Here is a 60,948-nt window from a genome sequence, read left to right as displayed (position 1 = left end):
CGGGGCGACGCGGCCGCCGCGGCTCAGCCACTCCCCCCGCTCCCGGGCCTAGGACGCCCCACGCCCCCCGGGGCCCCCCGCGCGAAGCCCCCCGGCCCGCCGGCCCCCGCGCGGCGCCCCGGCCCGCCGGCCCCGGCCGCCCCGGGCCCTCCGGCCCCCGCCTCCGGCGCGGCCCCCGCCGCCCCGCGCCCCTCCGGCGCGGCCCCCTCCCCCCGCCGCCCCCGCCCCCGGGAAGGCAGGCGCCGCGCGGAGCCGGGGCCGATGCAGCTGAGCCGCGCCGCCGCCCCTGCGGAGCCCTCGGCGCCGCCGTCCCCCGCGCCGGCCCCGGCCCCGGCCCCCCCCGGCCCCCTCCCGCGCAGCGCGGCCGACGGGCCCCGGCGGGGGGACGGGGGGGGCCGGCGCCCCGCGGAATCCCCGCGCGCCCCGCTCCCGGCCGCGAGCGGCGCCGGCCCCGGCGCGGGGATGGACGGCCCCGGGGCGAGCGCCGTGGTGGTGCGCGTGGGCATCCCGGACCTGCAGCAGACGGTGAGTGCGCGCCCGCCCGCCCGCGCCCGCGCCCGCCGCGACCCCGGCCCGCGCGCCCCTCCCCTCCCCTCCCCTCCCCTCCCCCCGCCGCCTCCGCGAGACCCTCCCCAGCGGCGGGCGGGCGGGGCGCGGCCGGGGAGCGCCGCCCCGGGGCGGGGCGGGGCGGGCGGGGCGGCCGGGGCCTCCCCTTCCCGGCGCGGAGGTGCGGGTCCTGCGCCCGGCCCGGCCCGGCCCGGCCCGGCCCGGCGCGCGGGGCTCGGGCTCACCGGGCCCGCCCGCCGCCCCGCAGAAGTGCCTGCGCCTGGACCCGGCCGCGCCCGTGTGGGCCGCCAAGCAGCGCGTGCTCTGCGCGCTCAGCCACAGCCTGCAGGACGCGCTCAACTACGGGCTCTTCCAGCCGCCCTCGCGCGGCCGCGCCGGCAAGTTCCTGGACGAGGAGCGGCTGCTGCAGGACTACCCCCCCAACCTGGACACGCCCCTGCCCTACCTGGAGGTGCGCGCGGGCGCGGGGCGGGGCGCGGGGCCAGCGGGCGGTGCCCAGGGCGAGCGCGTGCCGTGTGCCGCGGCCGCACGTGCGGGGCCAGCGCCCGTCTCGGGCCTGCTCGGAGGGCGCCGCGGGGCGCCCCCGCCCCCAGCCCGCGGAGCCCTCGCCTCGCCCGCCCGGTCCCGGCGCTCCGCAGGCGTCGTGGGAGCGGAGCGGGCCGCTTGCTCTCCGGGCGGCTCCGGGGCAGGAGGGCGAGTGTGGACCGGGCCGTGGAGGACGAGGGGTTCGGGGCGTCCGGAGTGGGAGTGAGGAGGGGGCATGCGGGGGGCGGCCCGGGCCTGCGCCCCCGGGCCGCGTGCGGCCGGCGGAGCGGGCTCTGCGCCAGGGGCCTGCAGGCGGTGGGGCCTGGCCCCGGGGACGGCGGGCCGGGGCCTGGCCGCCTGGCTCAGCGGTTTTCTCTGCCGGTCCCCTGAGCAGTTCCGCTACAAGAGGCGCGTGTACGCCCAGAACCTCATCGATGACAAGCAGTTTGCAAAGCTTCACACAAAGGTAAGGGACGGTCTTGGGGAGGGGACCCAGAGGTCGGCTCCCCATGCCCAGTGTCCCCCGGCTCCGGCCTCGACTGGGTTTTGTGAGGTCAGAACGTCTCCTTACATCCCTTCCGTGGGCCTGGCCGGTCCTCCGGCTGTGGCTCAGTCTGGCTTTTCCTGTTGTCAGGGGCGCGGAGAGGTCATTGGGCCGGGGGCGGCTAGAGGGAGGGGCAGACCCCAGCACCGTGGCCGTGAAGTGGCCGGCTGGGGGACCCCGACACAGGGGGAGAAGGGTGTCCCTGTAAGAGCCCACATGTGAGAAGAGTGAGCAAACTTCTGATGTGGTCACGGGGGTGGGGGTGGCGAGGAGAGCAGGAAGCCCTGTGCTTGCTGGCCCCTCGTGCTGGGCACGTGCAATCGGGCATCTCGTGAATCTCCTGCTGGGTGTTATCCTGTCTCCAAGAGGAAGAGGTGAGCCTGGAGGTGGGCTTGCTCAGACTGCAGTGGCTAGGTGGTGCTGAGCCCAGTCAGGGTCCACTGCTGGGCATTGCTGCTGGGTGGGCCTGACCCTTCGTGTTCTCTGGGGGGGCTGGTGGGTACATGGTGCCCACCCTGCTGACACTGACAGTCTGGGGCTTAGGAGAGGGTCTGAGCCTGTCACCCCTGTGCCCAGCTTCTGTGACCCTGGAGCCTCTGGGCAGCCTTCCCTGTGGCCCCAGGACATGTGCTCAGCAGCAGGCCTGTGGCTGGGGACAGACTCCCCTTCCGCAGGCTCTGAGTGAGCCTGTGTCTGGCGGCCACTCAGAGCACCCTCAGCACCCTGGCTCCCAGCGGCCCTCGGCCTGCTTGATCTTAGATGAGTCTGGACCCCTGACCGCAGCTCTGTGCTGCTGTCCACCTCCCTCTGGTGCCCAGGTCTGGCTGAGGTCTCACCCCCTGTGTGAGCACCCTGCCTCCTCTCTCGTTGCCGCCACCCACCAAGGCCTGCCCATCGGTCCCTGTGCCCGCCCATGGACCCCTGCCCGCAGCTGTGCCAGAGCCCAGCCCGGCCAGCAGTATGGGCACCCGTGGAGCTCAGCGGCACTCTGCTCCGCGGACCAGCTGTGCCTGTTATGCCTTGTCACCGAGGGGCCGCCAGTGTGGGGAGGGCCCAGGGTGGGCATCTGCTGTGGGTGAACTTGCCAGGTAGGTGGGCCAGAGAAGGATTGTTCACTCTGGGCGTGATGAGCCACCAGGCTGGCTCCTGCCAGAGCTGCTGGGCACAGAGCCTGGGCGAGCAGCCTGGCAGGGACATCCTGGGGGCACGGCCAGGGCACCCTGGCCTTGAAGAGGCTCAGGCCGCAATTGTTGTGGACTTGGGGTACGGAGAGGCCCCGGCTGGCTGGGATGGGGCCGTGATGGGAGCCTGGCCTCGGTGACAAGCTCGTGTTGTAGGGCAACAGGTCGGACTGAGGGCAGGGGCAGTGGACACACCACAGATGGGCTGAGACCTGCTGGTGGAAGGCGGGCAATGGTCAGAGGGTGGCGGCCAGGTGCCAGGCTGACCAGGCGACATTCCAACATTCCAGGCGAACCTGAAGAAGTTCATGGACTACATCCAGTTGCACAGCACAGACAAAGTGGCCCGCCTGCTGGACAAGGGCCTGGACCCCAATTTTCACGATCCTGACTCAGGAGGTGAGAAGCAGGATGGGAAGGGGCGTGGCCTCGCTGCGGCTGGGGCGTGACCCTCCCGTCTTTGGCCCCAGAGTGTCCCCTGAGCCTCGCTGCGCAGCTGGAGAACACCTCGGACCTGCTGAAGGTGCTGAGGAATGGCGGTGCCCACCTGGACTTCCGCACGCGGGACGGGCTCACCGCCGTGCACTGCGCCGCGCGCCAGCGCAATGCAGCTGCCCTGACGGTCAGCGAGGGCCATGCCCAGGGTCGGGGGTGGGAGGAAGCCGGGCCCCTCGTGGACGCTGAGGCTCATCGTCCCCAGACGCTGCTGGACCTGGGTGCCTCGCCTGACTACAAGGACAGCCGAGGCCTGACGCCCTTGTACCACAGCGCCCTGGGGGGCGGGGACGCCCTCTGCTGTGAGTTGCTGCTGCACGACCACGCGCAGCTGGGTGTCACCGACGAGAATGGGTGGCAGGAGATCCACCAGGTGGGCAGGGGGCCTGTGCGAGGCCCTGTGCTGGGTGGGTGGGGCTCCGGGCAAGGGCAGGGCCCTGGGCTCAGTGGGCGGGGCTCCTGTCTCCTGGGCGGGATGGCTCCTGTCTTCTGGGTGCTACCTGAACCTCCTCCCCAGGCATGCCGCTTCGGGCACGTTCAGCACTTGGAGCACCTGCTGTTTTACGGAGCCGACATGGCGGCCCAGAACGCCTCGGGGAACACTGCCCTGCACATCTGTGCCCTCTACAACCAGGTGTGGTAGCCCGTATGCACGTGTGCGCCCATGGGTGTGTGCTGCACCCTGCAGGGAGCTGGTGCCCTGGAAGCGGTGCGCACGCAGCCATGCATGGCCCTCTGCATGGCCAGGCGGGCCCGTGTGTGGTCCGGCCCCGCCGGAGGGCCACCTTCTGTGCACTGTCCGCGCAGCTCTGCGTGTGCCTGCGCCGTGTGTGACTGTGCGCCCCGCGCTGTGCGCCCGCCCGCCCTCAGCGCCCAGCGGTGACCCGCCCCCTCCCCCCTCCCGACAGGAGAGCTGCGCTCGCGTCCTGCTTTTCCGTGGAGCCAACAAGGACGTCCGCAATTACAACAGCCAGACAGCCTTCCAGGTAGACCACAGGGGCACAGAACCCGACCCCCCCCATCCCCTGTCTCTGTGGATTTTGCCTCCAGGCCCTTGGCTCTGTTCCTGGGGGTGATGAAGAGCCCTCACCTCACATGGCCTGGCCGAGGGGGGAGGGTGGCCGCCAGGGAGAGAGGGAGGCCCAGGGCTCCGGACGGGGAGGATGTGTGGGCCTGATCGGCAGAGGCAGGCAGCAGGGCCCAGACCCGACTAACTGGCCGCTCCTTCCCGGCTGGCTCTGGCTAGGCAAGTGGATGGGTGGACCCGTCTCCGCATGGCCTGGTGTTGTGGGGCAGCCTGGGGGCCATGGCAGGGGTACGTTTGGGCCACGGAAGGAGCTGGGGCTGTTCTGAGTGGGAGAGAGGACCCATGGTGGCCGGCTGTCCTGCCGGGAGCGGAGGCGGTGGTGGTGGGGTCAGGCGGGCAGATGGTGTGTGAGGAGACCCTTGAGAGAACAGGGGTGACTGGTGTGTCCACTGGGCCCAGGCTGGCCTGGTCTCCACCCTGACAGTCTTGTGTCTTGGGAATGCTCTCAGCCCCAGGCAGACTGGGGAGCCGGTCAGACAGGGCTGGGGCCGGGCCAGGATGGGATGGGCAGGAACCCCTCCCAGGAGTGAAAGGAGCCCCCAGGGCTGAGGGGGTTGCGCAGGGCGCTCCTGAGCCTCCCGGCCCTCCCTCCCCAGGTGGCCATCATCGCAGGGAACTTTGAGCTGGCCGAGGTCATCAAGACGCACAAGGACTCCGATGTTGGTGAGTCCCGCCCCCCGAGTGTGGGGCCATCTGGTCGCGGCCCCCACACCCCCTCCCACTTGTGGTCTGCGGCCCCGCACCACCCACCCGCCCTCCTCGGCCACTCCTACCCCGTCTCTCGAGCACTGTTCCCGTACCCTCGCTGTCCCAGCTCTGGCTGGGGAGCTCGTGGGGTGCTGGTTCTGACTGAGCGGGTTTGGGGCAGACTGCATCTCAGCTCCAGGTGGGCCAGGGCCCATGAGCCCTCAGTGCCCAGCTGTCCAGAGCAGGACTTGGCCAGTGGCACCCCGTGGGCCAGGCCCAGCCCCACCTAGTTATTTTTTTCCTTTAAAGTGAGGCTTTTAATTTGAGGATTTAAATTTCATGTGAAACTGAACTCCCCCGACATGACGGGATCTCAATAACGACTCGTGTGTGCTCACAGAGCAGTGCAGCCAGCTCTGTTGAATTTCAAAACGTTTTTGTCACCCTGACGGAAAGCCCATGACGCCGCACCCCCCCCCCCCCCCCCGACGCCTGAGTGCTCTCCCTGCCTGTGTGGACTTCCCTGCTCTGGATGTGCTGTGTGGCCCTGAGTGTGGCCCTGGGGCCTGGTGTCTCCCACCCTCTGTGCGTGGTGTGGGTGAGTCCTCCCTGCTGGTGCCACTGGACCTTGGGTTGACCCGCTGTTCCTTGAGTGGCTCTTGGGCTGTGTCTACGCTCTGGCTTTGCGGGACTTTGCTGCTATGAACGTGTGTGCCTGCATTTGCTTGAGTACCCGTTTGCTATTCGCTTGGGTATCGCTGGATCACATCATTCTTTTTGCTAACGCTGGGTTTGGTTTGCTTGTCTTTTTCTAGTTCCTTGATAGGTATAATAAGGTTATTGCATTTTCATTTTCATTTATTTATTTTTAAAAGACATATTCATTTATGCATAGCAGAGGTGTGAGGGGGAGAGCGGTGAGAGGACTCCCCAGCGACAGAGTGGGGAGCAGAAAAGGCAGATCCACTGAAAGACACTGCTGAGGGGAGCAGCGGGGGGACAGGAGAGGTCTGCCGCGCCCTGTGGGTCAGCATCCTGGCCAGGACTGAACTCTCACTGCAGTGGTTGCTGACAGCTCCGTAGTGCTGAGACTTAACCCCTGGTACCCCCAGGGAGGCCCTACTGAATTTTTAATGTGAATATTTAATGCAGTTTGTTTTTGAGGAACTGCTGATTATTCGCCACTATTTTACATTCCCACCAGCAATGTACCAGGGTCACACACTCTTCACATCCTCACCAGCACTTGTTATTACCAGTTGTTGTTTTTTTTCTTTCTCCTGATTGTAGCCTGTCGGGTGTGAAGCAGCATCGCCTCACGGCTCTGAGTTGTATTTCTCCGATGGCTAATGATGTTGAACATCTTTTCATGTGTTTTATTAGTCATTTGTGCTTCTTTGGAGAGCTTTCAAGTCCTTTGCTCATTTCTTGGTTGCTCAGAGGACGCGTTAGAAGGCATCCCTCCTCTTGTATTTTTTCAGGAAGAGTTTGGAAGGGATTGCTGTTAATTCTTCTCTGGAGGTCTAGCAGAACAGAGCAAGGATGCGTCTGGCTGGGACTTCTCTTGTTGGGGGATTTGGATGACTGACCCAACCCCCGCCCGTCATAGGTGTTTACATTACCTGTTTCTTCTTGAGTCAGCTTCAGTAATTTGTGTTTTTCGAGAAATCCATCTATCTTATCAAGCTTAATTTGTTAGCATATACAGATATTCATAGTATATCGTATTCCTTTTGTTTCTGTAGATCACCAGCGATGCCCCGGATTTCACTTATGATGTATTTGTTTCTGTTTTCTCTTTTTCAGTCAGTCTAGCTAATGGTTTGTCAATTTTGTTGATATTTTCACAACTTTAGGTTTCATTGATTTTATTTATTTCATTTATCTCAGTGCAATTTTTATTACCTCATTTTTTTTGCTAACTTTGGGTTTGGTATGAGTTTCTTTTTCTAGTTCCTTAATAGGTATAATAAGGTTACTGAATTGTAATGCAGATGTTCATAGGTATTATTTTTCTTCAAAAAGCACTGCTTTTGCTGCATTCTATATGTTTTGGTATGTCGTATTTTTGCTTTAATTTGCCTCAAAATATTTTCTAACTTTCCTTGTGACTTCTATTTTGACACATTGGTTATTTAAGAGTAGGCTGTTTAATTTTCTATAACTGAGGATTTTCCAGGTTTCTTCTGTCCTTAATTTCTAGTTTCATTGTATTGTGATTAGAGAAGATACTTTGTATGATTTCATTCTTTTAAAATGTATTGAAAATTTATGTGTGCCCTAAGTATGGTCTATGCTGTGGAATATTCTGTGTGTGCTTGAGGACACTGTGTCTCTGCTCTGTTTTGTGGATTATTCTCTCTCTAGGCTCAGTCGGTTTAAGTCTTCTATGTCCTGTTGCTTTCTCTCTCGACGTTCTATCTACTATTGGAAGTGGGGTGCTGAAGTCTTAAATATTACTATAGGGCTCGCCACTTGTGCCAATGTTTGTCTCATGTGTTTGGCTCTTTGTCGCTTGGTGTGTTTATACTGATTTTTAACCTATTTGATGTCCTTCTCTGTCACTGGCAATATTTCTTATCTTTCAGCCTATTTTGCTAATATCAATGTTGCTACTCATTGCTATTTTGGTTAATATTTACAAAATAGTAGAGATATCTTTAGTTTTTCATTCTAAAATACTTGTGTCTTTGGTGCTCAGTGATTTTTCATAAATGGCATATAGTTGGATTATGGTTTTCTTAAGCATGTTGGATTATCTGCTAAAAAACCAAGTTTTACTGGAACTCAGCCATATCCAATTTTTTATATATTGCTTGTGGCTGTTTACCTGGTCTAGGCAGTGTTGAGTCCTTGCATAGGGATTGTGTGGCTTGTGAAGCCTGAAATAGCTGCTGCCTGCTTCCTTGTGGAGAGTCTGCCAGCCTCTGGTCTAGCGCATGTTTGCACTTTCCTGGTTAGCCAGTTCCTAATGGCCCCGACAGCGCATGGGGTATGGCCCGCGCTGTCTCTTTCAAAGCCTGGGAGATGGGCAGTTCCATGAGCAGATCTGAGTCCCGCAAGACCCCATCTGGCTGACAGGAGGAGCAGGCTTTTTTCCCTGAAGCGGGAATCAGAGGGAGCTAGGGGTGTAGCCCCTTTGGCAGTTTTAGCTGTAGGGTGGCCATCTGTCCGGGGACAGAGAATTTTGGTTTTAAAATCTGGAAAGCCTGGCAAGCCAGGACAAGTTGGTTACCCTGTTTGGCTGCCCAGAGTCTCATCAGTGTGCCTTCCCGCCCCCCCCCCCCCCACAGTACCATTCAGGGAGACCCCCAGCTATGCGAAGCGGCGGCGGCTGGCCGGCCCTAGTGGCCTGGCCTCCCCTCGGCCTCTGCAGCGCTCAGCCAGTGACATCAACCTGAAGGGCGAGGCTCAGCCAGCAGCTTCTCCGGGCCCCTCACTGAGAAGTCTCCCCCATCAGCTGCTGCTCCAGCGGCTGCAGGTGGAGAAAGACCGGGACCGAGACGGTGACCACAACGATGCTGGGGGCCTTGCAGCAGGCAGGGGCTCCCAGAGCAAGATCAGGTAGGCAGGGATGGTGAGCCCTGGCTGGGGCCCGGTGGGGGGGCACCCAGATGCAAGCCAGGAGCGGCCAGCGTGGGAGGCAGAGAGGCCCAGTGGTGCCTGGTACTTCTGCAGTAAAGGGCTGAGGCTGGGGCTGGACTCCCAGGCCCCCAGATGGCCTTGCTGGGTGGAGAAGGACAGAAGGCCGGTCCTGTGGGCAGATTCCCCCACTCTGGTCTCTGGTTGAAGCTGGGCCTTGTCCTAAGGACTGTGGGCCCCCGAGGGGCCTGTTGGGAGGAAAGTGTCTGGTCAAATCCGTGATTTAGACGATTTACTGTGATGCCAGGGAGGAGGACGTGGGCTGGGCCAGTCAGCCTGGGCAGTGTGTCATGAGGGGTTGGGAATGGAGTGTGCTCTTCATGAGGGCTGGAAACCTGCAGGTGATTCCAGCCCATTCTCCAGGGACCCTTGGTCTTTCCTTCGCCCCTCAGGCCCTGGATGACTCAGGCCTCTGGGGTCTGCTGTACTTCTCACATGAGCCCTGGGGGCCTGGAACCTGGGACGTTCCAGAGACTTGGTCTCCCCAGATCTTGGAGTAGGAAGCCTGGTGTGGAGCCTCACAGTCGCTCCGGTGGCATGGCCAGGAGTGCAGACAGACCGTCAGCATCCAGCATGGTCTTTGTGTCTGACGGGGGCCAGGCAGGTCAGCTGACCCCTCTATGCCAGGGGCTCCCATCCCAAGGCAGGACTAGCCATTGCCTTCAGGAAGCCGTCTGGAGCCCGGCAGGTGGGGACCCTTCCTGGGGTCCCGATGGTGGGCCCCTGGGAGCATGGATGAGGCGAAGGCTCGTCAGATGCGGGCAGCCCAGGGTGGGAGGGGAGGGCAGCCGGGCCCTGAGCTCGGCGCCCGCAGAGGGCTCAGACAACTTCTTCCCTGCGCCATCCCTGCTCTCGTGGCCTGCGTGGTGGCCCACCGACCGTGTCGGGCGCCTCCAAGGCGCGTCCTGCCCAGCCCGCCGTGTGCTCCCCAAGGCTGCGCATGTCTCCGGGTCTCCTGCGGGTGGGACGGCCGTGGCCAGAACTAGCTTTGGGTGTTTTGGGGTCGCAGAGGGTCATTCCTAGTCGGAGTGGGGACCTGTTCCTTGTTGGTTCACCTCCCTCCCCGCTTCCGGCAGACGCCACCTGCCCAGTGCGGCTCCCGGGCACGGCCCTGGGACCGCAGCCCCGTGTGGATGTGGGCTCACAGCCTGCTCCAGGGGCCCAGGACAGGACACGTCCGCCCAGCCAAGGAGCAGGTGGTGGGCAGTGACCCAGGCCGGTGGCCCTCCCTTGAGAGCGGCTGGGGGTCTGCAGCCCTTAGGAAGGGCCAGCAGGGAGAGGGACCCGCACGGGAGCCGTTGCCTTTGCTCACAGGACTGGAGGTGGCATCGCGGCCGGAGGGGGTGCAGGTCTTGGCAGAGCCTGCACGGAGCCCCTGGGCCCCCGGGTGGCAGAGCGCCTGTCCCCACCCTGGGCAGGCGGGTGGGCGAGTTGGAGCTGAGAGCCCTGACCCGCGCGGCGGCCGGGCTCCAGGAGTGCACGTGCAGGGGGAGAGGAAGGCCCGAGCGTGGCGGGGCCTCCCGGGTCTGGCGGGCGGAGATGGCGGCCGCGCTCCCAAGGGCCGGGGAGCCAGCGCGGGCTGCGGAGCGGGGGGCGTGCGGGACCGCCGGGCGTGCGCCGTGGGCCGTGGGCCGTGGCCGGAGGGCGGGCAGCGCCGCGGGCGAGGGCAGCGGCCGCGCGGGCGCCAGGGCCGCGGTCCGGGCGGGTGGGCCCGCGGGGCAGCGCTCGCGGGAGCCTCCCCGGGGCCCGCGCCCCTCCCGGCTCGCCGCGCGCGGGCGCCCGCCGCTCCCGGCCCGCGCCGCAGTGCCCGGCTGGCCCGGGCGGGCGGCCGGGGCGCAGCCGGCCCCGCCGCCGCCCGCAGAGGGAGGAGCCGGCCGCGGGAGGCGGGGCGCGGGCGGCCGCGGCATGGAGCGAGCCCGGCGCGCCCGGGAGCGCAGCCCCGCGGCCCCGGAGCCCTGAGCGGGCGCGGCTCGGCGCTGGCGGGAGCGGGCCGGGCGCGGCGGCGCGGCCCATGGAGCGGCCCCGGGCCGGGCCCCCGGCGGGCGGGCGGGCGGCGGCGGGCGGCGGGCGGCGGGCGCTGCGGCGGCGGCTGCGGTGAGGCCGGCGGCGGGGCCGGGCCGCGCGCCATGGAGGCCCCGGGCGCCGGCTTCGCGCGCCCGCTGCCCCCCGGCATCGCGTCCGTCACCTACGTGTTCGTCTACAGCCCGAGCGGGCCCGGCGGCCCCGGCGGCCCGGGGCCCGCGCCCGCGCCCGGCCCCGCGCCCCCCGCGCCCCCCGCGCCGCCGCCGCGGGGCCCGAAGCGGAAACTTTACAGCGCCGTCCCCGGCCGCAAGTTCATCGCGGTGAAGGCGCACAGCCCGCAGGGCGAGGGCGAGATCCCGCTGCACCGCGGCGAGGCCGTCAAGGGTGAGCGGGCCGGGCCGGGCCGGGCCGGGCCGGGGCCGGGGGCGGGGTCGGGGCGCGCGGCGGCGGCCTGCGGGGCGGGCGCCGGGCCTGGGGGCTCGGCCCGAGCGCGGCCGGCGGTCCTCGCGGGGCGCCTCTGCGCGGGGTCCTGGCGCCGCGGGGCCGGGGCCCGCAGCGGAGCCGCCGCCGGGCCGCGAGGGTTCCCGGAGCACCGGGTGTCGTGTCCGGTGGGGACGGGTGAGGGCGGGACCCCACCCCTCCGTGGAGCCTCCGCAAATTGTGGGGCTCCTTTGTGGCTTCTGGGACTTCCTTGGGGGGCCCTTCCGTGGAGGCCCTTCCTTGGGGGGCCCTTCCATGGAGGCCCTTCCTCGGGGGCCCTTCCCTGGAGGCCCTTCCCTGGAGGCCCTTTCTCGGGGGCCCTTCCTGGGGGGCCCTTCTTTGGGGGGCTCTTCCTCGCGGGCCCTTCCTTGGGGGGCTCTTCCCTGGAGGCCCTTCCTTGGGGGGCCCTTCCCTGGAGGCCCTTCCTTGGGGGCTCTTCCCTGGAGGTCCTTCCTTGGGGGGCCCTTACCTGGAGGCCCTTCCTTGGGGGGCCCTTCCCTGGAGGCCCTTCCTTGGGGGGGCCCTTCGCTGAAGGCCCTTCCTTGGGGGCCTGTGCTGTTGTGGGGACCCGTGTGACAGTGCCTGGGTGTCTGCATCATGAGGGATTTTTCACTGGGAATTCCTGTGTCCCAGGGGATCTGTGCCATGGCCAGCTCCCCTAATTTGAGTATCTCTCTCATCTTTGGGGTCCCATCCTCTCCGGTGCCCCAGGAAGAAGCAGCTATGTCGTCAGCCCTCCTTGGTCCACCTTGTGGTCTAGCCCTCTATCCACAACACAGTGACCCTGAGCTCTTGACAGTGACCCCTGGGGCACCGGGCAGAGCAAGAAGTGGGAGGAGAGTGGTCAGCTGGGAGGGCAGGAGCAGGACCAGGGCGCCTGCCTCTGCTCCTGCCCTCCCTCGAGTGTGTCCATCTGTGTGTCTATCTGTCCCCCACATGCCCATCCTGTGCTGTGCCCATCTGTTCGTTTCTTTTTCTCTGTAAATCCCAAATCTTCCCAGGGAGTCAGCGGGGAGGACAGAGCAAGGGAAGGGAAGGTGAGGGGGGCGGGGACTCCCGGTCCCAGCCCTGATGGCCTGCCTGGCTTCTGTCCCCCAGTGCTCAGCATCGGGGAGGGCGGCTTCTGGGAGGGGACCGTGAAAGGCCGCACGGGCTGGTTCCCGGCCGACTGCGTGGAGGAGGTGCAGATGCGACAGTACGACGCCCGGCACGGTGAGTGACCACCTGCAGCTCCCGCCCAGCCCCTTGGGGCTCGCTGGGAGGAAAGCACAGGGCACTTGGGGAAAGAGCCAGCGCAGCCACACCTCCTTGGAGAAAAGACCAGTGTGGACTCAGACACTCATCCCGAGTGGGTGTCCCCGCGCCCCAGATGTCGCCCCTCAGGACTCTCACGCGGTGCGCGGCTGGATGGGTGCCTGGGGCCCTGGAGACTGCGGCGTGGCCCCAGGACGCACGTGCCGCCGTGGGGCTGTCCGTGACCCCGCGACCCCACCACACTCGCCGCTGGAGCCGTGTTCCCCAGGCCCGCAGCCTGGTAGAGAAGTTGGTGTGAGAAAAGCGGCGTCTTTCCAAAGTGGACAGATTGTCCAGTGGGCGGTCAGGGAGGCCTGGATCAACCAAGAAGAAGTGAGGCCAGTCAGGCCTGGAGGTGCTGCGGGGTCCGGGAGCCTTTTGATCTGAAGCTGCATCCTGAGCCTGCTGGGGTCTTGAGGGCAAAGGCTGTGGCTTCCCTGGTCCTGATGCCCCAGGCCACCCGTGAGGACCCCGGTGTGGGGGGGTGGTAGCCTGTAGAGCAAGGTCTGCTGGGCAGGGCTGGTGCTCCTGCCGCCTGGGCCTGTGTGGACTGGTGGGGCTCAGGCCTTTGAGGGCTGCCTTTGCCTAGGGAGCGGGTAGGTGCGGCCCCTCCTGACTGGTGGCCTCCACGGTGTCTGGACAAGGGTGCAGCCCCTCCCTGCACGCAGCCTGCCTTAGGTGGTGTTTCCCCAGAGGCTGGTCCCCTGGGTGGCTTGGACCCCTGCTCTGGGGGGGGGGGGGCCAAGGCTGCGCACGGGCCCGGCTCCCCCTGGGGGCTGTGCGAGGGCTGAGTGGCAGGGGCAAGGCGGCGGCCACCGTGGCCGGGCAGGCCCTGTGCCCTAGCGTGCCCACAAGGTCCCGGCTGGATAACTGCGTGGGTCCAGGGCTGCTGGAGTCTGAAGCTGGGGAGGGGGTCTGGACTGGAGTCGGGCCTCAGCAGGCAGGTATGCTGGGCGTGCCTGGAGGCCAGGGCATAGCGTTGGCTGGGCCCTGGGCTGGTCTGAAGGGTCAGGGAGGCCTCTCGGCAGTGATGTGGCTGTGTCGAGCCCAGGGGCTGGCACACCTGGGTGGTCGGCCGTGGAGGGGCGACCCCAGCAGTGCAGCGTGGTGGGCGCCTGTTCGACTTGTTGCTGTGGAACTCGGCGCCCGCCGGAGGTCCCGGCAGGCTGGGAGGTGGCCACCCTGTCATCTGCGGCTGGCAGGGCAGTTGGCTGTGGGCGCCTGAGGAGGCTGCAGGGCCCAGGTGGGCGGGGATTGGGCAGGCAGAGTGCACGGCAGACCATGTGGGGGAGGGCGAAGGCCCTGTGGACTGTGAGGGGCTGGGGGCGGGGGGTGTTGCTGAAGCCTGGAGGGGCCACAGGGTAGCCTGGGGTGGGTCTGTGCCTCCTGGCTGCTGGCCCTGGGTATGACCATGGGTAGACAGGAGCCTCTTGGCAGATGGAGAGGGCTGAGGAGGTTGCCTGGGGGCATCACCACCGCCCTGGCTGCTGGGCTGCCCAAGTTCCGCTGGAGGGTGGGGGTACCGTCTCCTGCAGGCCCAGATCCGGAGAAGTTTATTTCTGAGTCTGGGCGGGGAACAGAGAGGCTCAGAGGCCTGGGAGGTCCCTGTGCCCGCCCATGAGGCCAGGCTGGTGCCGCCGTCCAGTGGTGAAGGGGCAGGGCCAGTGATGCCTTATAGACAGTGGAGCTGGTCTGTGGACACCTGGAGGCCTGTCCCTGGCCAGAGTCCTCCCCTGCCCCGTCCTCCCCTCACTCCTGCACCTACTCCCAGTGCCTGGGATGTGCTGGGCTTCACCTCAGCTGCTCCTGTGCATCTGGCGGACACTGGAGTCTGCTTGGTGGACTGGGTCTGGGATGGGCCTGGACCGTGGCCGCTGCGGGCAGGCTGCGGGGGGGCATGGGCCTGGGCGGCAGCAGGGTGCTCTGATGCCAGGGTGGGGGCTGCCCACTGCGCCATGGCTGGGCCTGCGCGGGGCCGAGGATCTGCGTGGTGCTGGGCGGTGTGCGGGGACGGCAGGCTCCGCTCTCTGAGGGCCACGCGGCTGGTGGCCCCAGCGCCCACACGCGCTCGTGCTTTCCTCCGCGCCTTGCTGCTCCCACTCTCACCCCGCCCCGACCCCTGCCCACCCCGCTGCCCGCGTACTCGCCCATCCGCCCTCCTGCCGCCCTCCGCCCACCCAAGCCGCCTGCCCACCCGTTGTCCATCCCACCGACCTGGCCACCCCTCCTCAGCCCAGCCCCCGTCGCTCTCCCCTGGATGCTCCCGCGTCCAGCCTGCATTCACTTGTCGTGTCCACCCTCTGCCTGGCGGGTCAGCTTTGGGGTGCTGCATGTGCCGGGCTCTGGACGTGAGGGGCCCCAGCCCACCAGGCAGAGCTGGGGGCACAGGCCATCACTGCAGCTCAGAGGGCCCCTCCCGACTCTGCCCGCCACTGCCCACCACAGCAGCTGGCTGGCTGGGGGTGCCCTGCTGTTGCCCCTGTGCTGGGCTCAGCATCTTTCTGGAGTGGCCTCCACGTGACCTCCTGGGCTGGGGCCCGGTTGGCGCCCACCCCCTTGGACATGTCAGGCCACGGGCGGCAGGTGGAGCTTGTTCCGGCCTCTGGGCTGTTCTCAGGGCGTCAGACGGCCCAGGGGACAGTCGGGGGGCGTGGTGGACCTTGTTGAATGAATGCTGTGTCCTGAGTGGCACTGGGATAATGGCCGCCAGGAGGCCACGTGCGAGGGCCCGGGGCCGGGACTGGAGGAGGAGGCGCCGGGAAGCCAGGGGCAGGGGTGCGCCGGCCGGGGCAGCTGAGGGTGGCTGGACCCCGCGGCCTACAGGCAGGGCCGGAGCGCTCTGGGTGGCGGGGGGCACGCTGAGGCCAAGGGCAGAGATGGGCACCCAGTGGGTGGCCTCAGGGGCCTGAGGGCAGGCCTGGCCCATAGCTGGCCCTGGGCCCACGTGAGGCAGGGTCTGGAGCTGAGGGCTCTGGCTCTTGCACACGTGCGTGCACGTGGCCAGCATACCTGAGAGCATCGGCTGACAGGTGGCAGCAGCAGCAGATGGGCCGGAGTCTCTGGAACACGCCCTCAGTGGCCTTGCCTTGGGGTCGGCTGTGTCCAGCCCCTGGGATGAAGCTGCTGCCCCGGCCCGTCGTCCACCCCAGAGGCCTCTGATCAGAGGGCCTTGGGCCAGGACCCAGGTCGGCCCTCACCTGTGCGTGGGCGCAGCCGGCAGGGAGTGGGTGGGAGCTGGGACCGGCCGGGCTGCGGGGCTGTTCAGGCCAGCGGGAAGCCATGACCCTTCGTCAGCTCTTGAAATTCCCCTCAGAAACCCGGGAGGACAGGACGAAGAGACTTTTCCGCCACTACACGGTGGGCTCTTATGACAGCCTCACCTCACACAGGTACTCCCCTCACACAGTGAGGGCTGGAGGGCAGGTGGGGGGCAGGTGGCTGGGTAGGTGGGCAGGCTCGGGGGACACCGTGTAGGGGGAGGCAGAGCTGGTGGGGGGGCCGGAGGGAGGCGGCCCAGCCCCTGTGTCCTGCCTGCTGGGTCAGTTGGGTGCTCTGGGGCAGGCGGGGGTCAGCCTCGCCGGCCCCCTCACCACCCTGCGTTCCTCCGCCAGCGACTACGTCATCGACGACAAGGTGGCCGTCCTGCAGAAGCGGGACCACGAGGGCTTTGGCTTTGTGCTCCGGGGGGCCAAAGGTGAGGACGGGTGGCGCGCTGGGCATCTCAGCTCTGTGCACCTCGCCTCACCCCCGCCTGCCCTCCCTCCCTGCCCCTCCCTGCCTGTCTGTCCTTCAGCTACTCTCCGCCCCCCCCCCCCCGCCCCTGCTCTCCAGCCCTGCCCCCCACCTCGCGGCGCCCCCCCCCTCCCCGACGGCCTTCCAGCGCCCGCGCCCAGTGTCCGCCGCGGGGCAGGGCTCGCGGACGGGGTCTTCCTGGGGGTGAGGGGTTTCCCGGCCGCCCGCGCCTCCCTGACCGTGCCCCCCCCCCCCCGCAGCCGAGACGCCCATCGAGGAGTTCACCCCCACGCCCGCCTTCCCGGCGCTGCAGTACCTGGAGTCGGTGGACGTGGAGGGCGTGGCCTGGAGGGCGGGGCTGCGCACCGGGGACTTCCTCGTGGAGGTGAGCGGCGGCCCGCGGAGGGGGGGTGCGGGGGTCGCCCGGCCCTGCCCACCGGCCCGTCTGTCGCAGGTGAACGGGGTGAACGTGGTGAAAGTCGGGCACAAGCAGGTGGTGGCGCTGATCCGCCAGGGCGGGAACCGCCTGGTCATGAAGGTGGTGTCGGTGACCCGGAGGCCGGAGGAAGACGGGGCGCGGCGCAGAGGTGAGGGCGCCCCGTCCGCGCGGCCCGCCCGCCCGCGGGGTCCGGCCCGCCGCGCCCCCGCCCCGACCCGCGCCCCGATCCCGCCCCCGCGCCGCCCACCGCGGAGAGCCCTCCTCCCGCGGCAGCTGCCTGGAGGCCGGGTTGCCATGGCAACCGTGAGGTTGACGCTGCCGCGCCGCGCACTGTGGAGGGAAGGGGGAGGCGGCACCTGAGGGAAGAGGAAAAGCGTCTTCTCCCCGCGCCGACGTCGCGGCTCCGCGGGCGCAGGAGGCTCCGCTGGCCCGGCCCGGCCCGGCCGGCCGTCCCGCTCGCGGCCCTCGCGCGCCCCCCGAGGGCAGCGGCCCCGGGCCTGGGCCGGAGCAGCGCCCGCGCGGCCGGACCCCCGCCCAGCCCCCCACGGCGCGGGCGCCCCGCTCAGCCTCGCCGCCGACGGCCGGTGGGCGCCCCGGCGGGCGCCGCCCCGCACCGACACCCGCGGGCCCGGGCCCGCCTCCGAGCCCCGACGCCGGGCCCGCCGCCCGGCCCGAGCCCCCAGCGCCATGAAGAAGTTCGCGTCCAGCCGCAGCCTCAACAAGATCCTGGCCCAGTGCGACTCGTCCTCGCGGGAGTACGAGGAGATCCAGGCGGTGGAGCGCAAGTGGCACCTGCACCTGGCCACGCCGCGCCGCCTGCTGCTGGACCGGAGGGCCAAGGCCTCCCTCTTCTTTGCAGCTCCGCCGCCCCCCAAGAGGGCCCCCAGCACCACGCTGACGCTGCGCTCCAAGTCCATGACGGCCGAGCTCGAGGAGCTTGGTGAGCGCGGGCCGGGGGGCGCGTGGGTGGGCGCGCGGCGCGGGGGTGCAGGGGCGGCCTCTCCGGCTGGCCTTCACCCCATCGGCAGGGTGGTGGGGCCTTTGCGCTTTCCCTCTTGGCGCCTGCTCGCTCGTGGTTGATAGGGGGATGCCCTCCAGGGCTGGGACCACGCTGGTGGGTGAGATAGGCCCGCACAGGCTGCTGGAGGCTCACACGGCTGTTGGGCTCTGATGGGGCATGTTGCGGGCACCACCCCACCCGGGGTCACCACCAGCGGCCTCACTGGGCGTCCTGGTGCACGTGGCTGCTCCTAGCCCCATCCTGTCCGTCCCCACACGTGTGCTGGTCAGCAGCAGCCACCCTGTGGGCATGTCTTCACCGCTGTGACCGCTGACAGTGCCATCACAGGCATTTCCAGATGAACATGGCCGCATCTGACCATGAATGGTATCCACGAGCGGCCTGATGCACCTGGCCACCGGCACCTGTCACGGGGCACGCCCCACATGTGGCTGTCAGCATGCTCTGCCCTTCTGTCATCTGAGCCTGGCCCCATCCCCAGACTTTTCTCTAATCCCCAGCATTAGAAAGAGCCCTGAGCCGAGCTGACCCAGGCCTGCCCACAGGAAGGGCCCCAGTTCTGGCTTGACATGGAGCCCCAACCCTGGCTTCAGGCTCCGTTCTGCCCCAGCCATAGAAAACACTTACCTGGTCCCCAAAATTACTCCTTACTCCTGGACCCCAGTCCTTGACTGAGCCCTGTCTCTGTCCTGGTCACAGACTAGACGCCCCCTTAGCAAGTTTGTGTTCTTGACTGCAGTTTATTTCCTTGTGGAGAATAGCAACGGAGACAGAGTAGGCTGACATGGTCGGTATTTTCTTCCCCATAAAAATTCTGAATAAGATAAAATTCCTAAAACACACAGCAAACTCAAAACAAAGGAAGAGGAATCTCCAAGTCTCAAAAATGAAGACAAAAGTCAAAGCCAAAAGAATGAGAGGAAGCCAGTGCTTCCAGCATCCGTGAGGGCTGTGATGAGACCCAGGTCCTGTGGGCCAGGTGTTGGGGTTCTGACAGCCCTGCAAAGCCAAGATGCATGACCCATGAGGAGTGGGAAAGCTAGAACCAAGCCCAAGAACTGGAGTGAGCATCAAGAGAACTGCAAATTGTAGAGGAATATGAAAGAGCCAAGACGAGAGACTTAAATAGAAAGTATCGGAGAACTACCCGCTCCGAATGAGAAAGGACAATACAAAACTGAACGAGCAGATTTTAAAAGGAGCCTGAAAGAACTGTTGCTGCAACAAAAAGCAGAGCTGTAGAGTTTTAAAATCCACAACTGGGATTTTAAACCCACCAGGCCAGACCTCACCGAAGAAAGAGAAAGCAAATTTGAAGATAAATATGAGGAAATTACCCAGGATGCAGCACAGAAAGATAAGGAGATGCAAACTATCAGAGAGCAGATAAGAGGATGTGTAAGAAAGCCCAGCCCGTGGGGGTCCAAAGGCGCTGACCAGACATGGACGAAAGATTGGGTGAGAGGCAGTATTTGAAGAGCAATGGGCTAAGAATTTTCCACACTTGAACAACTTCAAAGTATAAGTCCCAAGCAAGGAAATAACAAATCTGCCTGTGCAGGCCGTAGTAAAATTTACACCACCGTCAGCCTCCGCATCCCTGGAAAGAGTGGGGGATCAGACGACTTAACGATGGTTACGCTGACAGCCGACTTCACTCAAAAACGGTTGGTGCTTGAAGACAGTGGAACGCTGACCTCAAAGTCTTGCTTCCAAATGCCTTTGCGCCTAGAATTCTATACCCAGCTCTACTTGCTCATTCAAGATGGAGGCAAAACAGCTAGCAGACTTCTGCCCCAGGCTCACAAGACTCCAAGGCTGGGCAACCGATCCATCATGCTGATAAACAATTGATAAACAAGTACCTGCAGGTTGTGGGGTCTGGGCACCAGATCCCACCCCCCCACATACACACCGACCCCTGGGCATGTCCTCCTCCTGCAGAGGCCCTGTGTTTCTGCTCAGAGAGCTGCTTTGCAACCTGAGATCTGCGACCCAGGGGCCCCGTGGAGACAGGAAGGCTTCAGCACTCTGGGCTGCTTCTGTCTGAGAGAAGCAGCAATGAGGGTGCTGCTCCCCTCTGCTCCAGTCTGCTGCTCAGGACAGGCTACCCCATAGACCCAGTCTCCCAGCGGGTCCACTCCTGCAGCCCCACGTGGACGACACTCTTACCAGCTTTCCCTGAGCAGACTGGGGGCTGAAGGCATGGCCTGGAAGGGTCTGCACCGCTGGTTTGGGGTCCCTGCTCTGGTTGAAGCAGCACCAAGGAGCCTGGAGCTGTCCTGGGTCACCCACCATCCTCTGACCAGGCCCCTCCAGAAACGCCTGGTTTGAGGAAGCCAGAGCAGCCCGACAGTGCCTGAGGGATCTTCCCCGGTTCAGCATGCAAGCTTCGGCAGCCTGTCCGCTCTCTGCCATGCTGCCCTGTAGGGTCCTGAGAAGACGGTCTGGGGAAACTGGGACCAAACAGTAAAAGCAGGTGGCGGGGGTTGTGGCTTGTGCCCAGGGGCCACCCGCTGCTGGGAGGGTGTTAGGGAGAAGCAGGAAGAGGAAGAGGAAAGGGCGTCCTGGAGGGAGCAAAGGCGGCACCCACAAACCCGGGGGTGCAGTGACTGGCAGATGCAGGACTGGGGGCGGGGTTCTGGGGGGCCCTCTGCCTGGGACGGGAAGGGCAGACAATCCTGGTGCCCTCAGCATGGGGCTCCCTCTGGTTGTCCACTCTCCTGGGCTGAGTGGTGCTGGCTGCAGGGGTGCTGGGCCAGGCCCCTTCCCCTTCCCCCCCCACCCCCCACCAGGAGAGAGCGGCTTTTGGGAGTTTCTGGGCTCCTTTCTCTCGCTGTGCGGTCCCAGGGCCCACACCATGGGCGGGGGACTGGCCTTGGTCTGGCAAGCACACGGACTTGGCCTTGTTGTAAACACAGCGGGGTGCTTTGGGACACCCTACGTCATCGGTGGCCCCCAATCTTGTTTTTTATGGGGCTTTTGCCTATTTCCTGAACAAATGTTTGACTGAACTGAGCATGACTCAGGATTCAGTTGTGTGCGAGCCTCTCCATGTGTGCGCTGCGTGCCCGTGGTGGTGCACATGTGTGTGCATGCACGTGTGCTTGCGTGTGCCCCTGTGTGCAGAGAGCATGTGCCCCGTGTGCAGTGTGCGTGTGTGACGCGTGACGACGCCCCTGCCTGTGGATCTTCTGCCTTGAGGTCTGACTGGGCATTTGGGCAGCTTTGCCCCTCATGGCCTTGAGGGCGGCAGGTGGGTGGTGGGGCCTGGAGGTCCTGGGTGGTGGGGGTGGGAGTGGGGGACTGGGTGCGGGGTGAAGCCTGCCTCTTATCCCTTTGCTCTGTTTCTTGATTCCAAGCCTCCATGCGGAGAAGGAAAGGGGGTGAGTCATCTGCTGCGTCCCGGGCCCCAGGTCGGCCTGGCCACTGTCCGGGAAGGGTCTCAGTCCAAGCTGGGTGCTCTGCTGGCCTGGGCTGTGCCCTGTTGCCTGTGCCCTGGGGGTCTGGTGGGCTCCAGAGGGCCAGGGAGTGGGGGTGGGCATTCCAGGGTGGGTGAGGAGGTGAGGCCCTGGGCCTGGGGGTTCTGGGTGGGAGGACAGAGGCGGCCTGGTGAGGCAGAGGCGGTAGCCTACCCGGGGGATGCCCAGCCCGGCACCACCCGCTGTGCGGGACGGTGGGGGGCTGGTCTGTGGCCAGGGGGCCAGGGCTGCAGTGGGGCGCGTGGCCCTGGCTGGCGTTTCTGCTTTCTTCCTGTCCTTGGGGGACCCTGTGCCTGCTGTGAGGGCCCCGCTGCTGTGAGGACTTGCTACAGGGTCAGGTCCTGTGCCACCTGCGCCTTCAGAGTTGGGCGCCTCCTTCCCCAACTTCCCGGCTGCTGGCTCCCCCAAGCTCTTCCCTCATGCTCTGCCGCCCTGTCCCCTTGGAGCCAACTTCCTGGGTGTCCTGGCTGCTGGCTGCAGAGGGCGCTGCACCCATGTGTTACCAAGTCTGGGCCAGGGCAGGCCCAGCGCGTGGTGAGGCCTTAGGGGGCCTTTTGCCTGCTCCTCGCTGCTGTGCAGTCAGGGCCAGGCGGAAGCCAGTGTGCCCTGGCACACGCCTGTCCAGTCCATGTTCCTGACTCCCGCTGTGCCCTGCCACCAGCACCCACGGCCCCCTGGCCTGTGCGCCCAGGCCAGGCCCAGCCTCTGTGGCCCCTTGCCAGCCGGGCCAAGAGCTGTGTCCCTCTGTGCTAAAGCTGCGGCTCTGGCCCGTCGCCGCTTGGGCACTTCGCTGGGCGCTCAGCGGGCCCTGCTTCCCCAGGTGCTCATTGCCCTCCTCTGCGTCTCGGATAAGTCACCTGAGTGTGTCTTTTCTGATTGTTGGGGAGCCACGCCAGCTCCTCAGCTTGTCATTTGTGGAATTCTTGATTCCTTGCTTCTCACGGTTTTTCTCACCCCCAGTGGTCTCTGCCCAGCCCCGCGGCCCTGTCTGGGGTCTGGGCGTGACCTGGGGCCGCCCCGAGTGTTCCGCGCTCTGTCTGTGACCTGGGCCAGGTTTTCTCAGAGCTCCCCTTTCTTCTTGGGTGAAATGAGGGCAACAGGGGAGGCCCCTTCACCTGTTGTGGGGCAAGGAGGGAGGGTGCGGGGCCACTCCCCTAACTCTGGGACACGAGCACCTGCCAGGCGGACACGAGTGACCTGGCTGGCCGTGGAGGTCTGGGGGACCCGCGCTTTGACTCGGACACTGGGGGCGGGAGCACTTGTGACCCTCGGCGTGGGCGCAGCCCCGGGGGTCCATGAGGCTTGGGATTCGGAGCCTGAGCGGTGGGCAAATCCCACGGAGCCCACGTGCCCCCACAGCGCGCCCCTACTCCCCACCAGCACCGCTCTCAGACAAGCGTAGTGAACATCATTTCCAAATCACATCGATATTCAAAACCATTTTATAAAACATTTTTTTAAATGTTTTAAAAAACACTGAATGCTTTAATAGAAACAAGCCAAGCTCTGCCCCCACCCCACCTCTGTCCACGGGGCTCCCGGTGCTTTCTTCCGGCTGGAAGCTCCTCCACGTCCCTCCAGCTGTGGCCTGGGGTGTCTGGTGTCCACACGCTGCACTGGGGCCCTCCTGCTGTGCGCACTCTGGAGCCTGTGCTGCCCGCCCTGCCCTTTGGTGCGGTGGGGGGCCCAGTGTGGGGGATGGGCAGGAGACACAGGTCAGGAGCGAGTGGTCAGCTCTGTCCCGCTGGGTCCTCTCCCTGGGGTCGGTCAGGAGTTTTCTGGAGTGGGGTCCATGGGGTCCCCTGGGCGCTCCCCAGGGTTGGAGAAGCCAAGCTGGAGCAGGGGCGGGTGTGTGAGGGCCGGGTGGGGAGCAGCCTGGGGTCCCTGGCCCGTGTGGCGGCCTCGAAGCTCCAAGGGCAGGTGAGCCGCCCGGCTGGGCGGGGGCCGCTTCCGCGGAGGCCCCGCAGCTGAGACGCTCCTCTGACCCCAGAGAAGCTAGACGAGATCCTGGCGGCTGCCGCGGAGCCCACGCTGAGGCCCGACATCGCCGAGGCGGACTCCAGGGCCGCCACCGTGAAGCCGCGGCCCACCAGCCGGAGGATCACCCCAGCGGAGATCAGTGTGAGCCGCGGGCCGGGCCGGGGCGGGCCGAGTCCTGCGGGCCGCGATCTTCTCCGGGTGAGGGTCTGACTTTGGACTCCTTTCCCCCGTGGCCCTCCTAGAGGTGTGGGGCCGTCCCAGCCCCTGGGGCCCTGGGCAGGGGCTGCTCCACAGGTGGGCCTGGCCCAATGTCTCTTGCCTGTGCCTTCCCGGCCCCCCTCACTGCCTGGGCCTGCGGTGCACTGACCCTGGTCTGGTCCACGCCCGCCCCACCTGGCCAGCGCTCGGGGGCTGTGCATGGGGTGCCTGGTGTCTGGCTCGGGAGGGGGCGGGCGGAGCTGGGTGGAGAATAGCACCCACACCCGGTAACTGCTGTGTCCACCCCACAGTCGCTGTTTGAGCGCCAGGGCCTCCCGGGCCCAGAGAAGCTGCCGGGCTCCCTGCGGAAGGGGATTCCCCGGACCAAGTCTGTAGGTATGGCCGGGCTGGGCTGCATGGGGTGGCGCGCAGGGCTGGAGTCCCCACCTTCAGCCCAGGGCCCGAGTTTCCCGGAGTCCTGCCCTCCTTGGCCACCGCCCAGGCACCTGCCCCACGCGTGGGGTGAGCCTTCTTCCTGCCAGAGAGGCTTTGCTGGCCGAGACCCCTGCAGCTTGCTCTGTCGACTGCTGCTCCCGTGGCTCTCTGGGCCCCGGCCTGCCCTTTCTTACCTGGCGGTGGCCCCACTACTTCTGTCCAGAGCGCCCCCTGCCTCCCAGATGAGGTGTCACTGTCCCTGGGCCTCACCTCCCGGCCTGGCTGGGCCTGAGCCCCCGCAAGTCTGACCTGAGGCCATCCCATGACCAGCCCTGCTGGGCCCTCCGAGGCCCTGCTCTGGCTGTCCACTCCTTGTCCCTGGGCTCCTCCGTCCGCTCCCACCTGCTGGCTCTGTCTGTGCCTCTCATTCTCACCCTCGTGCTCTGCTTCCAGGCAAGCCCCCCACATTGCTGGCCCCCGGCTCCGCCTGTGCACCCCCACCCCCCATGCACTCGGGTCCTGTCCCTCCAGACACACACACACACACACACACACACACACACGCGCGCATGTGCAGCCGGCGTTTGATTTTCAGCTCCTCCAGAGCATTTTCCCCCAGGCCTTGAGAGACTGGTCCACTAGCCCGGCTCTCCAGCCGCGCTGTCCCCACACCATGAAATGTGGGTTGTCCCAAGCTGTGGCCTTGGCCTAACACCTCTGTCCTGCCTCCTAGACTGTGCACACCACGGCACACTGGCAACTGGCCTCCTCTTGCCCAGACGCTCCGGCACCTGTCCCGTCCCGCCTGCCCATCTGCTGCTGCCCACACTTTGGCAGACCCGTGCCATCCCGGGATGGTCTGCTTGCCCCTCACCCAGCTCTGCGTTTGCACCCAGCCCACTTGGTGCCCACAGGGCGCCCGCTGCACCACAGTGGGGCATCTTGTCTAGGCCACTCTGCCCCATCCCGGCTGCCCACCTGGCTGCCCACTGCCTGTGCCTGTCTCTGCTCCCCCAGGACCCCGTGTGGGAGGCCAGCACTGTCTGGTGGGGCTGGTGGTGACGTTTCTGTGTGTGAGGTGTGGCGGTGTGGCCAGCTATACCCAAACCTCCCAGAGGGCTGGGGTGGCGTTTGGGGCATCTGCATGGCCGGCCCTGCAGGCCCTGCTATGCCCACTTGCAGGTGGGGGTGGGAGGTGGGCGGAGGGCACTGGAGCCAGAGGCCCTCCCTTTGCCTGCCCTGGTTCCCTGCGGTGAAGTGTGCAAGCTTCTTGTCCCCATGGCTTGGCCCCGCCCACCCAGCACCCAGGCCGCAGCTCTGGTTCTTCTTGGGGTTCCTGCCCCAGCCCCCCCAGGCCTCCCTCTGCCGAAGGGGGCCTGCCGCAGAGCAGCTGTCCTTGCCCCCCATTTGGCCTCCTGTGGGCTCCACCACCTCGGGTCCCTGAGGGCCAGCCCCAGCCCTCCTGCTCCCCCTGGGACACCTGTCCTCAGTCCCCTGTGACCTGGGTCTGCTGCATCAGCTCTTTTCTGCCCCCCCAATACCCCCCAGTCCAGGACTGACCAGCGCAGGTCCCAAGCTCAGCAGGCCCCTGGACCTGGGCCTCCCACACTCACTCTTTGTGCTCTGGGAGTGAGCTCAGGGCCCTTCACCCCTCATGCCCGGCCTGCTGCGCGCGAGTGTCCTTGGTCCCACCCCATGTCCTGCGGTGTGGCCCAGGCACACTGTTCGGCTGTGGGGCCTCAGGGCCCTGACCCATGGTGTGGGGCATCTCGTGCCTTCGCCCAGGGGCCATGCTTCCTACGAGTGCCGTGTGGGGTGGCCAGTGCTGTGCGTGGACGCATGTCCTGTCAGGAGTGAGTGCTGGGGAGATGCTCCGTGCTGGGAGTTTGCTGCCCAACCGGCCAGGCTCTTGTCCACTCATGTGCGGCTTGTCTCCCCAGAGGGGGCTTGGCTGCTGGAGCTGCCCCCTGTGGCCGTCTCATGTGTGGCCGCCGGGGCCCCCGCCGTGTGGGTGCCGTTGTGACTAAGGCTCTGCAAAGGCCCGGGATGAGCCTGGCAGTACCTGAGTGCCAGGCGGACCCACACCTGGGCGCGGCCTTCCCCGGGTGGGGCTGTGGGCCCAGTGGCCAGCTCGCACGCAGCAGCTCTGCAAGCAGGAGGAAACCCAGGTTCCAGGGGGTAGGGATGTTGGGCAGTCACTGGCAGCCAGAATTGCAGCCTGAGTCTGTGATGAAGCCCATGCACCATGGCTGCAGGGCATCCCGGGGTGGGGCCGGGAGAGCCGCCTCAGCACCGGGCGTCCGGTGGCAGCCCCGCCATGCTTGCACTGGGCACCTAACACCTGCTGCCTGACCCGACACACTTGCGGCCCAGGTGTCTGCAGGATGCTCAGGGGCTCCTGCCAACTTCCCACTAGGCAGCCGAGGGCCCGGGGGCCCCAACAAACCTAGGTGAGACAGGCAGGTGGGTTCCCCCTAGGTCATTGTTGTCCATGAGAACCGGGGCTCAGCGGTGCCCAGACTGGGCCTGGGGTGCACGGCCAGCAGGGAATGAAGCTGAAATATGCCCGGTGTCGGCCTGCAGGATCCTGTGAACCCCCACCCCCCAGGCCAAAGTCCGCTGTGGGGTCGCTGCAGCCCCCCGGCGGTCTCTCCCTGCCCGTCTGCAGGCCGCGGGGGGCCTCTTGGAGGTCTCCATGAGCGCCATGCACTGGGCATTGGCTGCTGCTGCCCCAGCTGCGGGCTGGCGGCCCAGGCTGGGGACTCCCTCCTGCCTCTGGCGGCACCAGGGCCTCCCAGTGACGACTGCTCCCTAGTGCTGGCCTTTCGCAGACCAGGCCGGGCCTTCTCTGGCACGACCCCAGCCGCCCCTGGCTCCACTGCGATTCTGCCCCCTGGGGGGATGGAGGGGCACCTGCCCTTGCCCTCCCGGCGCATCTCCTGGGGTTCTCTCAGCACCTCTGCTGGTGCCACCCGTCTGCACCCCATATCTGAGCTGATGCCACTCCCGAGACTTTGTCAGAGTCGATGGCGTGCAGGAGTGGGGCAACCAGGAGGCCTGATGGGGCGCCCCAGCCTCCCCGTGCCCTAGCTGGCCCCGCCTGCGCTGACTTCTGAGGGGCTCTCCTCTGCCCTTCTCTCCGGGATTGGCATGCCCGGGTGGAGGCAGCAGGGCCTGCCTCTGCGGGGGCCTCCGGGAGGGCATCGCCCCAGCACCGTGGACTCACGGACTCACGGGCCCCTCTGTCCGCAGGGGAGGACGAGAAGCTGGCGTCCCTCCTGGAGGGGCGCTTCCCACGGAGCTCGTCCATGCAGGACACGGTGCGCGAGGGCCGAGGCATCCCGCCCCCGCCGCAGACCGCGCCGCCGCCCCCGCCCGCGCCCGCGCCCTACTACTTCGACTCCGGGCCGCCCCCAGCCTTCTCGCCGCCGCCCCCGCCGGGCCGAGCCTACGACACGGTGCGCTCCAGCTTCAAGCCGGGCCTGGAGGCGCGCCTGGGCGCGGGCCTGTACGACGCGGGCGCGCCCCTGGGCCCGATGCCCTACCCCGAGCGGCAGAAGCGCGCGCGCTCCATGATCATCCTGCAAGACTCGGCGCCCGAGGCGGGCGACGTGCCCCGGCCCCCGCAGGCGGCCACCCCGCCAGAGCGCCCCAAGCGCCGCTCGCGGCCCCCGGGCCCCGACAGCCCCTACGCCAACCTGGGCGCCTTCAGCGCCAGCCTCTTCGCGCCGTCCAAGCCCCAGCGCCGCAAGAGCCCGCTGGTCAAGCAGCTGCAGGTGGAGGACGCGGCCGAGCGCGCGGCCCTGGCGGTGGGCAGCCCCGGCCCGGTGGGCGGCAGCTTCGCCCGCGAGCCCTCCCCGACGCACCGCGGGCCGCGGCCGGGCCTGGACTACGGCCCCGGGGACGGCCCCGGGCTCCCCTTCGGCGGCCCCGGCCCTGCCAAAGACCGGCGGCTGGAGGAGCGGCGCCGCTCCACGGTGTTCCTGTCCGTCGGGGCCGTCGAGGGCAGCGGGCCCAGCGTGGACCTGCCCTCCCTGCAGCCCTCCCGCTCCATCGACGAGCGCCTTCTGGGCCCCGCCGCCACCCCGGCCGCGACCTGCTGCTCCCCTCCCCCGTGTCCGCGCTGAAGCCATTGGTCAGCGGCCCGAGCCTCGGGCCTGCTGGCTCCACCTTCATCCACCCGCTCACCGGCAAGCCCCTGGACCCCAGCTCGCCCCTGGCCCTGGCCCTGGCCGCGCGGGAGCGGGCGCTGGCCTCTCAGGCGCCCTCGCGCTCCCCCACGCCCGTGCACAGCCCGGACGCCGACCGGCCCGGCCCGCTGTTCGTGGACGTGCAGGCCCGGGAGGCGGAGCGCGGGCCCCTGGCCTCCCCCGCCTTCTCCCCGCGGAGCCCGGCCTGGATCCCGGTGCCGGCCCGCAGGGAGCCGGAAAAGGCGCCCCGGGAGGAGCGGAAGTCCCCCGAGGACAAGAAGGCCATGATCCTCAGCGTCCTGGACACGTCCCTGCAGCGGCCGGCCGGCCTCATCGTGGTGCACGCCACCAGCAACGGGCAGGAGCCCGGCGGGCTGGGGGCGGAGGAGCCGCGCGCCGGCACCCCGGAGCTGGCCGCCGCCCCCGCGCCCGCCGCCCTGGCCGCGGAGTCCCTGCCCAGCCCGCGCGCGCCGCCCCCGGGCGCCGCCCCCGCAGACCCGGGGCCCGGCCAGGGCAGCTCGGAGGAGGAGCCCGAGCTGGTGTTCGCCGTGAGCCTGCCGCCCGCCCAGCTGTCCTCCAGCGACGAGGAGACCCGGGAGGAGCTGGCCCGCATCGGGCTGGTGCCGCCGCCCGACGAGTTCGCCAACGGGGGCCTGCTGGCCAGCCCGCTGCCCGGCCCGGGCCCCCCGCCGCCCGCCGCGCCGGGCCCGGCCCCGGGGAAGCCCGGCGGCGAGCTGCCCCCCGCCCCCGAGTCCGCGGCAGACTCGGGCGTGGAGGAGGCCGACACGCGCAGCTCCAGCGACCCCCACCTGGAGACCACCAGCACCGTCTCCACCGTGTCCAGCATGTCCACGCTGAGCTCGGAGGGCGGGGAGCTCACCGACACCCACACCTCCTTCGCCAACGGACACACTTTTCTACTCGAGAAGCCGCCAGTGCCTCCCAAGCCCAAGCTCAGGCCCCCGCTGGGCAAGGGGCCGGTGACCTTCAGGGACCCGCTGCTGAAGCAGGCCTCCGACAGCGAGCTCACGGCCCAGCCGCGCCACGCCGCCCCTGCCGGGCTGGCCGCCGGGCCCGCCCGCCCCCGCTACCTCTTCCAGAGAAGGTCCAAGCTGTGGGGGGACCCGGTGGAGAGCCGGGGGCTCCCCGGGCCGGAGGATGACAAGCCGACTGTGATCAGCGAGCTCAGCTCCCGCCTGCAGCAGCTCAACAAGGACACCCGCTCGCTGGGGGAGGAGCCAGCCGGCGGCCTGGGCAGCCTCCTGGACCCGGCCAAGAAGTCGCCCATCGCGGCAGCTCGGTGAGCAGGGCAGCGGGGAGGGACTGTCCGCGTCCACACCCCGCCCGTGTGCTCCTCCGTGCCCGCCCCAGTCTGCCCCCTGCTGTGTCTGTCCTGGCGAGCCAGGGAGGGGCAGGGCTGGGGTGCTGGGGGCGGGAGGTGGGCGCCATGGCTGCCTCTGCCGGGAAGGCCCGTCTGGGGACTCTGTGCAGCTGCCCGGCCGTGGTCCCCTGCCCGGCAGCCCCCACGGCTTCCTAGGGCTCCCCAAGCTCGCCCCGTGCCGGCTCCTTTCCACTTGACACCTGCCACTGACTTGCTGCCTCCGCCCAGGAGCATTTCTGGCCCTGGCGTCCGGGAGCCCCTGGACACAGGCCTGTGGCGGCCTTCATCGGGCCAGGTCGCTGCCACCTCCACCCACCTCCACCTTCCCATGCCCCCTGCCAGGGTGGGGCTCGAGAGGCATGGTGCACCCCGGAAGGGCGGGACCCCGCCCTGGGGCGCCCCTCGCTGAAGCCCTCCTTCCCAGAGGCTGTGGACCTTCTGGGGCGATTCCTGCTGCGGGCACCACCGCCCTGGCCACCCTGTCCCTTCTCACCGGCTCCCTTCTCCGCAGCGCTCCGGGGCTCCTGGCTCTGCCCTGTGCCACCCGCCTCTTCCTCTGCGGTCCTCGAGACGTGCCTTGGGGGCACGAGTCACAAGGCAGGGAGGGCTGGGGCGAGCCCACAAGGGCTGCTCTGCTCCCTCTTCTTCCAGTTAAGGGTGCAAAATGAGCGGGGACTGGGGCGCTCGGCATGCTCCAGGAACAGACACCTCAAGGGCTGGCCGGGGCCCCTCTCTCGGCCTCGGCCACTATCAGTCTGAAGAAACCTCTTTCCTGGCAGGGCGGGGCCCTGGAGAGCCACGGGGGCTGGGCCCATTGGGATGACAACCCCAGTTTCTGCGGGACCAGCCCCGTCATGCTCCACTGCCCTGCCCTGGGCCCAGTGCAAACCAGCGCCCTCTGAGGTCTAGTGCGGGGCAGGCCTGATAGATGCCGAGCCGACGGAGGTGAAGCTGCCTGGTGCTGTCTTCTGGGAGTGGAGCCCAGGAGGCTGGCTCGGGATGACCCGTGTGGGCAGACTAGCCTTTGGGCCCGTGGCCAGGCCCAGGCGAGCAAGGTCTTGACAGCAGTCTCCTGGCTCCGTGGGCAGGGTCACGCAACCGTCCAGCCGCCCCTTCTCTGAGTGCAGCCTCCTCAGGGGCCCCCACCAGCCTCAGACGTGGCCTGGGAGGGGGCCCCACACCCATCTGTCCTGCAGCCACTGGAGCCTCTTTGCTCCACAGTTGCTGCTTCCTATGGGTTCCCTACTTGCTCCTGAACCACCCACCAGGCCTGGGAGCCGAGGGCCGGCCTGGCCAGGTGCCCTCCCAGGAACCAGGTGGGGTCAGCCGCCAAGCGGACAGCGCAGGGCAGTCCATGGAGGGCCAGACGCCTCTGCCAGCAGTGAGACGCCCTGTCCTGCCCCTCGCTGCCCCCCTGGCAACTTGTATGTCGCCGATGCTGACGCCATGTGGGGCCGGAGGCCCTGGTCCCACCCTCGGTCTGCGGGGTCCCTCGCAGCACGGCACATAGGGTGATGCGCTGGTCACCAGCACCCAGGGCCTTGAGGCCCCTCCTGGCCAGCATGGGGCATCTGCGCAGCCCGCGCCTATCAAGAGCTCCCCGTGAAGGACAGGGGGCCATGCGCCCGCCCCCACATGCCTGCTGTCTGTGGGTGACCGGCACGAGGGCTCTGACGCCCACTGGTCGCCCTGCCATGTGGCCCCTCCACTGCCCCTCCTCCGCCCTCTGAGTTCCCTCCCCTGCCTGTGCTCACCCCCTGGGTCCCACGGCTTGACCGCAGGCCTGGGTGTAGCCCTGGGCTCTGGAGGGGCCACACCGACCCCGGCCTCCTGCTTTTGGGCTGGCAGGTGGCTCAGTGGGGACCGCTGAGACCACCGCCTGGCCAGGCGACACGTCCTCCCCACATGCCCACTGCAGGCGCCCATGACCTTCCGGCAGCAGGCCCGTCCCTGGCTCCTGACGTGGGTGTTCCCTCCGGGCACCACCTTGCCTGGCCTTCTCCTCACTCAGCCAACACCACAAGAACAGAGACGCCCTGCCTTGGGCATGCAGTATGTCCGGCCAGTGTGCTTTGGCCACAGGGAGCTGCCCTGCGCCCTCTGGCCGGCTGTTGTCCTGGCTATGGGCCCGAGCCGGGAAACCTGTGGAGACGCTTCCCTTCCCCAGGGTGGGGGCTGGAGAAGGCCTGCTGTTCCAGGAGGTCAGGGTCTGTGGCCACTGATTCCAGACCATCCACCTCATCTGTGCTGCCAGTTCAGCCTGGTGGGCAGAACATCCCACTCTTTAGAGGCACACACCTGCCTCTGGACCCCACACCTGGCTTCGGGCCCCACACCTGCCTCCGGGGGCCACACCTGCCTCCAGGAGCCCACACCTGCCTCTGGGCCCTACACCTGGCTCCGGGCCACACACCTGCCTCTGGGGGCCACATCTGCCTCCAGGAGCCACACCTGCCTCTGGGTCCCAATCTGCCTCTGGGCCTCACACCATACTTGCCTCTGGGCCCCACACCACACCTGCCTCTGGGCCCCACATCACACCTGCCTCTGGGCCCCACACCATACTTGCCTCTGGGGCCACACCTGCCTCTGGGCCACACACCTGCTTCTGGAGGCCACATCTGCCTCCGGGAGCCACACCTGCCTCTGGGCCCCAATCTGCCTCTGGGCCCCACACCATACTTGCCTCTGGGCCCCACACCACACCTGCCTCTGGGTCTGTCATCTGTTCTGAATTCCATTGTCTTCCTGATTCTGTGGTGGCTCTGGCCCTTGTGGTCTTGGCTGCACAGGAGCCACAGTTCTCTGTGGCCTCGGTCTGTGTTTGTCTGACCCCATGTCTGGTTTCATGGAAAAGCTTAGGCGCAGCAGCTTTGGGAGTTCGTGTGAGCGGCGCCCCCTGCCGTGCTGCACAGCCCAGCACTGCAGGTCACACACCTGCTGGCCCAGCGGCCAGAGGGGGTCACACACCTGCAGGCCCAGCGGCCAGAGGCTCTGTCCCTGCAGGTCCTACGGGCCAGGGACATGCCGAGGGCTCGGGCCCCAGGTTCTACTGGGGGGGGCAGGAGTGATCACCGGTGGGGCTGAGCTTGTGGAGCGACCAGGTGGCCTACAAGCTGGGTGGCATGCGGAGCAAGGTGGCGAGGGGCTGCGGCGAGCTCACACCTGCTCTGTGTGGGGAGCCGCAGCAGCGAGGCTGCCCAGTGCACAGGGTGGCCGAGGCCTGCGTGTGACGCTGGCCGGCCGGGCGACCTGTCCCCATGAGCCCACACGCCTGCCCTTCCTGCCCGCGATGGGCCATGTGGTCACTGCTCCTGGCGGCTGCCGCGAGCTGGTGGGCGTTACAGTGAGGGGAGCGGTGCTGAGTGGGACCCCCAGATCCAGGGTGTCGGGAAGGGAGAGGTGTCTGGGCTGATGTAGAGCTCAGTGTGGGGGAGAGGGTGGGAGCGCCCGGCCAGCTGGGCCTTCCTCAGCCTTTGCCCCTGTGGAGGGGGGATGGGTGATGGGGCCCCGAGACCCTGCAGACTAAGAGGGGGACTAGGAACCCCTCTAGGAAAGAAGCCTCGAAGGGAGAGGGCAGATAGGTGAGGGCTCGAGATGCCCCATCTCGGGAGACCCTGGGGTTGGTGTCCCAGGAGTGGGGCAGGGCGCCCTGCTGAGCCTGGGGCTGCCAAGGTGACAGCGGAAGAGGTGCCTGGGAAGGAGGTGGGAGCCAGGCCTGGGGACCGTGGGTGGGGCTTGACGGTCAGCTGTGCTCAGGCGGGGGAGATGGTGAGAGGGCTGAGGGCAGAGGAAGGAGGGGAGGAGCGGGGTCTGGGCCACAGCTGCACCCGGGCTGGCAGGACGAGGCCTGTGGGGCTCCCGCCACCTGCAGGACTCAGGAGACTGGCCGGCCTCCCCACTCCCAGCCCAGTGCAGCGTGGCCCTCGGCCCTTGCTCCTGCGCCCAGCACCCACCCTCCCCACCGCCCCCCATCCCACTGCCCTCTCCACCGCCCCCCGCCCACTGCCCTCTCCACTGCGCACCCCCGTCCCGCTGCTCTCTCCACTGCGCCTCTGCCACCCGCCCTCTCCACCACACCCCAGCACCCCTGCCCTCCCGCCCCCTCATCCTCAGCCTTCGGGTATGGCTGAGGGCGCCCCTCCGCCATGTGCTCTGTCCAGCCCAGACTCCGGGCAGCCTGACTTAACCCTTGTGGTGGGCCATCCGGGTCCCCACCTAAGGCAGGGGTCCCCACAAGGTCTGGTGAGGGCCCGGGTGGGGGCTGCCTGTGCTGACCCCAGTCCCACAGGCTCTGTCCCCTCAGTCGCTCCCCTGGCACTGTCCCCCCCCCACCCCATGCCCCTGCCCCTTGCTCTCCCTGCAGCCCGGGGTGCCTGGAGCAGGTGCTGTGGGGGCAGGAGGCTCTTCTGGTGCCTGAGGCCTGTTTCTGCGCCCCCCAGGGGTTCCCGACCCCTTTACCCCAGGGTGGTGGCGGCCGGCCTGCCTGGCCAGAGGGCCCACTCCAGGACGTGGCAGGGAGGAGGGTTAGGGTGGAGCCAGGGGCCCAGTGGGGAGCGGAGCTGGGTCTCAGGGTAGGGGCCCGGTGGCAGGTAGAGGCGGAAGGGGAGGAGGGGTGCGGAGGGCTGGGCTTGGGGTGGCACCATCAGTGCAGCACAAAAGGGGTGAGAAAAGCAGGGGAGGGGCCTCAGCCCTGCCGTGGTGGAGGGGCTGGGAGAGGGAGGGGCTGGCAGCAGGGGTGGCGCGGTGCCCACAGAGGGGGCACTGCTGGGGCACAGGGGTCTGCGGGCATCGCCCATTCCTGGGGACGCCTGTGGGGGGCACAGCGGGGTCTGCATGTCGTTCGCTGGAGAACAGGCCCGCCTGGCCCGCACCCCGCTCCTTCCCCGGGGCACCGTGCCCAGCTCCGGCTCCGTGGCTCTGCTTGTGTGGCCGCTGCCAGGCCTGCCTGGGGACCGCTAACCCGCTCTCCCGCTCTCCCCGCCCTGCACGCGGCTGCTCTGTCTCCTGTGCGTCCCCAGCGCCGTCCCCGGCCTCTGCGCCTCTGCCGGTCTCTGCTCTGCTTGGCTTTGTGGGACGTCAGTGCCATGGACAGCCCCGCCCAGGCCTGGCCACGCGGTAGGGGCCGGGGAAGGGTTTCCTGGGCGGGGTCCTCGGGCAGGGCCCGCTGGGAGGGCTGGGAGCCGCGGCCCCGCTGGGTGACGCTGGGGGGCCGCCTGCGTCTGCACTAGGTGCTGGGCCCGTCTTGGTGGCTGCTGCATGTCTGCCACGCGGCAGGCACCCCGCTGTGCCCGCTGTCCCGCCGGCCCGGGGGCATGCGCTATGCTGTGTCTGCCTCACACCGCCATCTGTCCAGTCCAGCTGCGCCAGCCGTTGTGGAGACTCGGCTGCCCGCGCCGGCCCAGGCGTGAGGGACCGTCTGGGTCTCACCCTCAGGGCGTGGTCCAGGCTGGCAGGGACGCAGCAGCAGCCCTTGGGAAGCTCAGGGAGTGGTGGGGCCCTGCCAGCCCCCTCCTGCTCCAGTCAGTCTAGGGGTGCCCCCGGCAGGACGCTGGCTCTGACCCTTGGGCCCAAACAAAACAGCCTGAACAACCCTTTTTCTTCCGGCCCTAAGGCTACCCCCTCCCAGCCCAGCCCCACCCCAGGGAGCCCCCCGCCGTGCCCACCCCACCTCTCCTGGTGCCCCTCACCTGGCCTTGACCCCTCTCCCTCCGCAGGCTCTTCAGCAGCCTCGGTGAGCTGAGCACCATCTCAGCGCAGCGCAGCCCCGGGGCCCGGGCGGCGGGGCCTCCTACCCGGTGCGGCCTGGGGGCCGCTACCCAGTGGCGCGGCGCGCCCCGAGCCCGGTGAAGCCCGCGTCGCTGGAGCGGGTGGAGGGGCTGGGGGCGGGCGCGGGGGGCGTGGGGCGGCCCTTTGGCCTCACCCCGCCCACCATCCTCAAGTCGTCCAGCCTCTCCATCCCGCACGAACCCAAGGAGGTGCGCTTCGTGGTGCGCAGCGTGAGCGCGCGCAGCCGCTCGCCCTCGCCGTCGCCGCTGCCCTCGCCCGCGCCGGGCCCGGGCCCCGGGTCCCCCGCGCCGCGCCGCCCCTTCCAGCAAAAGCCGCTGCAGCTCTGGAGCAAGTTCGACGTGGGCGACTGGCTGGAGAGCATCCACTTGGGGGAGCACCGCGACCGCTTCGAGGACCACGAGATCGAGGGCGCGCACCTGCCCGCGCTCACCAAGGACGACTTCGTGGAGCTGGGCGTCACGCGCGTGGGCCACCGCATGAACATCGAGCGCGCGCTCCGGCAGCTGGACGGCAGCTGACCCCCGCGCCGCCCCGCGCCCTGCGGGCAGGGCCCGCCCCTCCCGGCCGCCGGCTCGGCCCCCCTCCCCCGCGGCGCCGGGCCAGGAATGTTGCATGAATCGTCCTGTTTGCTGTTGCTCGGAGACTTGCCCTGTACATTGCTTAGTGCCCTCCGGCGGCCCGGCCGCCCCGGCCAGGAGGGGCGCGGGCCAGGGAGGCTGGGCGGGAGCGGGTCGGGGTGGGCGTTCCGGCCTGACCACCCCCCGCGCCGCTCCTGATGGCTACTCTCCCAGAGGGGGGACCTAGTCCAGCATGCGAGGTCAGGACACACCTGTTGACTCGGGGGAAGGGGGGAGACACTGGGGTTCTTGGTCGGGGGCCAAGGAGCCCCCTGTTTTGCATATTTTAATCCACTCTATATTTGGAACAAGAAAAGGAACAAATATCTCTGTCCTTAATAGCTTCCCTCCCTCCCCTCCCGCACCCACCGTCCGCTGCGGCTGCCCAGTCTTCCATCTCTGGCCCCTCACTGCCACTGCCACCCCAAACGGGGCGGGGGACGCTCCAGCTGGTCTGGGGCTGGCCAGGGTCCCAGTAGCCCGCCCTGGGGCCCTGGCTCGGCCCCCTCCTCTTGCTGAGCTGTCGTGTGCCCCACCAACCTTCAGGTGCTGCGTGGAGGGGGGTGGCAGAGTCCTGCTGGCACCGGCAAGGCCAGGTGGCCCCGGGGACTGTCGCTGAGGGGGCAGGGCCTGGCGCCTGCCCCGGCCATCTCCCCACGGGCGAGGGCACGGTCTCCTGCCTACAGCAGAGAAGCCGCCTGGCCCGGCCGCGCCCGCCCGCCTGTGCACCTGTGCGCCACGCGGCTGCCAGGTATGCCCGAGCGCGTGGGTGCCGCCTGCCCGGCCGGACGCAGGGCGCACGTGTGGGTCGCGCTTGCCAGAGCACTCGTGTCCACTTCCAAAGAAAGCCGGGGCCAGCCCGCACCCGGGCCGCTGTGGCCGCTGCCCTTCCAGCCTCCCAGCCGTGGGCCTCCCTGCTAGGTCCTGCTGCCTGGGGAGCCCCGGCGCCCTGGGAGGCAGTGCCCCCCAGGGGCTTCTGAGCGGGTCAGGAGGGGCCCCTCGAGGCAGGCCACTGCGAGCCCTGGGAGGGGCCGAGACCCCAGAGGGCGCCCCGGCCCCCTTACTGTGACTCCCCACACTCAGCGATGACCTGTGGGGTGGGGGCCCTGGGGCGTTTTTAACCCTCTGGTTTGGAGTCTGGACTAAGCTCCATCCACGTCACTCACAAGTTTCTGTTTATATTTCTAGCTTTTTTTAATAAAAAAAAAAACCAGAAAACAAGTTTCACAGCCCAGGGGCCGGCACGGCCTGTGCCGCCCCCCCCTCCGCCCGCCCGGCAGTTGGGGACCGGCCGGAGCAGGTCGCGCAGCCCCCGCCGCAGACTGCCACTCGCACACGCGGTCTCACCTCCACCTGTGGGTTTTTGGTTCCGTTCAATTTGGGTTTTTAACTTTACAGGGTCAGTTCCGCTTCACCCCTCCTTTTGTATGGAGCGCCACCGGGGATTTCACCCCGCTCCAGGCCTGAGGCCTCCTGGCCCTGACGTTGTGATACACCCCACAGAGATCTATGTTTCTTATATTATTATTATTGATAATAATTATAATATTATGTAATAAATTTATAAGAAATGAAACTGCTGCTCAGATCTCTGCTTGGCCCGGCGCGGGGCCTGCCCTCCACCAGGCCCAGGGGCTCCTGGGGGCCCAGTGCTGGTGCCGACTGGGCCCTGGGGCTGCTAAATGTGAGGGCCGAGCCGAGCCCAGGCGCCCTTCATGTGGCAGCTGGCGGCCAGGACGTAGCTCTTGCAGCCGAAAGCACATCTTTGGCAGGGCGTAGGGGGGTGGGGCGGGGGAGTTGGACACTAAGGGGAGAAGAGTCTGGTGGGACCTCCTGAGGTGCCCGGAGTCCTGACACCTCCCGGCAGGCCAGGGGAGGCAAGCCCGACCCACAGCAGCAGTGCACGGCCTCTCGGCCGTGGCCCAGCGGAGCCCGCTGGTCCCCAGGGGACCAAAGTGCTGCCTGAGGAAGGAACAGAGCTCGCCGCTCTCAGCAAGGGCCTCCCGCCTCTCCTCCTGGCTGGGGTCTGGCCCCCGGCTCCCAGGCAGGGGAGACCCTGTGGAGTGGGCTGTGTGGGTTCAGGTCTGGACGCGCTGGAGCAAATGAGGGTCCCCACCCGAGGGAGGCCGTCACGTGCCTGCTGGGGAGCAGGCCTGCCGGTTGCCAGAGCGGGGCAGCAGGGCCTCGGCCCTTGCAGAGAAGAAGGGACCCCGAGGACACGGCAGCAGGGACGGCGGGCCCTGACCCTGGGCGGGCACACCGGCGCTCCGTGCACTCCAATGGGAGGCAGATTTCACGGCCTGCGGGATTGGACACGAAGGCTTCCGACATCCCAGCAGAGAGAAGGCTGCTGGACTCGTGGCTGAGTGTCCGCCCTCCGGGGGCCTGTGAGGGCCGGCTGGGGGTCTGCCGGGGTACAGACGCCCTGGACAGGGCCTCGGGAGCACAAGTTGACTCGAGGAGAGGCCTCAAGGCGTCCAGTCCTGGGACCAGACGGGCCCTGCACTCAGGGAGGAGACGGCTTGCGCGGCCAGGCTGGTGAGGCCTCCGGGTGTGGCGTGGGCAAGTTCAGAGAGATGGGAATGCTGGCATGGGGCGGGGGGTGTCAAGATTGCCACCTGGGGCTGAGAACATGCAGGTAGGCCCTGGAGACCCTGGCTTGGCCTGGCCCTTGGCACAGAGGGATGGGTGGGAGGCGGCCTTCCCTGGTGTCCAGGGTCGGGGCGTCAGGGCCGGGGCCTTGACGCCTGGTGGTGAGTCCCAGGACCCCTGACTCTCGAGGACAGGGGGCAAGACCCTGCTGCCCGCAGGTCCAGAGTGGAGATGGACACTCAGCGGTGGACAGGAAGGCGGACTTTTTCAGCCACGGGCACTCAAAGTGGTCCTTTGAAAAGCACAGTTGGGAAGGGGCGGATGCTGCCCCTACAGCCCGAGGGCCCCTGGGCCCGGCCCCCGACTGCTGACCTGCACCTGCCCACAAGGGGCAGGCCCAGACCCCGGAGGGATGGGGTGGCTCCGGGCAGGGATGGGGTCACTTCTCGAGAGCCAGTGGGGGCTCCTGCCGCTGGCTGCAAGGGGGGGTGGGCGGAGCCTGCTGATTGGCCGGGGCTCTGTGAGGTCACTGGGCTCCGGGCCAGGCTGGCAGCAGTCGGGCAGAGATGCTGCCAACTGCCATCCTGCTGGTCTTGGCAGCGTCTGCGGCCGCCAAAGATAACAACACGTGTGAGTAAGTGCGGGGTCCGCCAGGCACGAGGGGCTGTCTTCTGGATGCAGGCCCTGCCCAGACTGCCTGTGCCCAGGGTGGGGCCCAGCGGACCGCGCTGCCTCAGGGCCCCGACTTCATTGTTGCTCCAGACCCTGGGCTCGGACACCAAAGCCCGTGGCCTGTGCCCCTCCCTGCCAGGCCTGGCCCCTGAGCTGGGACTCAGGAGTCACTGCTCTGAACTCCAGACCCTGAGCCCCCCAGACTGTGCTTGACCCTGGGGCGCCTCCCACCCGGCCTACTGTGTCCACCGTGGCCACTGCTCCCTGTCCCGCCCAGCCCTAAGCCCCAGGACCCTGCTCTCCCCCACTCTCCTCCCCGCACAGCCCTGAGGATCTCGGGACCTGCCCCCTTTGGCCAGAGGCCCCTGTACTGCGAGGGCCTTTGGGTCTATCCTGGCCCCGCTCCATGACTGCACCTGAGGCCGCGTCCCTCCCAGCGCCCGTGTGCCCGGCAGGGTCGAGCAGTGCCCTTTCTCTCTCCAGTGGCCCCTGCGGATTCCGGAACCTGCAAGGGGGAACCCGCACTGTGGGAGGGCAGGACGCGCACCTGGGGGCCTGGCCCTGGATGGTCAGCCTGCAGGTCTACACCTACCACAGCAACCGGAGGTACCATGTCTGTGGGGGCACCTTGCTGAATGCCCACTGGGTGCTCACGGCCGCTCACTGCTTCGCTAAGAAAAAGTACGTGGGGTCCAGGGGGCGGTGTCCAGGGGGTGGGCAGCGCCTGTGCGAGCCTGACCCGCCCATCCTGCAGAAACGTGTACGACTGGAGGCTGGTGTTCGGGGCCAGGGAGGTGGTGTACGGGAGCAGCACGCCCGTGAAGCCGCCCCAGCAGGAGCGGTACGTGGAGAAGATAGTGCTGCATGAGCGCTACCTCCCCAGCCTCGAGGCCAATGACATCGCGCTGCTGAAGGTCACACCCCCCATCTCCTGCGGACGCTTCATCGGCCAGGGCTGCCTGCCCCAGTTCCGGGCAGGCCCGCCCCGAGTCCCCCAGACCTGCTGGGTGGCCGGCTGGGGCTTCATAAGGGAGAACAGTGAGTGCCGGGGCCCCGGGCAGGCGGTGGGTCCAGCGCGGCCTTGGCCCCAGGGGAAGGCGGGGGAGGGCCGGGAGTCAGGGTTCTGGTGGCACTGGATGCCGGGCCTGCAGGTGCTGTTCCCTGGTGTGGGCCGCACCCTGAAACCCTGCTGGGAAAAGAGCCTTAGGTGGGTCCAGAGGCCGTGGCTGCCCCCTTCGCTGGGCCTCAGTGCCCCTCGCGGCCGAAAGGGCGGAACACCTGGTACCCCGGCCTGAGCGTTCCCGGCTGCTGAGCACAGGCCCTGCGCCGGTCCGGCCTGTCCGTGCGGCCTCAAGCGTCCTTGGAGGCCGGTGCAGGCCCAGGGACAGCAGTGGGCAAGGCTGAGGACCAGGCCTCTGGCGTGAGTGTGGGGGAGGCCATCACACGGCCGTGAACTCAGCCCTGAAGCGCCTGTTTTGAGATAATGGGAAGTTGTGTGTCCTAATTCAAGGCGGTCCAGTCACGTGGGGCTTCAAACAGCCCTTTTGGTAATAACAGATGATTTCGTGGTTCTTCCCTTAACCCTCCCTCCCCTCTCCCCAAGGTTCAGTTCAGTCCCCGGTGGGCCTCGGCCCCTCAGGGGTCTCCCCTGCACACCCCCCTGGCCTGCGGCTGCCTGGCCCTGCTGCCCACCAGCCACTGCGGATCTCTCCCCTCAGCCACTCGCCACCTCCCACCTTTACTCAGGCGGGGTCTGGGCTCTGGGTCCTCCTGGGGTGCCTGCGAGGGGCCAGGCCTGCGGGGCCCCCTAGCAGTGACTGATGAACCCCAGGGCAAAGCCCTTTGCTGCCATGGGATGCCGGGCCCTGATGGCCTGTCTTGAGGCTCCCAGCTCTGGCATGGCTGGAAAGCTGTTCTAGTGCCCAGCCACTGCCTGGGCCTTGTGGGTGCCTGCGAGGCTGCCCGAACCGGGCCCTGGCGGCAGCTCAGGCACTGGGGGCGCGGGGGCCAGGCAAGCTGGGGCGGGCAGTGCTGGCCTCTGCCTGCTGCTCCTTGATGGGGATGCACCGGCCGCTGGCTGAAGTGGGCCTCCCCCGCGGTTCAGGCAGCGCCAGGCTGCAGAGGCAGCGCTGACCCACCCCAGGCCTGGCAGAGCCCGGTGGGGATGGAGCCGACAGTGGGACGGAGGTGGGTCCTGCACTGAGAGGCTCTGCCTCTCTGACCTGGCCGAGGGCGGTGAGAGGTGCTGCTGAGGGCACCTGAGACCCCGGTGGGCTTGGCAGGCCTCATGGCTGGCCACAGCCGGCTCCCAGGACCCTCACAGCCACTGGGGCCCGCCCTCATCCAGCTGCTCGAGTTAGCGGGCACCCCACCCTGGCCCGTCTGGTCTGTTTCTGCTCTGACCCCACGTCTGGGCTTGAAAGGAGCATTTCAGGGCAGGGGGAGTGTGGGCAGCAGGGCACCACCCAGACCGTGGTCACTGCCACTGACCACCCAGTTGCCCGCTGTAGGCCGCAGGGTGTCACCCGTGCTACAGGAGGCACGAGTGGACCTCATTGACCTGGACCTGTGCAACTCGACCCAGTGGTACAATGGGCGCATCCGTGCAACCAACGTGTGTGCCGGGTACCCTGAGGGCAAGGTGGACACCTGCCAGGTATGTCCCCCCGGGCACCTGGCCGTGATGCCCCTGGGCCCTGCCCTGTCCAGGCCCTGCGAGGCTGCCCGAACCGGGCCCTGGCGGCAGCTCGGCCTGCCCTGTCCCCCAGCCGTCCCCAGCACTTCAGTCACAGCAAGGATGGGAGTGACCAGCTGCCCCGACAGCCAGCCAGTGGCCCTCCCTGACAGGCGTCATCACGCCCCCAAACAGCCCTTGAGGGGTGCAGAGCCAAACCCACAGGATGTGGCCGGCTGGTCCCCACATTACCCAGAGCCCCCTTCACCACACCCACCCCCAGCCAGGATGCTGCTCCGGCATCAGCCCCCGCAGCGCAGGGACACGGAGGGAGCCGGCCAGTGCGGCTGGGACCATGGTCAGGCAGTGACAGTGTCCTCCTGGGCAGGGGGACAGCGGCGGGCCGCTCATGTGTGAAGACAAGGCGGAGAATACCTTTGTGGTCGTGGGGGTCACCAGCTGGGGGGTAGGCTGCGCCCGCGCCAAGCGCCCCGGGGTCTACACATCCACCTGGGCCTACCTGAACTGGATCGCCTCCAAGATCGGGTCCAGCACGCTGCACAAGTCTCAGCTGGCCAGCGCGGCCCGCCCCACTGCAGCCCCGGCCAGGCCCACCTCTGCTCACCCTCAGCACTCCCCCTGGTACTTCCAGCACCCCAATCGGCCTGCTCGCCCGTCTGCATCAGCGCTCCGGCCCTCTGTGCCCCACCCACCCCCACCCCCACCCCCACCCCCACATGCACGGCCGCCCCCGCCCCCGCCCCCGCCCCCACCCCCGCCCCCACCCCCGCCCCCACCCACCATGAGGCCCCCCCAAGCACTGTCCTTCGCAAAGCGGCTGCAGCAGCTAATAGAGGCTCTGAAGGGGAAGACCTTCTCCAGTGCCAAAAGCAGCTATGAGGTGGACACCACAGATATCCCAGAGCTGACTGCCCCCGCCTGACCTGACCCTTCTCGTAGACCCAGTGGCCCTGCATTCCTGAGGGAAAAGAGATGAAATATAAATATAAATATATAGATATATATACACACGCCGAGAGGCACGTCTGGACTCCTCCCTGCCCTCCCCAACGGAGCCCAAGCCTTGCCCTGGGAGGCCAACGAGCGTCAGCTGCCGTCCTGACCCGGGGAGGGCTGGGCGCAGGCCCGCACGCCCTTCACACGGGTCTGCGTATTCAGTGGGGTCGGTGGATGGGGGGGTTCTGGAAGCAGCTCTGGGCAGTGAGCTGCTGGGGCTGGGAGGACCGGTGGGCCGAGCCCTGAGGTGTGAGGGCGTCTCCAGGTCTCCTAGAGGCCCTGCGGGAGCCTGGCTTCCCCCAAGCACAGAGGACAGGGGCTGCAAGCCACCAGGGCCCAGCACGAGACGCTTGGAGGTTTTGCTTCTGGCTCTGGCTCTGGCCCGGCTTGTGCTCACGCCCATTACTGGGTGTGTGGTTAAACTGTATCAGTTACTGGATTCAAGCAAATTAGGAAATTCATTATTCACCAAAGCTCTCCAGGAACAGCGACGGAGCGTGCATTGTGGACGCCAAATGCCTCTCACCCTTTGGGAGTGTCTGAGATCCTCACTGTAAGGTACAGAAGCCAACGGAGCCACGGAAATGGCTGCATGTGGGTGGCACGTGCGTGGGGGTGGGCTGTGGGGCTGTAATGCTGTCCCAGGGCTGGCAGAAGGGGCAGCCACGGACACAGGAGAAGCGGGGCCTGCCAGGCGCGCTCGGGCCTGCAGAGCGGGGCAGCTGCCCGGCTCACCCGCCCCACACCGCCAGGCTTCTCAGCCGGAATTGCTCACATGCTGGCAGTCCTGGTGGGTGTGGGTGGATTGCCTATTCCTGTTGTGGTAACTGAAACTCAGACTTGACTGGATTAATCCTTCACTGTGGGATTAAACGTGCAAGTCCCAGTAAGGAAACGGCCTGGCTCCCAGCTGGCAGCTGCTATGGCAAGCACCCACCCTCACCTCTGGTCTCATAACTGCCGCGGTGGCAGGTGCAAGATGGCGCTGCGTGCTGGCTGCACAAACACACAGCCGTTAGCAAAGGCAGGAACGTTGGGGAGGAGGTCTGGGGGAGAAAGCCTCAGGAGGACACGGGCAGAGCAGGGAGGACAGGCACAGGAGGACCTGCACGTATTTTTAGACTAAGACTTTAGGTTTCCTTGTTAAAATGAACACATACCATTTAATTTATAAATTGTTTCTGAAGGAACAGAAAATCTTGTTTTCCCTCTAAGAAAACTATTTAAGAACCAATTAAACATGAAATAGAAAATTATTTAATTTTTTAAGTGCAGTTATGTTCCTGAGCAAATCAAACTGCTATAGTTGTGTATGCAATTTAACAGTACTTTAAAGAGTGCTTGTAGTGCTTACAGTGTTTTAGCTAAAAATGTATACCATATACATTTTTCCTCCAGCTAATTATACGATTTGATCACTTGAATCTTTATATCAGCAGAAAACTGAGAGTGGATGCGTATTAGGAAGTTAAGGCTACAGATGTCTCAGGGTCTCTAACATAGTACCCCACATCACTGTTCACCTTTGCAACAGATTTGGCAGGGGTCCTGGGGGGAGAGAATAGAAGATATTTTTAAAGATGACGACTCATATAAATCATTTTTCTTATTTTACATACAGTAATAACTATAATAATATTTACAGAGTAAATCTAGGAAACTGTAACAGAAAATTAGCTAAATCATGTTGGAGAAGTGGGGGAACCTGGATAAATTCAGTTGGATTGTGTTTTACTTTTTGGCATATGAATTTTATGCAAACACAGCAATTTATGGTGTTTTCATTTCTCCTTTATAAAAACATTAAAATTCTATGCCTCCATTCTCTGTGACACAAATGTAAAAACAAACAGGCAAAGTATAGGGACAGACTTGCGTTTGTTTTGTTTGAGTAGCTTGCTCCTAATCATGTCCTCCTCAACTGTATGAAAGTCTTGATCTATTATGTTATTCTCAACATTTTGTCAAATAATCGGTGCTTTTGTGGCCACATGTGAAAAATACATTATTTAAGTAAGGTATTATATTAACACCATTTTGATTAGCCTAAATGTTTTCAGGCATTGAGATAAATCTTATGTGAAAAAAGTATGATGCCCACAGAAAATTCCTAGTAAAGGACAGCAGTAAACCCACCTTATTGATCACTTTGAGTATAAATGAATTACTCTCTAACTAAAGGCAGAGATTAGCAGAAGGAATTAAAGACATGATCCCAGCAGATGCTGTCTGGAAGAGATTCGGGGCCAATGATACAGGCTTAAAGAAAAATGATGGAAAAGATACCCAAAACACAGTAATCAAGAGATGATATGGTTATACTAATATCAGACAAAATAGGCTCTAAGTCAAAAACCGCTGTAAGAAACAAATGAATCGATAACAGGCAACTCAAGAGTGTGATTAGGCATAGACACAACCTATGAAGCTGTCTGAAGCCTGTGCACCACGAGTTCGATCCCCGGCTGGCTAGGGAGCAACCCACATGGCGCAGCGGACCTCTCCTGGCTCGCCCGCAGCTTCCCTCAGCAGTGTACTTCGGTTGATCCGCCTGTTCTGTACCCCACTCTGTCTCTGGTGAATCCTGTCACCCCCCCCCCACACACACACCTCTGGACTGTGCCCCAGCTCGTGTATGCATAAATAAATAAATCTTATACAAAACAAAACATGTCGACATACATGAGCCACAAAGGCACATGCACCAAAGAACAAACCTTAGAATATTTGAAGCAATTGCTGGCATGATTGAAGGGAGAAAGAAGAAGTGCTGTGATGTTATTTGGAGACTTTAATACTTTACTTTCAAAATAGGATGTCTGGTGGAGATGAGTGGGTCGTGCAGGCCTCGGACAATACACTCGGCAGATGGACACAGACGGGGCACCCAGCAGCAGCAGCAGAAGTGTTCTCAAACATTTATGGAACATTCCTTAGGAGAGATTATGTTCCAGGCCACAGACAATTCTCAGTCAATTTAAAAAGACACACAAAGTGTCTTCTCTGACCACAATGGGCGAAGCCAGAAATCGATTAACAAAGGAGAATTGGGAAATTCACAAATATGTGGAAATTATGTGGAAATTCTCTTAAAAAAACCAATGTATCAAATAACCACAAAGGAAATTGTAACATACCCAGAGATGAATTTAAGATGAAGGCACAATATACCAAAACCTACAGGATGCAGCAGGGCTCAGAGGAAGATTTACAGTAATGAATGCCTATACATTGCAAAGAACTAGATAAAAGTAACCTAAACCAGTTAGCATAACAAAGGGGTAACAGTAGGAACAAATGAAACAGAGACTAGAAAAGCAATGGAACTAATTCATCCAAAGTTAATTTCAGAGCACAGCCGCAAAATTTGCAAACCCTTAACTATAATAATCAAAAAAAGAAGATGCAAACAATTAAAATAAAAAGACGGGCATTGGGACAACACTGCTGACTACAGAAGGCTACAGGAAGCGCCTGCCCCAGTGTGTCACCTACAAGAAACAGACCTAGAAGACACCAATCACCAAAAGAGATTCAAGAAGAAATAGAAGAGTGTGGAAGTCTGAACAGACGTACAAAATGCAGACTGAATCAGTAAAAAAATTAATTGACAAGCCAAGAAGAAAAAGGCAGGACAAGACGACTTCACTGCTGGATTTTACCAAACATTTAAAGAATTACAGGCCCCCTCCCCCGCCAATCTACAACAGCAGCACAGGAGAACACACCCTAACTCCTTCCTTGGGCAGCGCACCTTCACAAAGCCACATCACAGATTATATCACAACAGAAACCTGTGAAAGTTGGAAAAAAATTATCAACAAACATCCCTTATGAATGTAGATGCAAAAACTCAAACAAAATACTAATATAGTCAGCAACGTATTAAATGGACTATAAATCCATTTTATGTAAGTGGGATTTAAAAAAAATTTATTTTTATTTATTTATGCATACAAGAGCTGGGATGCAGGCCAAAGGTGTGGGGGTGAGAGGACTCCCCAGAGACAGAGTGGGGAGCAGAACAGGCAGATCCACTGAGACACACTGCTGAGGGGAGTAGCAGGGAGACAAGAGGGGTCTGCTGCACCCTGTGGGTCACTCCTTGGCTGGGGTCGCACTCAGGCCACAGTGGCTGGCGAGAGCTTGAGAACCCTGAGTAACCCCTGAGCCCCCAGGGAGCCCCGACTAGGTTTTTCTTGAAGGCGTGGGCAGCGGTGAGCGTGAGCGGCTGCGGGGGGCACTGGAGGCGGCCCCTCGGCAGGTGGACAGTCCTCCGCGGGCCTGCAGCTGCGCGCTGTGGCCCCAAACACCGCTGAGCCTGCGCTGGTGAGCGCCTTGGCCAGGTGATGGAGGACCAGGTGAGGTCTCAGGGCGAGGCCGGAGCCCAGACTCCCCAGGGACGAGCCTAGAGACAGAGCCGGCAGAGGGGGCACGGGGAGAAACTGCTGAAAGAATAATGGGGCTTTCCTCCCAAGGGACAGAAATAAACACTTGGGGCCTGGATGGGCGTGCTGTCATGCGGGCAGCGGCTAGCTGTCGGGCAGCAGCATGGTCTCCTCAGATGGTGGTTACATCCATCTCAGTGGAGCGGTCCGCGAGCGCCTTGGGGGCACGGTGCTGCTGGGCAGAAGTGATCAGGGCGAGCCTCTGAACTGAGACTGCAGCGGCTTCAGGGGAAAGGCAACTGCTCTGGATGCACCGCCGACTCCATCCCTCAGACCCCCCCTTCGCCCCACGCAGCGCCTTCAGCAAGCGGGTTGTGGGGCGCAGGGACCCTCAGGGTGGCCCCACAGCCAGGGTGGGCCCCACAGCCCTTTGCTCAGTGAAGTCCAGACCCAGGAGGCAGGCGCAGGCCCGCGTGGGCGCGAGGCAGCCTCTCCTGGAAAGGAAGCTGTCCCGGGAGGGGCCGGCCGGGCGCCCGCTGGTCCTAGGAATTCGGGGCACTGAGGAGACGCCTCTCAGCCCAGCTCCGGGACCCGTGGTGGGGACCCGGGGACCCGCAGGGGCGCAGGCACCTGCCGGAAGCCCCGGGGCAGCAGGTGGGCGCGGGCCGGGCTGGAGGTCAGCTCTGCGGAAACTGCGCCGAAACTTACTTTATTCAAGAGACACACACAGCGCGTCTGGTGCTCGCCGCCCGCGGCTGCCGCCAGGGTCACCTGGGCGGGGGGGCGGGCGGGGGCCGGGGTCACGGGCCGGGGGGCGCCGCTGGCAGAGGGGGGGTGCCAGGCCCTGCCCGGGGGCACCTGGGCTCGTGCTGTCCTGCGGCGCCGCATCTGGGGTGGCATCAGCCTCCTGCTCCAGGTCGAAGTTCTGGAAAAGGCGGCAGAGGGTGAGGGTGAGAGGGGGTGAGGGTGAGAGGGTGAGGGTGAGAGCATGAGAGGGTGAGAGGGTGAGAGGGGGTGAGGGTGAGAGTGAGGGTGAGAGGGTGAGGGTGAGAGCATGAGAGGGTGAGAGGGTGAGAGGGTGAGGGTGAGAGGGTGAGGGTGTGAGGGTAAGAGGGTGAGGGTGAGAGGGTGAGAGTGAGAGGGTGAGGGTGAGGGTGAGGGTGAGAGGGTGAGAGGGTGAGGGTGAGAGGGTGAGAGGGTGAGAGGGTGAGGGTGAGGGTGAGAGGGTGAGAGGGTGAGGGTGAGAGGGTGAGGGTGAGAGGGTGAGAGGTGAGGGTGTGAGGGTGAGAGGGTGAGGGTGAGAGGGTGAGAGGGTGAGAGGGTGAGGGTGAGAGGGTGAGAGGGTGAGAGGGTAAGGGGGAGAGGGTGAGAGGGTGAGGGTGAGAGGGTGAGAGGGTGAGAGGGTGAGAGGGTGAGGGTGTGAGGGTGAGAGGGTGAGAGGGTGAGAGCGTGAGAGGGTGAGAGGGTGAGAGGGTGAGGGTGAGAGGGTGAGAGGGTGAGGGTGTGAGGGTGAGAGGGTGAGACGGTGAGAGGGTGAGAGGGTGAGGGTGAGAGGGTGAGAGGGTGAGGGTGAGGGTGAGAGGGTGAGAGGGTGAGGGTGAGAGGGTGAGAGGGTGTGAGGGTGAGAGGGCGAGAGGGCGAGAGGGCGAGAGGGTGTGAGGGTGAGGGTGAGAGGGTGAGGGTGAGAGGGTGAGAGGGTGAGAGGGTGTGAGGGTGAGAGGGTGAGAGGGTGAGAGGGTGAGGGTGAGAGGGTGAGAGTGAGAGGGTGAGGGTGAGGTGAGAGGGTGAGAGGGTGAGAGGGTGAGGGTGAGAGGGTGAGAGGGTGAGAGGGTGAGAGGGTGAGGGTGAGAGGGTGAGAGGGTGAGGGTGAGAGGGTGAGGGTGAGAGGGTGAGGGTGAGGGTGAGAGGGTGAGAGGGGTGAGGGTGAGAGGGTGAGGGTGAGAGGGTGAGAGGGTAAGGGGGTGAGGGTGAGGGTGAGAGGGTGAGGGTGAGAGGGTAGAGGGTAAGGGGGAGAGGGTGAGGGTGAGAGGGTGAGAGGGTGAGGGTGAGGGTGAGAGGGTGAGAGGGTGAGGGTGAAAGGGTGAGTGAGAGGGTGAGAGGGTGAGAGGGTGAGGGTGAAGGTGAGAGGGTGAGAGGGTAAGGGGAGAGGGTGAGGGTGAGAGGGTGAGGGTGAGAGGGTGAGAGGGTTGAGGGTGAGTGAGAGGGTGAGGGTGAGAGGGTGAGAGGGTGAGGGTGAGAGGGTGAGAGGGTGAGGGTGAGAGGTGAGGGTGAGAGGTGAGGGGAGGGTGAGAGGGTGAGAGGGTGAGGTGAGAGGGTGAGGGTGAGAGGGTGAGAGTAAGGGTGAGGGTGAGAGGTGAGAGGGGAGGGTGAGAGGGGTGGAGGGTAAGGGGGAGAGGGTGAGGGTGAGAGGTGAGAGGGTGAGGGTGAGGGTGAGAGGGTGAGAGGTGAGGGTGAAAGGGTGAGGGTGAGAGGGTGAGAGGGTGAGAGGGTGAGAGGGTGAGAGGGTAAGGGGGAGAGGGTGAGGGTGAGAGGGTGAGGGTGAGAGGGTGAGAGGGTGAGGGTGTGAGGGTGAGAGGGTGAGAGCATGAGAGGGTGAGAGGGTGAGAGGGTGAGAGGGTGAGAGGGTGAGGGTGAGAGGGTGAGAGGGTGAGAGTGAGGGTGAGAGGGTGAGAGGGTGAGGGTGAGGGTGAGAGGGGAGGGTGAGGTGAGAGGGTGAGTGAGGGTGAGAGGGTGAGGGTGTGAGGGTGAGGGTGAGAGGGTGAGAGGGTGAGAGGTGAGGGTGAGGGTGTGAGGGTGAGAGGGTGAGGGGTGAGGGTGTGAGGGTGAGAGGGTGAGAGGGTGAGGGGAGAGGGTGAGGGTGAGAGGGTGAGAGGGTGAGGGTGAGAGGGTGAGAGGGTGAGGGTGAGGTGAAGGGTGAGGGTGAGAGGGAGAGGGTGAGGGTGAGAGGGTGAGAGGGAGAGAGGGTGAGAGGGTGAGAGGGTGAGGGTGAGAGCATGAGAGGGTGAGGGTGAGGGTGAGAGGGTGAGAGGGTGAGGTGAGAGCATGAGGAGGGTGAGAGGGTGAGGGTGAGGGGGAGAGGGTGAGGGTGAGAGGGTGAGGGTGAGAGGGTGAGGGTGAGAGGGTGAGGGTGAGGGTGAGAGGGTGAGGATGAGAGGGTGAGGTGAGAGGGTGAGTGAGGGTGAGAGGTGAGGGTGAGAGGGTGAGAGGGTGGGGTGTGAGGGTGAGAGGTGAGGGTGAGAGGGTGAGGTGAGAGGTGAGGGTGTGAGGGTGAGAGGGTGAGTGAGAGGGTGAGTTGTGAGGGTGAGAGGGTGAGGGTGAGAGGGTGAGGGGGAGGGTGAGAGGGTGAGGGTGAGAGGGTGAGGGTGAGAGGTGAGGGTGAGGTGAGAGGGTGAGGGTGAGAGGGTGAGGGTGAGAGGGTGAGGTGAGGGTGAGGGCGAGAGGTTGAGAGTGAGGTGAGAGGGTGAGAGGGTGAGGGCGAGAGGGTGAGAGGTAAGAGGTGAGGGTGAGAGGGTGAGGGCGAGAGGGTGAGGGCGAGAGGGTGAGAGGGTGAGGGTGAGAGGGTGAGAGGGTGAGGGCGAGAGGGTGAGAGGTGAGAGGTGAGGGTGAGGGTGAGAGGTGAGGGCGAGAGTGGAGCGGGAGGTGTGAGGGGTGGAGGGTGAGAGGGTGAGGGTGAGAGGGTGAGGTGAGAGGGTGAGGGTGAGAGGGAGGGGTGAGGGTGAGAGGGTGAGGGTGAGAGGGTGAGGGTGAGAGGGTGAGGGTGAGAGGGTGAGAGGGTGAGGGTGAGAGGGTGAGGGTGAGAGGGTGGGGTGAGGGTGAGAGGGTGAGTGAGAGTGAGGGTGAGAGGTGAGGGGAGAGGGTGAGGGCGAGAGGGTGAGAGGGTAAGGGGGAGAGGGGGAGAGGGTGAGAGGGTGAGGGTGAGGGTGAGAGGGTGAGGGCGAGAGGGTGAGGGCGAGAGGGTGAGAGGGTAAGGGGGAGAGGGGGAGAGGTAAGGGGAGAGGTGAGAGGTGAGGGTGAGAGGGTGAGGGCGAGAGGGTGAGGAGAGGCGAGAGGGTGAGAGGGTAAGGAGGAGAGGGGGAGAGGGTAAGGGGGAGAGGGTGAGGGTCCCCGCCCGCCCCGCCTGGCAGCCCCGCGCCGGCCCACCTCGAGCTCGCGCAGAACCTCGTCCATGAAGTCGCGGGAGGTGCGCTTGTAGGCCAGCGCCAGGCGGATGGCGTCGTTGAAGAGCTGCGGGCGGCGGGCGGGCTCGGTGGGCGGCGGGCCTGCCGCCGGCTGTCCCCGCGCCGCCCCGCGCCGCCCCGCGCCGCCCCGCCCCGCCCCGCCCCGCGCCGCGCCGCCCCGCCCCGCGCCGCCCCGCGCCGCCCCGCGCCGCCTACCTTGACCACGTTGGTGCCGTCGGCGGCCGAGACGAAGTACAGCGCAGCGAGAACTTCCTGGCGAAGTTGAAGCTCCGCCGCGTCACCCTCATGTCGGCTGCGGAGGGAAGGCAGGGCGGCTCGCGGGGGCGCCGGCCCGGGACCCCGCGGGGTGGGGGGCTCCTACCGTCGATCTTGTTGGCCACCACGACGCACGGGATCTCGGGCCGGAACTCGCGGAGCTCGGCGTACCAGGCGCCCAGGTTGCGGTAGGTGACCTTCCGCTGCGCGTCGAACACCTGCGGGCGGCGCGCGGGCCTGAGCGCCCCGGGCACCGGCGGCTCCCGGCCCGGCCCGGCCCGGCCGGCCCGGCCCAGCCCGGCCCGGCCCGGCCCGGCGGCGGCGCTGCCCTCGGCTCTGCGGCCGCTTCGGCAACGCCTCTGCAGCAGCCCCGAGCGTGCCTAGACCCCCCTTTAGTTGGGGCTAAGGCCCCTTGCAGCACCCTTACTGCTGTATTCTAGACAAAGTACTTTTTACCTTTCGGCATTTTGTAGCTTATAATTTTATTGACTGTTCATGATCGAGTTTTCACCTCTTACAGGCACCGCTGAGCCCTGCAGCCCTGGGGGCCTCTCCTGCGGGGCGGGAACCCTTAAGGCATCCTGAGTGGCCACTGCGGGGCCTTCGGCCCTCCCAGGCCAGTGCCCCTGCCCACGGCCCTGGGGCCTCACTGCCCAGCAGGCGCTGGCCGCGGGTCCTGAAGGCCCAGTAGGGACGTCTGGGAGAGCAGGCCTGTAAAGAAACTTCTGGACTCTGCTTCACCCCTGGCTGTCGCTTCCGGCCACTGCTGGCCACCAGGAGGCGGGGGTGGTGTCCTGAGCCTCTCTCCCACTTTGGGGACTGGCTTGGGGAAGGGGCAGCCCCATCAGGGCCCAGGGCGGTGCCCCACGCTGCCGCCAGTGCGGTGGGGCCTGCAAATACAGGTCGCTCAGGTGCTGGCGGGACACCTTGGGCCTCAGAGGAGGGTCTGAGAGGAGCTCGTGGGCATGTCAGGGCACGGGGATCGCTCCCAGAGGAAGGGGATGAGCTCAAAGTACCCGGTACAGGTCAGAGACCAGCTCTGTGAGAGCTGGGCCTGGAGTCTGTCCCTTGAGGCATGTGCTGGCGGTGACATTTGCAAATGTTTCAAATTCTGTGCGTAAGGGACAGCTTCTCCCTTGTGTCCACACAGGCTGGCCCCGAGCGTCGCCCCACGTGATGCGGAGCAGCAGCTACCGCAAGCAGCTCAGCGGCCTGGGTGGCGTGAGCACGGGCACTGTAGGGCTCCCACCCCCTTCGGCTTCCACCCTGCGGGCAGCCAGAGGCCCCCAGGCAAGCAAGCAGGCCCACACGGCCGAGAGTAGGGGCGAGGCTGGCGGCTGTGTGGTGGCAAGAGCTGTGGCCAGCAGGAGAGGCCTAGCACTGTCTCCCCAAGGCTTTGCCATCACCCCAGGGCTGTCTGCGCTGATGCCCCAGGGACCCAGCCAACCAGGCCGCCCGCCCCCACCGAGGCCACAAGGTCCTAGTGGGGCCACAAGGCTGCCCCATCACCTTCATGTTATCCCCCGGCCCCCCGCCTCCCAGGCCAGGGCATTGGAAAACGGCAATGAGAGACTTGCGTGCCCACGGAGGGCATGAGAGGCAGAGGCCTGCCCTCGGGGGCTGCGGCGTCCCTGCTCGCTGTCCACACACTGTGCGTGGGTGTCCAGACGAGTCTTATAAATGGATCCAAAAACCGCTTTTTAGCATCTGAAAGGGCAGGCCCGGAGCAGAGCCAGGGAGAGACCCCGGACCCAGCTCCCCTGCTCTCGGCCCCGCCCCGGCTGACGCCCTCTGGGCACTGACCACCTGGCCACCAGGGTGGCCCTCGAGGGCTGTGTGTCTGTCAGCACGTGAGGGGCCAAGGAAGTCCCTGGGGCCAGAGTCCCATGGTCAGAGCCTGGCTGGGCAGGGGGACGCCTGGGGTGCCGTGCAGGCGCCTCCGCTGCAGTTGGGCTCTTGACATCCCGCCTGCTCCCACCCAGGCTGCCGTCCGCACTGTGCCCGCAATGAGCTCACATGGCGCTTCATGCCCCCCGCCACGGCCCCTACCATGATGCAGGCGTGGGCCTTGTGGTAGTAGGAGGCGTGCATGCTGTGGAACCGCTCCTGGCCCGCCGTGTCCCAGAAGTCTGCAAGGCAAGCACAGCCCTGACTGCCTGCCCGGTGGTCTCTGCAGAAAGCAGGGGGCCCCAGAGTGCTGTGGGCAGGGCTGTGGGGCTGTGGGGGGCACGGCAGAGAGGCCTCGGGGGTGCCTGGGCGCCAAGACACAGGCCCTGCCAAAGCCAAACTCAGCTGCCTGAGCATCTCGCCAGGTGATCAGGGCGGCAGTTCGTGTCCTGAGGGAGCACCGCTGTGGACACTCCGGCCGCATGGTGCCTTCTTCACCGGAGGAAGGAGCCCGTCGCTTAGAGCAGCTCTGAGCCCCGCACGCCTAGGTCTCTCCTCGACCCACTTGCCCTGTACCGAGGTCCCCTCCTCCTGCTGGCCCACCCATGGCCCAGTCGCGCGGCCTGGCCCTGTGCTGCTCACCCACAAGGACGGTCCTGCCGTCCACGGTGGCTGTGTGCTTGTACAGGGTCAGGGCATAGGTGGACAGCTGCTGCGGCCGGCTGCGCAGAGGTCAAGGAGCAAAGGAGGATGGGGGGTGAGGGAGGTGCTGGGGCTCTGGCCTGGTGGGCCATCCTCTTTCTCTGGGAGTTTATGGGATTTTGGCGGCATGGCCACTGCACTTGGGCCAGCTTCCGCTGCGCGACCCCCGTGTCGCTGCCGGCTCGCGCCCGGAGGCCTGTCTACATTTGCTCTCTATGGGGTAGGTGTGTCTGGGAAGTGCTTGCTCTCCTGGTGGGCTGCAGAGCGCCCACCTTTGTCTCAGGGACCCTTCTGTGGAAAGCCTGGTTTATCTGCTGTGACTGCAGTGTGAGGGTCAGCTCCCCTGCGGGGGCACAGGCGGGCAGAGAGGGCCAGGAGAGGCTGAGCATGTGTCCTGGCCATCCAAGCCCAAGGTCACACAGGAAACAGAATTCTACAAAGAAGCTGTCAGAAATGGACCAGGTACAGAGGACAGCGTGGTGTGCAGGCCCCTTTACGGTGGGGCTCCTGCAGATAGCCGGCTGCTGCCCGTGGCTGCTGCCTGTTTGTGTGTGAGGCCTGGTGTGGCGTCTGAGGCTGCAAGGGCTTGTGGAGTGACCAGCAAAGCCCGAAGTCCTGGTGGCGGGTGCAGAGGGCGCCTGGGGAGGTGGAGCGAGACCAGCTCGGGCCCGGCTCAGGCAGGGCCAGGGCTCCTCTCACTGTGCAACTGAGCTGGGAGGCATTTTACAGCCACCTGTGGGGCCAGGGAGGGCCTCACTGGAAACCTGCACCACGTTTGCTCCAGGTTATGACTGTCGGGAGCCCGCCTTTTGCTGTCAGGGGGCTCAGCAACTCCCACAGTCAGGGCTACCGAGGGCGGCAGGGGCTGCTCATCACCCCACCTCCTCCCAGCAGGGCAGACCCACAGCATGCAGATGTAGCCGCGGCAGGCTCTGGCGGGAGTGAAGGCTGCTCACCCTCCCAGCCCTCCGCCCGGGCCACGGACGAGGGGCGGCAGGAGCTGCCAGAGGGAGGGGCCGGGGACCGTGCGTGCCAGACCTTTAAGGATACAAGCCATCCAGGAGAAACCGCTCCATCAGTCTGCAAGGGAATGGGCAAGTTGGTCAGGTGGATGCCACCCCAGGCCCCTCCCGCTCACCCAGGACCACACCCAGGAGCAACCAATAGCCTGGACAGGTCAGATGTCCACAGTAGAAATAGTGACGTGAACCCTCATGCCTTAAACACCTGTCAGGTAAAAGCTGATTGCAGACTTAAATATGAAATGTGAAATTATCATAATAACTATTTTAGAAGAAAACAGGAAAAAAATCTCTGACACCGAGAGCTTGGTGAAGACCAAAGCGCGATCCAGCAAAGGAAAGAAAAAGGCAGGTCCTCCCCTGGTGGCGCAGCAGTTGAGTGCTGAACTGCGAAGCTGCCCGCAGCCTCTGCAGTGCAGGTTCGATCCCTGGCTGCCGGCGAGGGTCCCACATGGCGCGCAGACCTCTCCTGCCGCCCGCTGCTCCCCTCAGCAGTGTACCTCGATCCTTCTGCCTGTTCTGCTCCCCGCTCTGGCTCTGCTGAATTCTCTCACCCTCCCGCGCCTCTGACTGTACCCAGTGCTTGTATAAATAAATAAATAAATAAATAAAAAAAATTTTTTTTTTTTTTTAAAGGCAGACGGGTGTTGGTGGCGATCAGAGCCTGCCTGGAGCCCTGTGGGGAGAGGGAGCAGGTACTGGAGGCTGTGCTAGCCGCCCTGTGAGGGCCATGTCCACAGCAGCGCAGAAACCCTGTCACAACACGGGCAAAGGCATGAGAAGAGGAGTGCCCCAAGGGGGCACAGGAAGCCTGGCGCTGCCAGCAGATGGGGCAGGCAAGTCCAGGACCAGCCGCAGCGGGCCACAGCAGCGACTCCCAAGAAGGCAGAGCGCCCAACTCCCACAGCAGCCCGGAGACCTCTGGACACCTGAGGCAGCTACCGGGAAGCTGAGTCAGCATCCCTGTGCCTCTGGTCGGAAGCCTCTGCTCCCTGTGATTTCAGGGACACCATGAAAACAATGACCTCCAAGGCACTGGCCAGTGCTGGGCTGAGGACAGTGTGTGACCTCAGACAGGACAGATCCGAAGTCACAGAGGCACAGGGGGAAAGACATTGTGCACTGATGAAAGGTTCACGCTACCAAGAAGGTATAAACATCAGAATTAATAACAGAGCCCAAGTATGGAAGTAACACTGACACCACCGAAGGGCACACCACCGTGTAAGGCTTCACTGGAGTCCGATGAGTCTGGAGGCCGCAGGCCAAAGACCCGCAGGGGCGGAGACAGACAAGCCCTCCCAGCCCCTGGACATGCGCCCCATTGGGCGGGCGAGCACCAGTCAGGCCACCGCACAAGTCCTGATGAGGCTGAGATGACTGTGGTTGTACAAAATGTCTTTTCCAATAAAAATGAATGAAAGTAGGAACTGACAATAGATGAAAAATCAGACAATTCACTGATATGTGGAAATTAAACAACAATCTTAACAAATGGGTCAAAAAGTCATAAGGAAAATTAGGAAATGCCTTAAAATGAATGAAAATGGAAACACAATGTACCAAAATTTATGAAGTTCAAGAAGCTACAGCAAACTGCATCGGGCACAAAAGAGCAAATTAGGCCCAAGACTAACAGAAGGAAGGAAATCATAAATACCATGGTGGATGTGAACAAATGAAAGAATAGACAGACAATAGAGAAGAAATGAAGCCACAAATTAGTTCTTTGTAAACAAGAAAATCAACAAAATTGGCCAATCTTCACTACACTAAGAGGGAAAAGACTCAGATGATCAAAGTCAGAAGTGAAGCAGGACAGCAATGTCAACCACACAGAAGCAAGGGGGATGGTAGGAGAACAGGACAGAACACGCGCCCACTGGGCGAGCGGGACGCATGTGCCCTCAGGGGCTCGAGCAGCAGCAGAAACCAGGGCAGACAGGGCCAGCAGGGCAGAAACAGTGCCGGGGCAGGGATGCGCGGGGTGTTCGCGGGATGTCTGTGGGCTGGGCCGCTCGGGCGCGCTCTTCCGGCTGTGTCATGACATGCACCAGCATGTTTCAAACTTTTCCAAAAAACAGAAGTCACAGGAACGCCTCCCGCTTCCTTCTGGCAGGTGGGCGCCTCTCTGACCCTGGAGCCCGCTTCTGGAGCCACTGCCAGCACAGGAGAGCCCAGCACTAGCCACGGGAGCACAGATGCAGAAATGCTCTCAAGGGCTAGAAACTCAGGCTCCCGCCGAAGCCACGGCCCACTGGAAAGCCAGAGCCATCTTGAGGAACGTGGCGGCCCAGGTACACTGGGGAGACCAGGCCCACCTCTGCTCAGGTGTCCCAGGGCTCCCCCTTCTTTTAGCGCAGCCGCTTGAGGCCTCTGCTCCTCTGCTCCCACTCTCTCCCCTCCCCCGCCACCACCCTGCCAGTCATCAGCCCTTCCCCAAGTGGAAAGAGTCTCCCAGATGCCTTTGCAACCAGGGCTGCTCACAGCTGTACCCTGTGCCTGCAAGGTCACGGCTCTGAGTTGGTTCCCATCCTCCGGCCACAGCTTCACACTCCTGAGGGTGTGAAGTGCAGCTCACACTGGGAACAGGCTCCGCTCATAATGAAGAGTCCCACAAGGCAATGCACGTCCCCAAGGAACAGGGACACGCCAGTGAAATGCCTCAAAACACTTGATCCCCGCAGGCAGGACAGAAGCAGGGCGTGAACCTGCTGCGGGTTGGGGGAAGCGGCCTTGGGGGACTCCCGAGCATGAGCCTGAGCTCCTCCTCAGTCATGGACCGTCCGACCCGCTCCCCAGAGCAGCCTCTCCCTCCTGCACTCTCCTTCCCACACAAGGCCAGCTGGTGAGCAGCCCTCCAGGACAGCAGCAGCTAGAGGCCGGGCCACTGTGACTTCTCTGCTTGTTTCCTCAGCCTCATCAGCTCTGGCTTGGCTGAGCTCTGTGGCCCGAGGGGCAGACTGTCCTGTGCACAGTGAACACCATCAAGGGGAAGACAACCGCTGGGCCAAGCTACTCCAGGGGCACCAGAGGGGCCCTCGGGAAACCTCACCACACCTGGGACCAGGAGAAACAGGTATGGAGGGAACGACAAGGCCTGGCTGCGCTGGACCAGCTCCTCTGGGGACCAGCTCTTCCAAGGACCAGCTCTGGGACCAGCTCCTCCGGGGACCGGCTCTTCCAGAGACTGGCTCCTCTGGGGAGCAGCTTCTGTTGCAGCAGTGGGAGCCTGGGCTCTGGTGTGGTGGGGTCAGTGCCCAGTGCCCAGGCCTGGGGACGATGGTCCACCCTGACAGAGCCTGGCACAGGGACCACAGGCACACGGGATGGCAGGCGGAGGCTGTGACCTGCCGCCAGAGAAGGCGAGGCCTCCTGGAGGCCTGCTGTAGACCCCATTCCGGCGCCCCCAGCCAGGCGGATCCACAGTGTGAGGCCCCTGGGTTTGAGAGGCGCCGGCCCTACCCAGGCCCTTACTCGTCTCCTCTCAAGGTTTTTAGAAGCCGTGTCAGGCTGAGAGCTGGCGTGGAAGCCCCGGCTGGCCCTGCATGGGGTATCCCCACGCTGGTCAGTGTGTCTGCTGAGACGCTGTCCCACGCAGGGTCTGTCAGCATGCTGTGGCCATCGCTGCTGTCCCCGGAGCCATTCGGATTCCTGGTTTTTGTTGTTTGAGTGATGCTGACAAGCGTTGTGGAGCATTGGGCTAGCGCCCCTCTACCTGCACCAAGCTGCGCTCCATCACCTCTGTGGGTCACTCAGCGCCTGTCACGCCTGTCTTCTGAGTGCCGACTCTGGCTTCAGCCTCGGCCAGTGGTCATGGGTGGCCCACAGCTGCGAGGTACTGGCCAGTGTGTTCATGCTTGTGTGGGGGGCAGACTGTGAACTCAATGAAATGGCCCAAAACAAATCATGTCCCTAGAGAATGAGTCATGGTTACCTGAGGACAAGAATGTGCCAATAACAGATGAAGCTGGGAGCACGGAGGACCCCGCCGCACCGCAGCCAGGGCTAAGGAGGGCATCCAGCCTGCCCCGCGAGCCAAGGCAGAGGGGACACGCCAACGGCACTGTCCCCGACCCTGCAGGGCTCCCCGCAGCCAGCCCTCACTCACCCCATCAGCGCAGGCTCCCCCCAGAAAGCACCTCCGACACCCTCACTCGCGTTGCACTCCCCTCCCCCACCCCTTCTCCGCTCCCAGATCTCCACCTTGGACACAGCACATGCAGGAACTTTCCAGCTCTCACCCCCTCTTCCTGCTGCTTTGCCAGTCTCTAGGGTGACCTCCCTTTTCTCTGAAGACTCCAGGAAAAGGCCCAACTTAAGACTTGCCCCGACCCACAAGGTACACAGCAGCTCCCCCACCCCACGCACACCTGGGATCCAGCCCTGACCCCCCACGAGGCCTCGGGGCTCATGGGCTGTCCTGGGTCCGGGGGCCCGGTCTCCCCACATACTTGGACTTGCCCACGGCACTGTCCCCCAGGCAGATGATCTTCACGTAGTCATCAGCGTCGTATTTTTCTTGGTCCAGCTCACAGGGTTTGGCTTTGTCCCCAGCCATGGGCTCCTGGGTGGAGGGTGGGCTCAGCCCGGGCCGCGGTCTGGCTGCCGTCTGGGAAGGCCAAGAAGAGCTGCTGTTAGAGACAGGTTCTCTCAACCAAGTCCACGTCTTCCTCTTCCCAGGGGGGCTGGGAGGAGACCGCGAGCCAGGCCCGGCCGGCCGGGCTTCTCTGCCTCGCTGGGCCACCAAGCTCCTCGGGGTGGCGTCGCCGGGCCCCTCCCCGCGCCCCTCGGGGCCGCCCCGGGCCGCCAGGAGAGACGGTGTTCTAAAGCCAAGCCCACGCAGGGTTTCCTCACGGGCAAAACAGGGACGGAAACTGCCCAGTCACATCCGTGCGACTCCCCGCACGGGCCGGGGCAGCAGCCCCGCGGCGCCCGCGCCCCGCCGCCCCGCGCGCCCCGCGCGCCCCGCGGCTGTCGCGGCGCAGCGACCGTCGGGCAGCTCTTCCGCTCCGCAGTCATCGGGGCGCGCGAAACGCGTCTCCTTTCCACGCCGCGGCCAGGCCGGCGCCCCCGCCCCGCGGGGCCCGTCGTCCAGCCCCGCCCGGCCGGCCCCGTCCCGCCCCGCCGCGGCCGCAGCCGCAGCCGCAGCCGCAGCCCCAGCCCGAGCCCGCACCGCGGCGCGTCCGGCTCCCGGGGGCGCTGCAGAGACCCGGCCCGCAGCCTCCGCGCCGCCCGCTTCCGGCCCGCGCGTCCTCCGGCTGCTACGCAACCGCGCGAGGACCCCGAGGGCTGCCCGGCCGCCGCCTGAAGGCCCCAACGCGCGCGGCTGGCCAGCGAGGTGCCGGGCGGCAGCGGGCGCCCGCGAGGGGCGGGGCTGGACCCGACCGGCTTGGAGTCTCGCGGCGGCGGCCCCGGAGGGCGGGGCGGGCCTGCGGGGAGGACGTTGGTGTGGGCGGGGGTGGGGCCGGGGGTTCGGGTGGGCGGGGCCGGGGCCGGGCGGGCCCGGGGGCTCGGGTGGGCGGGGCCTGAGCGTGGGCGGGGCCGGGCGGGCCCGGGGGCTCGGGTGGGCGGGGCCTGGGCGGGGGCGGGGCCGGGCGGGCCCGGGCGGGCCCGGGGGCTCGGGTGGGCGGGGGCGGGGCCGGGTGGGCGGGGGCGGGGCCGGGCGGGCCCGGGGGCTCGGCGCTCCCCTGGCGTCTGGTCCGCGGCGGCCGCGGCCTCGGGGGGCTCGGGGGGCTCGGGGGCTCGGGCGGCGCCCGCTGCGCTGCTGCTC

At 65.3% G+C, this 60,948-nt stretch overlaps 3 protein-coding genes and 1 long non-coding RNA gene across 4 annotated transcripts; 3 read left to right on the top strand and 1 right to left on the bottom strand.

Moving 5' to 3' along the window:
• The first annotated feature begins 261 nt into the window (after positions 1-261).
• Positions 262-35,689, top strand: SHANK3 (SH3 and multiple ankyrin repeat domains 3). Its single transcript, XM_037513337.1, is given in 24 exon segments — positions 262-525; positions 815-1,018; positions 1,487-1,558; positions 3,108-3,216; positions 3,288-3,439; positions 3,518-3,685; positions 3,830-3,946; positions 4,221-4,298; positions 4,996-5,062; positions 8,380-8,650; positions 10,932-11,134; positions 12,329-12,442; positions 15,837-15,912; positions 16,135-16,217; positions 16,516-16,640; positions 16,710-16,842; positions 17,554-17,634; positions 21,078-21,101; positions 23,188-23,318; positions 23,687-23,771; positions 27,063-27,893; positions 27,896-29,300; positions 35,099-35,148; positions 35,151-35,689. Coding segments are annotated over 24 exon segments (5,382 nt in total).
• A 3,226-nt stretch (positions 35,690-38,915) lies between these two features.
• On the top strand, positions 38,916-42,781 carry ACR (acrosin). The gene is made up of 5 exons (XM_037515189.2): positions 38,916-39,014; positions 39,536-39,733; positions 39,807-40,090; positions 41,563-41,708; positions 42,115-42,781. The coding sequence occupies exons 1-5, from the start codon at positions 38,947-38,949 to the stop codon at positions 42,667-42,669; spliced, it is 1,251 nt and encodes a 416-aa protein (XP_037371086.1). The 5' UTR covers positions 38,916-38,946; the 3' UTR covers positions 42,670-42,781.
• A 1,484-nt stretch (positions 42,782-44,265) lies between these two features.
• RABL2B (RAB, member of RAS oncogene family like 2B) lies at positions 44,266-59,787 on the bottom strand. Its single transcript, XM_054695961.1, is given in 10 exon segments — positions 44,266-44,291; positions 47,840-48,056; positions 51,272-51,355; positions 51,505-51,548; positions 51,551-51,601; positions 51,671-51,782; positions 53,614-53,693; positions 54,094-54,173; positions 55,204-55,233; positions 59,630-59,787. Coding segments are annotated over 9 exon segments (804 nt in total). The 5' UTR covers positions 59,737-59,787; the 3' UTR covers positions 44,266-44,291; position 47,840.
• On the top strand, positions 57,270-58,797 carry LOC119247125 (uncharacterized). Its single transcript, XR_005125647.1, has 3 exons — positions 57,270-57,472; positions 58,093-58,254; positions 58,777-58,797. It is a non-coding gene; the product is annotated as an uncharacterized LOC119247125 (long non-coding RNA).
• Positions 59,788-60,948: the final 1,161 nt, after the last annotated feature.

The sequence above is a fragment of the Talpa occidentalis genome, unplaced genomic scaffold (assembly GCF_014898055.3).
Source record: "Talpa occidentalis isolate TD23 unplaced genomic scaffold, MPIMG_talOcc4v2.1 talOcc4.16, whole genome shotgun sequence".
NCBI lineage: Eukaryota > Metazoa > Chordata > Mammalia > Eulipotyphla > Talpidae > Talpa > Talpa occidentalis.
The sequence above is the reverse complement of the archived record's forward strand: the minus strand, read 5'-3'. Positions and strand labels throughout refer to the sequence as shown.

Coding starts and splice junctions, on each gene's coding strand:
- ACR (XM_037515189.2), top strand. CDS start 38,947: ATGCTGCCAACTGCCATCCTGCTGGTCTTGGCAGCGTCTGCGGCCGCC. Junction 40,091..41,562: donor GGGCTTCATAAGGGAGAACA/GTGAGTGCCGGG, acceptor TGCCCGCTGTAG/GCCGCAGGGTGTCACCCGTG. Junction 41,709..42,114: donor GCAAGGTGGACACCTGCCAG/GTATGTCCCCCC, acceptor CCTCCTGGGCAG/GGGGACAGCGGCGGGCCGCT.